At 46.9% G+C, this 59,163-nt stretch overlaps 3 protein-coding genes and 1 long non-coding RNA gene across 6 annotated transcripts; 2 read left to right on the top strand and 2 right to left on the bottom strand.

Annotated features, from left to right (window-relative positions):
• Positions 1-387: 387 nt before the first annotated feature.
• Positions 388-27,715, top strand: PI4K2A (phosphatidylinositol 4-kinase type 2 alpha). Of its 2 annotated transcripts, none has more exons than XM_055561097.1 (9): positions 388-1,455; positions 8,902-9,102; positions 13,585-13,716; positions 14,089-14,242; positions 17,699-17,760; positions 19,583-19,682; positions 20,442-20,575; positions 21,031-21,120; positions 25,194-27,715. In XM_055561097.1, the coding sequence occupies exons 1-9, from the start codon at positions 1,021-1,023 to the stop codon at positions 25,353-25,355; spliced, it is 1,470 nt and encodes a 489-aa protein (XP_055417072.1). In that variant the 5' UTR covers positions 388-1,020; the 3' UTR covers positions 25,356-27,715. The 2 variants fall into 2 exon arrangements, with proteins under 2 accessions (XP_055417072.1, XP_055417073.1); XM_055561098.1 differs by having other exon boundaries at positions 389-1,455; positions 21,061-21,120.
• An 835-nt stretch (positions 27,716-28,550) lies between these two features.
• Positions 28,551-36,801, bottom strand: AVPI1 (arginine vasopressin induced 1). Of its 2 annotated transcripts, none has more exons than XM_055561099.1 (3): positions 36,669-36,801; positions 30,068-30,465; positions 28,551-29,119 (listed from the first exon to the last, which is right to left on the bottom strand). In XM_055561099.1, the coding sequence occupies exons 2-3, from the start codon at positions 30,352-30,354 to the stop codon at positions 28,960-28,962; spliced, it is 447 nt and encodes a 148-aa protein (XP_055417074.1). In that variant the 5' UTR covers positions 30,355-30,465; positions 36,669-36,801; the 3' UTR covers positions 28,551-28,959. The 2 variants fall into 2 exon arrangements, with proteins under 2 accessions (XP_055417074.1, XP_055417075.1); XM_055561100.1 differs by having other exon boundaries at positions 30,068-30,513; positions 36,669-36,792.
• Positions 36,802-47,183: 10,382 nt separating this feature from the next.
• On the bottom strand, positions 47,184-50,659 carry LOC129636792 (uncharacterized). The gene is made up of 4 exons (XR_008707121.1): positions 50,526-50,659; positions 49,806-50,084; positions 48,240-48,279; positions 47,184-47,558 (listed from the first exon to the last, which is right to left on the bottom strand). It is a non-coding gene; the product is annotated as an uncharacterized LOC129636792 (long non-coding RNA).
• On the top strand, positions 49,433-53,837 carry MARVELD1 (MARVEL domain containing 1). The gene is made up of 2 exons (XM_055560467.1): positions 49,433-51,700; positions 53,269-53,837. Exon 1 carries the CDS (start codon positions 49,591-49,593, stop codon positions 50,110-50,112), a length of 522 nt encoding a protein of 173 aa, XP_055416442.1. The 5' UTR covers positions 49,433-49,590; the 3' UTR covers positions 50,113-51,700; positions 53,269-53,837.
• Positions 53,838-59,163: the final 5,326 nt, after the last annotated feature.

A 59,163-nucleotide genomic window follows, 5' to 3' on the forward strand; every position in this document is an offset into this window, starting at 1 on the left:
TATCTACTACTGTAGGCAGGAATCCCTTAGAAGAAATGGAGTAGCCATAATGGTCAACAAAAGAGTCTGAAATGCAGTACTTGGATGCAGTCTCAAAAACGACAGAATGATCTCTGTTCCTTTCCAAGGCAAATCATTCAATATCACAGTAATCCAAGTTTATGCCTCGACCAATCAAGCTGAAGAAACTGAAGTTGAAGGGTTCTATGAAGACCTACAAGGCCTAGAACTAACATCCAAAAAAGATGTCCTTTTCATTATAGAGTACTGGAATGCAAAAGTAGGAAGTCAAGAAACACCTGGAGTAACAGGCAAATTTGGCTTTGGAGTACAGAATGAAGCAGGGCAAAGGCTAATGGAGTTTTGCCAAGAGAACGCATTGGTCATAGCAAACACCCTCTTCCAACTACACAAGAGAAGACTCTACACGTGGTCATCACCAGACGGTCAACACCGAAATCAGATTGATTATATTCTTTGCAGCCAAAGATGGAGACGGTCTATACAGTCAGCAAAAACAAGACCGGGAGCTGACTGTGGCTCAGATCATGAACTCCTTATTGCCAAATTCAGACTTAAATTGAAGAAAGTGGGGGAAAACCACTAGACCATTCAGGTATGACCTAAATCAAATCCCCAAGGACTGTTGAGGTAGGCTCCTTTATTTGTTCGCTGACAAATAAGAGCCAGCAGTGCGAAGCTAAGGGCGGTGCCGGGCTGGAAGGGAAAGGGGGCGTGTCTGACCGGAGCTTGCTCCTGGAGCATGCGCAATCTTCAGAGAAGGTGACGGGCATAAAATGCGGAGGACGGGATTGCGTAGGCGTTGTTTTTGATTGGATACAGTCTGCGCGCGAGGGGTCGTGCCTACTCGTCGCCAAGTAAACAGGGAAGGTAGGGGCGGGGCCAAGGAAGCACTGGGACCTGGTTGGCCGAGAGAAGGTTGAGGGTTTCGCGGATTGGTCCGGGGCAGGAACTCAGCTGTGTGGAGCGCACCGGGTCCCGGAGCCCGCGGCCTCAGGGATGGACGAGACGAGCCCACTCGTGTCCCCCGAGCGGGCGCAACCTCCGGACTATACCTTCCCGTCCGGCTCGAACGCTCACTTTCCGCAGGTGCCGGGGGGCGCGGTCCGCGTGGCGGCGGCGGCCGGCCCGGTCCCCTCTCCGCCGGGCTCGCCAGGCCACGACAGGGAGCGGCAGCCACTGCTGGATCGGGCCCGGGGCGCGGCGGCCCAGGGTCAAACCCAAACCGTGGCGGCGCAGGCCCAAGCCCTGGCGGCCCAGGCCGCGGCGGCGGCGCACGCTGCGCAGGCCCACCGCGAGCGGAACGAGTTTCCGGAGGACCCGGAGTTCGAGGCGGTGGTGCGGCAGGCCGAGTTGGCCATCGAGCGTGGCATCTTCCCCGAGCGCATCTATCAGGGCTCCAGCGGAAGCTACTTCGTCAAGGACCCTCAGGGGGTGAGATCGGGCTGGGGACTGCGGCCGCCAGCTTCGGGGAGGGTGGACCTGTCCCGGGGAGTTTGAGGCTTCGCACAGTCAGAGGGAGAAGGGGTTTTGAAAGGCTGCGAAAGGAGAAAACTACCGTGCGGAGCTTCGTGGGCAGGATTTTGGAATGCCCCTGGGAACTGGAGATGGAGAAACTCTGCGGAATGAAGAAATAAATCAGAACTTATTTGGTAGGGGAGTAGTAAGCGGAAAATGAAAAGAGGAAATTGACCAGATAGAGGCGAGGAGCCCTGCGGTGTAGTGGGGCAGTTGGCCTCTGGACAGAGACGTGCAGGGAGATGCTGCTTTCTAGTAGGTTCCTTAACTTTAAACTACAGACGTTTGTTCAGCTACTTACTTACTGATTTGAGCTTTGAGCCCGTCCTTTCTTTTTGGACCGATTCAGTGTTGTCACTGTTCATCCAGGAGGACCGGTGACCCATCAGGGACTCTGATGGTTCCCTTCCAGCCTTCTCTGTTGTGGGGATGTCTTCTGCCACCGATCCAGGTCTCCTATTGACAGACGTTGCTGATTGAGTGGACTCATCAGTTTCATCTGTCTGGTTATTGCTCACTTCTGAGATATTGTTCAAATCCTTTTTTATTGTTGCTCAGTTTAGAGTGTAAAGTTTGAGAAACATGGGACTGTCAGTTACCTTTTACTTTCATTTCTCATCCAGGACTAGTGTTTTTCTCACTTTTATTTTGTCCCTTGTATGTGTTTAAAGGGGGATGAGGATGGGATGGGACATGGAGTGAGGAAGGCAGCTGAAAAGTGACATTTATTCTTTTGATTAGGGTTTCCGTGGTGGCTCAGTGGTAGAGAATCTGCCTGCCAATGCAGGGGACGCAGGTTCCATCCCTGAGTTCCAGGAACATCCCCTGGAGAAGGAAATGACAAGCCACTTCAGTATTCTTGCCTGGAGAGTCCGGTGGACAGAGGAGCTTGATGGGCTACAGTCCACAGAGTTGCAAAAGAATCAGACACAACTTAGCGACTAAACAGCCCACCAACAGATCAAACTAGGGGTGTCTTTGAAATATCAATGAGTCAAAAAAATTTTCAAGTCTTCTATGTTAATGTTCTCAGGTGGGCCAGAATGACTTACTGGAAAAATATACTATTGTTATTAAACTGATGGAGATCAGAGTTCCCTCACATTTTCCCTACATCTCTCTTATGTGAACTCTTTGAGATTGGTGGTGTGCTCTTTTGACAGGCGTGCTGAATTGCCAGGATGCACTGTGACTTGTAGCTCTTGGTTAGGATCATGTTGGATCCAGTTATTCTCCCAGGTGTTATCCCGGAATTATCACCAAGAACCAGAGAGCATTTCCACAGTCAACTCAGTTACCCTAAACGAGATGGGAAAAAGGTTTGAGAGTAAAGTTATTCCAAATCTCTCAAGTAAGGGAGTAGGGAGTTAAATCGAAAGCTCAAACAGGAACCATCACTTCTAGAAGAAAAGAAAGATAGGGGGTCCTTGGGTTTAAATGTCAGGGAGATGTTCATCATTTTTTATTTAGGAACCAGACTGAAATCTAAGATATGAATGGTTTTTATTTTGTTGCTAGCTTGTTGGCTGAAGGGGCTGAGATTATCTTTGTAAGGTACAACAGCAGGTGGAAGATTTTTGTTTTTCTTTCGTGACACTGTTACAGCCGCACTGCAACACTGGAAGTGTGTGGGTCAGCAGAGAAGTGATCTGGTGCTCTGACAGGTGGGAGTGACGCGATCTCTCAGCTCCACCTGGCAGGTCAAGTACTGTCACCGTAATACATAGCCCATGGAGAGTAGCAGACTATGGATATGTTTCTTGGTGACTTGCAGGATCTCAGTCTCCCAAATTTCCTGGCCACTGTCCTTTCTTAGATGGGAAGTCAAAATACATATGACCAAACAAAACTTATTAGTGTAACCATTCTGTTCCCACTGAGGAAAACGTGGTTCAGAGCAGAGGATCACTTCCTAAACGCTGTGGTGGTTACACTAGACCACAAACTAAATGCAGTTAGTTTTGTCATCTTTAGCCCTGCTCCAAATGTGTTTATTTATTTTGTTTAGAAATACTTAGATAGTATTTACTGTATGCCAGGTACTCTTAATGTGCTTTACAGGGCTTCCCCGATGGCTCAGCGGCAAAGAATCCGCCTGCAAGGCAGGAGACTCGGGTTTGATCCCTGGGCTGGGAAGATCCCCTGGAGAAGGAAAGGCAACCCACTCCAGTATCCTTGCCTGCAATGTCCCATGGATAGAGAAGCTTGACAGGCTACCGTCCATGTGGTCGCAAAGAGTCAGACACTACTGAGTGACTGAGCATACATACACAGATAAAAATAATGCATTAAAAAAAAAAGTGCTTTACAAATAATAATTCACTTAATACTCGTAACAGCTTCTGAGGTAGGGACTATCGTTGTCCCCACAGATGACGACACTGAGACACACAGTACAGCTCATTCGCCCAGAGTCTCAAAGCTATTAAATGCAAGGCAGGTTTCAGGCCCAGGCAGACTGGCGCCAGAGTTCATGCTTCTAACTACTAGGTCCTGCTACCTCAGAGTTAGTCATCTGAATCTCTGGTTTCTCTTTTCAGCTACCATATTGGTTAGGACTAAATTTGGCTGTGTGTGACAGACATTTTTAAATAATAATAACTTGAATAAAAGTACATTTGACTCTCATGAAAGAAGTCTCCAGACTGCCTGGAGCTGGCATGGCATTTTCCTTTATCGGGGAGACAGTATGAACAGTATGCATCTGTACGTCCAGCTGGTCAGCCATCCCTAGCATGTGGCTTCCACTTCATGAGCCAAGATGGATGCTCAGACTACAGATGTCTTGTCTGCTTTTCAGCCAGTTGGAAGAAGGAGAGGAGGAGAAAGAGAATGCCCTCTCCCTGGAAGACATTTCCTAGAAGCTGGCAGTAGACTGCTCTCCTTACATCCCATTGTCCAGAACTGAGCTTCAGTAGTGACTGGGAACTGGAGTCTTTATTTTGTCCAGCTAAAAATCGGGGACCTGTGCCCAAGGAATAAGAGGGAACAGAGATTGGGCGAACCAGCAGTTTCTGCCACAGGTACTTTTGGAGCTGGACGACCTGAAAGGTTCTTGAAGATAACAGCCCTGATTTCATTTCCCAGTTGAGAGTGGTTTCTTCCTCAGAATGAGCAAGTACGGACCTGAAACAGTAAGATGGAAAATGCTGGATCAGAAGTCATGGTAGAATGTTCAGGTCACCCTCCTCACCTACATCCTTGTGTTTCAGGTCTCAGGCTGCTCACGAAAGTAGTTTTTGAGCCTTTTCTGTTTTGAGTGGCTGGTAATACTAAGCATTCATATTGCCAAATCGTAGAACAGCATATGACTGACTAGTTTATTAGGACAAATAAATGAGATACCACGTATGAAAGCCCCTGGCCTGATTCCTGGTGCTTAGCAGGAGTTCAGAGTGTTTTGCTTATTTTTTAAGTCCCATGCTGACTGACCCCTGGATTAGGCTTTCTTGGATACATGGCATTGAATAAAGCAAAAAGTAGTGTAATTCTAAAAGGATCCATTCCTATTTAGGATAGTAATTCATTAGACAATTCTAAGTGGTATTTGCAAAACAGTTGTATAGATACTTCTCACATGTCCTAGGAGCTTGGCCTTATATCAGTAATTTTCAGCCTTTTAAAAATACTTTCTTCACCAAGAGTTTGTCTTGAAAATAGTACAGTATTATTTTCCATTTTTCAAATATAAATTTATATTGTAATATTGAATGTGTTTCTTGCAGCCACCTGTGTCTTCCAGGAAATTTTGGTGTCCTCACATTTGCTTGAGAATGACACTAATAGCCAAATAAAGAATAAGGACCTCAGAGTAACTTTTTTTTAAATAATTTTATTTATTTATTTGGCTGTGCTAGGTCTTTGCTGCTGCACAGGCTTTCCTCTAGTTGTGGTGAGTGGGGGCTGAGGCTCCTCACTGTGATGGCTTCTCTTGTTGCAGAGTACACGGGTTCTAGGGCTAGGGCTTCCGTAGGTGTAGCACGTGGGTTCTAGAGCACAGGCTTAGTGGTTGTAGTGCATGGGCTTAGTTACTCTGAAGCGTGTGGAATCTTCCCAGACCAGGGATCGAATCCATTGTTTCCTGCATTGGCAGGCAGATTCTTTACCACTGAGCTACCAGGGAAGCCCCCAGAGTAACTTTTTTATTACTTAAATGTTAAGATGCAGTCATGTTTATATACCATACATAGGTGTAGTTTGGAGACTTTTAAGCATCATCAACACACCATCTGTGATAGGGAGCTGTCCCAAGCCACAGGTTAAAATCGATGAGGCAGGTTGGGTTGATAGCAGTGAACAGGATAATAAATACAGGCTGAATCTCTTTTATTACATTCTATTTGGATCCCATCTTCTTTCAGGGTCTCACATATTTGAAGTAGTCCATCCCTCTCTTTTGTAAGGGTTAACATGTAAATCAGGCTTCTCTACCTCAATAGTTAAGTAAAAAAGTGCTGTTTCCATCCAGCCTCTACAGAATACAGACTTACCTTTTTCACTCTCATTTCCTTATGAGTGTATAGTAGAGATTTCAGAAGGTTGCATGATGTGTGATATCGAAACAGATTGAATATTAAAGAAGATGTGAGAATACAGTTTTCTTCTACTGAGCTAAAGATTCGAGATTTGCAAAAATGTAAAACAATACCAGTCTTCTCACTAAAAATTGTTTTTTAAAATATAGTTATTTTTCAAAAAAACATGTCACATATATTAACATGTAATTGGTCTGTTTTTATGATTAGGTGAATTAAATAGCTTTGACATTTTAATTTTAAGTTCTAATAACAGCAAATATAGATTTTGCCCATGTAAACAAAAGCTTTGGGGGTCTTTAATAGTTTTTAAAAGTTTAAAGGAATCCTGAAACCAGAAAGTTTGAGAACCATCCACTTTGTATTTACCAAACTTAAAAAAAAAAAAACACCAAACTTTTATTTTATGTTATTTCTGCATATTTCACTGTATAATATGCGTGATGTGCTTGAGTTGTCTTAGATTGTAGTGTAGCCTAGCCTCGTACACTGCTCCTTGGAGCTGCTGGACGGATACAGAAAACCCTTGGGTTTCAGGTTTCAGTAGTTGGGGGGCTGGCCCAGCCAAGTCCCGTCGCTGCCTTGTGCACTGTTCTTTTTATCCTGAACTTCATGCATTTCTGCTGCTCCGGCTACCTGCATGTTAACCCGTTCCTTAAAAGGGATTTTAGTAAGTGAGTGTTAAGGGAGGGTGTTTTTTTAAATGCTGACATCAAACTGAAGCTTTCTCCTATGTGTAAAAAGAAATTGAAAGTTTATTAAAAAAGAGAGATAATATGGTGAAATGAATTAGGCAGTATTTTTTTCTTTCTCAACCAAATAATGGTGGGTGGTTTTAGAGTTTGTTTTCTATGAATTAGGAGAATATTCTTGAGTCCTCAGTAACACAGTTGATTATGGGAAGTTAACATTAGCTTTGGAAATTAGGCCAGACGCTGCTTTATGTGTCTCTAGGAAACCCACAGGGTGCCGATACACTGTATCGGCCAACTAGGTGAACTGAAGCAACTTAGTCCTGAAAGGGACTTGTCCCCCTTCTGTCTGAATGTCCTTCTGTTCCTCCATCCTTCCTGCCCCCCACTACCCCCCTATTTGTGCATGCCAGACATTATTATTTAATGAAACCCTTGTTACACTGAGAGAATCATGATGATTAATGCTTTTAGAGTCGATGAAATGCTTTCTGATTCTCCTTATGCTGGAAGGAAATTGAGAAGTTTGAGAGGTTGGTCTGTAAATGATGCTTGGCTGCAATCTTGGCCTTTACGTTCTGCTCTTTTTTTGGCTGAGGGATCATGTGGCTTGAGGGATCTTAGGAACAGGAATCAAACCTGTGCTTCCTGCAGTGGAAGTTTGGAGTCCTAACCACTGGACCATCAGGGAATTCCCAAGTTCTGCTTTCTTTAAGTGGAAGTATTTAAGCCTCATTCCTGGTATTTTTCAGCCCCGCTAGTAGTCTTGGTTTCCCTTTCACTGAGGACCAGCTTGCTGAACTCCACCTTGTACTTCAACGAACCGACTGGTGGGTTCTGGGATGGGCCTCAAGTTGTCCTGTGGTTTCACTGCCCAGGTTCCAGAGAGTTCCGGTGGAGTCAAAAGTCATTCTTTGCGAGCTGAGCCGGTTACTACTACTGCTGCTATATGATTCAGAGCCCACGGTTGTGGAGACAGAGAGGAAGATTGCCAAAACAGGCCTCTTCCTAGCCACTTTGGATAATAATATAATTCTGAATGAACATATGCATTTGACTTTTTCCGGTGAATAAGTTTATCTTTAAGAATCAATTGATTTCTTTTGTACTTCTTTTCTCTTGCCTTCTTGCAAGGCTTCTTGAAGGGACTGGCCTCAAGATTGACCAGTTATTGTTTTAGACATATGCCTAGCTAGTTCCTAATATGAGTACTTACATATTGCAGGCAGATGAATGTATGGCTTTTGCTGTGACTGGCCATTCAGGAAATGACACCCACAGGAAAATGTCTTATGACCCAGACTAGCTTGAGTTGGCTGTGGGCTGAGGGGAGAGGGAGAGTCATATGATATTAAGATGAATCACTTGAATAGAATATTTACTTTACTTTTCTTCCTTTCAAAGTACCAGTTTGGGGACTGGAGGGAATGAGATAAATATAAAACAACCTAAGGGGGCTGACTGGCTTGGGGAAGAAAGCCTTCAGAAGGGAAGGCCTTAGTTTCTAGATTGCAGCAGCATCCCATATGTCTGAGGATCTTTGAGGATTAAGTTATTGTCTGCTAGAGAAGATGGATCTTAATCTTTGTGGCCGCTCATGTCCTGGTCTCTTGCCTATCAGAATTACTTAAAAGAACCCATACTAACCTGCTAGCAGACTCTTTTTCCTGCTGTGATTTTTCTCTTCCATTGCTTACTTAATTTGTCATTCCTAAACTTGTTATTTTAAGATGGGTGGGGGCAGTAAGGCTGATAGAGGAAGTCAGCCATTGATAAAAGAATTTTCTTAACCTCATTCCATAATACCTTACTGATTTCCTTTCAGTTGATACTTTCCTTAACTGATGCGGAGCAACAGTGAGTATTAATGTTCCTTAGAAGTTGGGGTTTGATGGTGTTAAAATCTGTTGTACCATTGATACCAGATTGGCATCTTCTTTGGCCACAGCCCTCTCTGGCAGCGTTATGCTCAGCTGCGCATGTGCGCTGGTGTCTTCCCTTCAGGGGAAGTGTCTAAGTGTACATAGGGCTTGTCTGCCTGTGCCCTCTCATTTCCTTCTAGAGTCTTGCTGACCTGGTCTGTGAGCCACTGGCATGAACTTGCCTTTAACACCCTTTTCCTTTGGTCTGTGTAGAAGATCATCGCTGTTTTCAAACCCAAGAATGAAGAGCCATACGGGCAACTTAATCCTAAGTGGACCAAGTGGCTGCAAAAGCTGTGCTGCCCCTGCTGCTTTGGCCGTGACTGCCTTGTCCTCAACCAGGGCTACCTCTCGGAGGCAGGGGCCAGCCTGGTGGACCAAAAACTGGAACTCAACATCGTACCCCGCACAAAGGTCAGTGACCTGTCTTCCGGATGCCTTTCTGCCTGGCCAGAGTTTTCCTGGGCCTAAGCCCATGTTAGTGGGACCACTAGATCCAGTGAAGGGCTATTTTTACCCTGAGTCTAGGGTTCTCGGGCTTTTTTTTTTTTTTTTTTTTTTTTTGGTGGGGAGTGGTATGTGCATTTTTATGGTTTGATCATCTGATGAAAGCTGTCCTGAGAAGGATACACATAAATTTTTTGCATACAATTTCAGGAGGTTCCCTTCTGATACACATGTATGGGCTCTCTGGGGCTTTGGATCCCAGGTAACCCCAAGCTGGTTAGAAACCTACCTACTTTTGTAGCTCACTCTGAGATTTCTGAGCCATTCCAGGATTTAGACACAGTCTACAATGGACTAGCTGATTGTCAGCTAAGCACTAATGCAAGGTCTGGCAAGCAGGACTCTAGGGTTGGCTGAGGGTTAGTGTAAAGGTCTGGCCTGAACACCTACAGGAAACTGACAAGGAATTCTCATCACCCATCTTTATGGTATGGAATTCTGGTGCTTGTCTGAACATTACAAAATTGGGTTCCCGGATCTAGGCAAATCCACACTTAGAATGGATTTGTACATACCTTATATGTGTTGCAGACTTAGCTGAAGTTCTAATGCAGGATCTGGACCATACCTCCCACCCTCTTTCAAAAACATGCTTAAATAAAATTGATTGTAACAGTTTCAGAAAGTTTACTGATACTGGGTTAAGAAACACTCTGCTACAGGATGTCTCATGAAACCTTCCAAGGGTTCCAAGGTGAAGAAATCTTCTGGTCAGCATATGAACATCTAAGGATACGTCATCACTCATTTAATATACGACTCCCTGAGATTTAGTAACAACTTAAGGTGGAACTCTGGTCTGATGCCCTATGGCTGCAGGGCCATCTTTGTATCTCTCTCTGGATCTTAATCTTCTTTGAAAATTGGATAAAAGCTATAAATTTTGTTCCCACAAAAAATATACATATTTGCAATTACTGTATATAATTTCAAGAGGATGGTTCATGGGCCAGTTGAAATCTACCCTTTGACCCACAGGAACTAGATTAAAAACCCCTGGCTGAGGTTTTCTTTGCAGGTTTAGATGGCAGACTGTGGGCAAAGAGCCTAATCAGCAGACAGGAGCTTCCCTTCAAATCTGTTTTTTCCTGTTTTCCCAGGGTATGTTACAAGAAAATGTGATAGTTGTGGATGTTTAACTATGTATGCTCCTTTGCCAAAAAACTCCAAATAAGCCAACTAGTTTGTAAGGAAGTAGAAATCAGGGAAAACTTCTTGAAATTTCCTTCTCTCATTCTCAGCACCTAGCAAAATACTATACTTCTAGTAAGTGTTCCTTAAATACCAGCTGAATCAATGAATAGATATCAAACCATGAAAAAAGAACAGTAACAGAGATCCCCCAACCTCAGGCCAATGGAGTGAATGTTAGATATATTTGATTGTAGTTCCCGGCTCGTAGCTCCCATCTGACATCTAAGTCACCCTGCCCTTGTGTAGCGCACTCCTTCCCTTAGAGCTTTCATTCTCTCTGTGCACATAGAGTGAAGCAGCACCCTGAACATCTTATATGATGATGAATGCTCCTAAGATCTCTTGTCTAACCTGAAATCCTCCCACCAGGCCCCTCCTAGACTCTAGAAATCCTAAGTACTCCTTGCTCATCATGCTGTAATCTCTCTGCTTTGCTGAGTAAGTAGCAGACCACCCAGGCCCCATGCCTGTCTGTTTTGCTTGTTCTTCTCAGTGCAGTGCCTAAGAATCAGGGATCGAGTTCAAATTCTGGTGCTGCACCTCTTTATTGAGTGATCCCTGGGTGAGTGAGTTAAGACACTCCTGCATTCTCTCCCTTTCAGTTTCCTCACTATAAAAATAGGGATATAAAGAGTTTCTCCTTGGACTTCCCTGGTGGCGCAGTGGATGGGAATCCACCAGTGCGGGGGACATGGGTTTAATCCTTGGTCTGGGAAGACTCCACATACTGCGGAGCAATTAAGCCGTGTGCCACGACTTCTGAGCCTGCATTCTAGAGCCTGTAAGCCAGCACTCCTGAACCTGTATGCCACAACTGCTGAAGCCCATGCACCCTAGAGCCTGGGCTTTGCAACAAGAGAAGCCACTGCGATAAGAAGCCCAAGCACTGTGGGGAAGAGTCGTCCTTACTCACTACAACTGGAGAAAGCCCAAGCGCAGTGGTGAAGACTCAGTGCAACCAAAATAATAAGTTAAAAAAAAAAAGAGATCCTACTTGATAGGGTGGCCATTAATATTACACAAGATAATCCATGTGGAATATGTAGCCCAGCGCCTGGCACAGTGTAAACACTCCATACATTTTAGCCTGGGGTATTTTTATGACTATTCTAATCATTAATGCCGTGCCCCACAATTCCTGTTCTCCCCCATCTCTAGTCTTCCTCTTTCCCTGTTAGAGAACCTTAATGAGGCCTGAGGGTCTTTTGCATCAAAAAGTCAGCAACAAAAAATCTTGTCTTCCGTGAGACTGAGATGAGACAGAACTTTGCAAGCTTAACATAACAGCTGCTGGAGAATAGTAAGAGGAGATCTCAGTCTTTCCTGCCTCCCCACCCTTGTGACAGGATTCTATCCAGTTGATCACAGTATCTGTCACTATGGAAACGGGGCTTACAGTTGTGCTAGAGCTTCAAATAATAAGGCTCTAATTCTCACTTGATCACTATCTCTGCTCTCTGTTCCTACAAGGTTTCAGGTTATGAGAGTTTCATTAGTCATAGGGAAAGAGTGGTTAGTTACAAAAATTGATCAAAATAAATCTGATGAGGGAAAGTGTGGTATATGTCTTGAGAACAGGGTTTTCATCATAGAAGCTGGCAAGATAGTCTTAAGAAAGCCTTTTTTCCCGTTTGTTCTTGTACCGATGTTTCCAGATTTGTAAGGTAGAAAGTGCTAACCTATAATACATCTTGGCACATCTGTTTTCGGTACCATATTAAAACTGGGTGGATGGATGGATGGATGGGAGCAAGGGAATTACTTTATGCTATCTCTAAGGTTCAAGGGCAAAATTAGTTACTTGTAATGAATTTTACAAGGCTTAGGAAAAGAAAGAATTTTCTTATAAATTTTATTTTTGGTATTTATATACTAAAACTCAGTGCTATCTGAAAGAAGCTTGTAACTCATTCATTCATTCACTTAATGAATAGGCATATGCTGGGCACTGTTTTGTACTCAGGATGCTAATGTAAATAAGATGGTTCTCATCCACCCCACATTTCATTAGTTTTAAAAAACGGATAATCACGAGACAGTGTGGTTAAGTGTGATAACGGATGTCCAAATGGATTATGGATTATCGTGGTATCTCTGCAGTTTGACAATCAAGTGTAATATTGGTGTTCCATTAAAAAATTTTAAAAAGTAATGCATGCATCTAGTGCAAAAATTAGAAGGCACAATAGAGTAAAGAAACCGCCCACTCTCATGGCTCAGCAGTTAAGCATTGGCCTGCAGTGCCGGAGACACAGGAGACTTGGGTTTGATCCCTGGGTCAGGAAGGTCCCCTGGAGAAGGAAATGGCAACTCACTCCAGTAATCTTGCCTGGGAAATCCCATAGACAGAAGAGCCTGGTGGGCTACAGTCCATGGGGTCACAAAGAGCTGGACACGGCTGAGCACACCCACATACCTAAACAAAGAAGAGTAATCCAGCTTCTCTCCCACCCCTGTCTTCTAGCCACTTGATTTCCTTCCTCAGAGGCAGATGTTATTACTAGTTTCTTGCTTAGTATTCCAGATATAGTCTATGTAAATACATAGCAATGCACTAAAAATTAAAACCAATTTTAACGTTTGTTTAATTTTTAAATGTAAATTATGGCACACAGTATAGAATTCAACAGGAAGTAAAAAGGTATGGAATAAAGTGCAGTTTATTTTTATCTGGAGAGAGAATAGCTCCTGGACCATCTTCTCCTAACCCAGGAGCTAGCTGTGGTGTCAGCGTAATTCATTCTAGATGCTGTAACAGCCCCTGGATTGCAGTGTTAACACGATAGGAGTTTATCTCTTGCTCACATCAAGATCCATGTTAGTTAGGCAGCTCTCCTAGATCCATGTCACTTTATATAGCCACAAGAGATCTTGGATCCTTCCGTGATGTGGTTTTACCATCTCTGAGCCCTTCATTTCTTCCAGCTGCACAGATTGGGAAATGTGAACTAAGGATCATGGGAAATTTTAGGGGCCAGGCCTGAAAGTAACGTGCATACATCACTTTGTCAACATTGCATTGGCCTGAACTAGTCACATACTGTCTCCTACCAGTTAGAAGTGCTGAGAAATGTATCCTTTCCATATGCTGAAGAGGAACAGTACTGGTGAGCATCTAGCTATTATTCTTTGCCATTCTGGTATAGTTCCTTAAACTTCATTCTAACCTTGGTATCTCTTCTATTTCCATTGTAGGTAGTATACCTGGCCAGTGAGACCTTCAACTATAGTGCCATTGACCGTGTGAAGTCCAGGGGCAAGCGGCTTGCGTTGGAGAAAGTGCCAAAAGTTGGACAGCGGTTTAATCGCATTGGGCTACCACCAAAGGTATAGACTGCACCTAGGTGGCTCATCAAAGGTGGTGATTATAATGGCATAACCATCCAAGAGGTGAAATAAGGTGTCTGCAGACTCACCTTTGGACACTTGAATAGCCTGCCCTGAGGCACCAGTCTTATTCATTTCGTCGAGGGCCTAAGGTGTGAGGAGTAATTCTCCAGAGAACAGAGACTATAACTTCCTTAGTTGACTCCTCTGGACCATTTAACTGTGCCTTTTGAATTTGGATGAGCAATTGCTGTCACCACCCTTCTCTAATATAAACTCTATAGGGCCTTCGTGGGTACCTGGCTTACTCCTGGGATCTTTGGACTTGGGCTGTAGGGAAATACTTCTTCTGTTCTTCCTTTTTGGTTGCAGGTTGGTTCATTCCAGCTCTTTGTTGAAAGCTACAAAGATGCAGACTACTGGCTACGGCGTTTCGAAGCGGAACCCCTTCCTGAGAACACTAACAGGCAACTGCTCCTGCAGTTTGAGCGGTTGGTGGTCCTGGACTACATCATCCGCAACACTGGTGAGCAGCTGTGGGTGGTCCTGTGCCCTGTGCCTGGCTGTGAGGAGCCACAGGGCAGACATGGAGCCTTGCTTGCAGAGCTTGGTATCAGAGTACCCTGTCAGGATGAGTTTTTAATAAGACAGAAGGGTTATACACATTGGAGAGGGTGCTGAAAATACTTTTTTCTAGACCAGCTTTGTCTAGGCATATCATGTGTAATTATCAGAGGCGGTGAGTACTTATGTTTCATCTTTGCCTCTCTCCCAGTCTCATACAGAAGACACTTTGGCTCTTCTAAAGCAGCACAAAGAGTGCTCTCATCCTTGATCCTTAGTCATTCGTGGTAGCCTAGCCTAGTACAGGACAGTTTTGTCTTTAAATACCACATCTAAGTGGACTCATATCTTCCCAGGTGGCGCTAGTGGTAAAGAGCCTACCTGCCAGTGGAGGAGATGTGAGAGGCCCTAGTTAGATCCCTGGGTCAGGAAGATCCCCTGGAGGAAGGCATGGCAACCCGCTCCAATACCCTTGCCTGTAGAATCCCATGGACAGAGAAGCCTGTCAGGCTACAGTCCATACGGGGTCTCAAAGAGTCGAACACGACAGAAGCAACTTAGCATGCATGCATTCAAGTGGACTCATACAGTATTTTCATTCTGTGACTGGCTTAGTCACTTAGCATAATATCCTCAGTTCTTCCATATTGTAGGATGTGTCAGAATTTCTTTCCTTTTTAAGGTTGAATAATAGTCTTTGTGTGTATATGCCTCATTTCACTCATCCATTCATCTGTAGACAGACATTTGGGTTGCTTCCACGTTTTATCTATTGTGAATAATTCTGCTGTGAACATGGGTGTACAAATATCTTGGAAACCCTGCTTTCAGTTCTTTTGGGTGTGTACCCAGAAGTAGAATTGCTATATCATATGGTAATTCTGTGTTTAGAACTTTGAGGAACCGCTATACTGTTTTCCATAGTATGGAAAACATTTTACAGCTGCATCGTCTTACATTCCCAAGAGCAGTGCATGAGAGTTCCTGTTTTTCCACATTTTCACCATCAGTTGTTATATTCTGGGTCTATATATAAATATATATGTATAGTAGCCATCCTAATGCTAATAGGTATGAGGTAGTATCTCATTGTAGTTTTGATTTGCATTTCACTAACGACTAGTGCGAGATCCAACCAGTCCATCCTAAAGGAGATCAGTCCTGGGTGTTCTTTGGAAGGACTGATGTTGAAGCTGAAACTCCAATACTTTGGCCACCTGATGTGAAGAGCTGACTCATTTGAAAAGACCCTGATGCTGGGAAGGATTGAGGGCAGGAGGAGAAGAGGACGACAGAGGATGAGATGGTTGGATGGCATCACCGACTCAATAGACATGGGTTTGGGTGGACTCCGGGAGTTGGTGATAGACAGGGAGGCCTGGCGTGCTGTGGTTCATGGGGTCGCAAAGAGTCGGACATGACTGAGCGACTGATCTGAACTGAACTGAATGACTAGTGATGTTGAACATCTTTCCGTGTGCTTTTCCCATACGTGCTAAGTCGCTTCAATTGTGTCCAACTCTCTGAGACTGTATGGACCGTAGCCTGCTGATGGTCGTTCCGTCCTTGTCAAACTTTGTTTGATTATATATGCAAAGGTTTATTTCTGAACTCTGTAATCTAGTCCATTGGTCTGTCTCTGTGTCAGTACTACACTGTTTGATTACTATAGTTTTGTAGTAAGTTTTGTAATAAGTTTGTAAGTTTTGGAGGAAATGTGATTCCTCCAGCTTTACTCTTTTTCTGGATTGTTTTGGCTCTTTGGCGGTCCCTTGAGATTTCATATGAATTTTAGGATAGGTTTTTCTGTTTCTGCAAAAAACATCATTGGGATTTTTATACAACTGCATTTAATCTCTAGATTAGTTCATCTTCAGTAGTATTGCTGTCTTAACAGTATTAAATCTTCCAATCTGTGAACATGAGGTATCTTACCATTTATTTATGTCTCTCTAATTTCTTTTAGCAATATTGTATAGTGTTCATTATACAAGTCTTTTACCTCCTTAGTAAACCAATTCCTAAATGTTTTATTCTTTTTGATGATATTATGAATGGGTTTGTTTCTTAATTTCCATTTTGAATTGTTCATTGTTATTGAATAGAAATGCAGCTGATTTCTGAGGTTGACTTGGTATCCTGATCCTGACTTTTGTTGAGTTTATTTATTAGATCTAACAGTTTTTTGTAGAATCTTTAGGGTTTTCTGCATAAGAACATATCATCTATAGAGATAATTTTACCTTTTCATTTCCAATGTGGTTGCTTTTTCTTTCTTTTCTTGCATAATTGCTCTGTTCTTTCAGTACTATGTTGAGTAGAAGTGGTAATATTGGGCATTTTTCCTTTGCACTGGATCTTAGAGGAAGAACTTTTAGTCTTTCAGTATTGAATATGATGTTTGGTCTGGATTTTTCATATATGACTTTTATTATTTTGAGGTACTAGTCTGGTGGTGACAAATTTTCTGCTTTGTTTGTCTGAAATTGTCTTTACTTCAGCTTCATTTTTGAAGGATATTTTTACTGTACATAGAATTTGAGATTGGCAATTATTTTCTTTCAGCGGTATTTAAAAAACATTTCATTAATCTTCTTGCTCCCATGGCTTCTGTGGAGAAGGAAGTTGTCCATATGGTAGCTGTATTTTTCATTTCCTGAATTTCTATTTTGATTCTTTTTTGTAGATTATTCTTTTCTGCTGATACTCTTATTTCTTAAACATATTTAGGATTTTATCTTGAACATTTCAGAGCATATATCTTTCTTTGGGGCCCCTATAGATTTATTTGAATTTTCTGTTGTTTTCGTGTCATCTTGTCTCTTTGTATACCTTGTTATTTTTAAGTGTCAGATATTGTATATCAAAAACTGTAGAATTATTTGGAGGTCAAGGATATTGATATCAGTCCTGTCTGGAAGAAGATGTTTGCCTCTGGCAAGCTGCTGGGGTCATCAGAAACCTAGGATCACATTAATTTTAGGTATTGAGAAGAAATTCTGCTTACTTCCAAGGTGTTAGCCCTTTAGGTTTCAACGCAGAGCATGGATGATCTACCAGGGTTTCCTCCTCCTTGCCAGTCACCAGGCCGTAGTTTTGTCTCCCTAGCTCCCTGGGGCTGTTAGCATACTGTTCTACCTCTCAGCCTCTTAACCACCTCTTCCCAAATCAGCAGCAGGTGCTGTAAGAAAAAAGAAGCCACAAAGGGTGGACTCCCCTCTCTGGAGTCTTTTTCTCCCAGATCATGACAGTCTAATTCTTAAGGGTCTTATAAAATCTCCAGTGCCTTCAAGAAATTTTAAAACATTTTGTCTATAATAGTATGATTGGTTTCCATGTGTCAGAATGTCTAATTCACCACTACTGAATGTGGAAATCACCCCAGTTTTGTCTATTAACTTCATATTTCTGTTCACAGATCGAGGCAATGACAACTGGCTGATCAAATACGATTGTCCAATGGATAGTTCTAACTCTCGGGTAAGTGGTTACTCTGTATCCTTTTAAGGAGAGGATGAGGTGGGGTATATGCGTAATATGGAAGCACATAATAGTGTGATATTTAGGTCACATAAGTTCAGAGGAATCAGGATAGCACACGTCTTTAAAATTGAGGTTAATATTTGGTAGTCGTTGTTCAGTTGCTAAGTCATGTCTGACTCTTTGCGACCCTGTGGACTGTAGCCAGCCAGGCTTCCCTGCCCTTCACTGTCTCCTGGAGTTTGCTCAAACTCGTGTCCGTTGAGTCCATGATGCCATCCAACCATCTCATCCTCTGTCACCTCAATATGTTTTTTTAAGGAATATCCTGCTGGTTGATTTTAAGAGAGATAGAAGGAAGAAAAGTTCAAATAAATTGGGAACTTGTTGCATACTATGTGCCTTCTTTGAAGATTCACATTGTATGGGAGCATAGTAAAGGTCTGAGAAACAATGCATCAGTGCACCTGTGTGATTTCATTTGGCCTGGTGATTTCTAAACCTTTGACCATGGAATACTTTTCTCACAAGACTACAGTTCCACAAAATATCAGTTTAGAAAAAGCTGCTTCCTACAACTTTCTCTACGCTCTCATTGCTTTTCTATTCCACCACACTTCCCCTGTGCATTTTAAAAACTTAGCAGGAAGGCTGCCTGGAGAAGGAGAGTAAGATTGACTTTTATTCTTTTTAGTGTTTTTTCCCGCTTCCAGTTTTATTGAGATATAATTGATAAATAACACTGTGCAAGTTTAACATGCGCATTGTGATGATTTGATGCACATATATACTGCAAAGTGTTTCCCACAGTAAGGTCAGTGGTTCTCAAATTCTGTACATCAGAATCATCTGACGAGCTTATTAAAAACAGTATAGATTCTACAAGCCTTTCCTCCATTAGATCTCGGGTAACACTGAGGATCTCACACTTTTAGTAAGGTATCCCAGAGGATTCTGGTACAGGTATCCTGAGCCCACCTGCCCTGTTCTGTGTTGGCACTAGTTAACCTGAGCATGGAGCCAAGTACACAGTCATGGGAGGGTCTGACACGCGCTGTCCCAGGCAGCCTCTTGCACTCTCTCTGCACTCAGCTCTCGTCGTTTTCCTCTTAATGCCTCTGTGAAGCAGAGGAACAGATTCCGTTGTGCAAATGCAACCGGCTGTTAATCATCCACGGTTCTAGTATCTTGCTGGAAAATGTCACCACCAGTGAAGTGGCCACTGAGTCAAAGGTCCACATGAAAGGACCTTGACTGACTTATAACTGATTTTTCTTCCTTTTTTTTAATGGGCTTCCTAGGTAGCTCAGCTGGTAAAGAATCCACCTGCAATGCAGGAAGAGACCCCGCTTCAATTCCTGGGTTGGAGAGTTCCCCTGGAGAAGGGATGGGCTACCCACTCCAGTATTCTTGCCTACAGGATCCCATGGACAGAGGAGCCTGGTGGACTATAGTCCATAGGGTCGCAAAGAGTCAGACACAACTTTTTGTCCTTTTTTAGACCCTTAGGGTTCTCACTGCCTTTCCCTGTGAGAAATGGCTTGTAGTTCTCTTTTGTTATTGTCATTTCCTGTGTTACCAAGGACTGTGACAACTTTTGAGGAAGTGTACCTTTTCTAAGAGAAAGGGACTCTGAGAACCTGGAATTAGCCAAATCAAAGTGTCATAAATATAGTAAGTCCAGGTAACAATTTGGAAACCAGTTCAGAGATTGAGTAAGGACTGGTGCCTGAGCAGGTTGAGATGGGAGCCTTTGCTGCTACTTTAAAGTTCTGGAGGAAGGTGGGACTCCCTAAATATTTAGTCTTCCCTTGCTCTTCAGGACACAGACTGGGTGGTGGTGAAGGAGCCTGTTATCAAGGTGGCGGCCATAGATAATGGGCTGGCTTTCCCTTTGAAGCATCCTGACTCCTGGAGGGCATGTAAGTCTCAAGACCACTGTGGTCTGGCTCTTTTCTTGCTCTTTCTCAGTGTTCTTATCTGTGCAATGAAGAGAATAATACCTCTATCACAGGATTGTTCTAAGGACTAATGCAATAATGCAGCTCAGCCCCTGAGCACAATGGCTGGCACACGGCAACTACTCCACAGTGTAAACTGTTAGTATCCTTTTCCCCATACATTATTCCCACCAGAAGCACAGAGCTGAGTTTTCACATCTCTATGTTGCATTTTTCTTAGTCTTTCTGAAGACTGTCTTATCGTAATTTATTTGATTTGTGTTTCTAAATATAAGCTGCTGTTCCTGTTCTGTCTTCCTTGTCGACATCCTGGAAACCAACCCCTGGCCCCATTATAACTGAGAAACCTTTAGAAAGAGAGAGATACAAGTAGGGCATTACTAGTCCCTTTGCAATACTTGTCTGTCTTTTGAGAAGGAGCGTCTCAGTGTTTCAGTGGCAAGTATTGATAATTGCTTCTAGATAGGCTTGCATCTTGAAAAGTCATATAATGTCAGGGAAAGAGCACAGGCTCAGGGATTAGACAGACCTGGGTTTGAATCCCGGTTTTTCCACTTAACTGTTTAACCTTTAGGGTTAGCAACCCCTGTAACTTTAATTTTCTGTTGTATTTCAAATAAGAGGGATATCCAACTTTACCCGTGCTCTGATAGGTGGAGGACATAGATGGACAGGGACTTTTTCAACACTAGCTTTGATTTTGACTTTTCCTCTTTTCAGATCCTTTTTACTGGGCCTGGTTGCCCCAGGCAAAAGTCCCGTTCTCTCAGGAGATTAAAGATCTGATTCTTCCAAAGATATCAGACCCTAACTTCGTCAAGGACTTGGAGGAGGATCTGTATGAACTCTTCAAGGTTAGCCCTGGGAACCTTAGCCTTAAAACCATATGGAAAAAAGAATTCCAGCGGTTTTCCTAATTTGTCCGGATACAAGCCAAGATAGAATGGAAACATCCTCTGGCTTGTGTTAGCCAGTGGAGAGCACGGTTTCCTCCCTGAGGACAGCAAGACCTAGTTTGGGTTGGTGTGAAAACAGTTGGCCGCTGGGCGGAGTCACACTGGTTCATGTCCTGTGTGTCATGCGGCTGCAGTGTGTCTACAGAGCTCTCATTCTCAGATGGAGCCCCAGAGCCTGGAGTTCTTCAGAGTCAACCATGAAACTGAGGACAAGATGGTTACTTGTTCTCTATTTTGCTGTCTGTGAAATAGGGAGTCATCGGGGTTGGGGTGAACATCACTAAGCCGCCTAAGCTTCCTGAGGGTTTTCTAGTTGGGGGAGGAAAATGGGTTCTTCTGAGGCATTCATGCAGGTTATATCTCCTTCTGCCCTTCTTTTGCAGAAAGATCCTGGTTTTGATAGGGGCCAGTTCCATAAGCAGATTGCTGTCATGCGGGGGCAGGTAAGCCTGGGACATCCTCCTGGTGTCATCCCCAGGGTTTCTCTGAGAGGGTCATATGCTCATGTTGAGTGAGTGTGTAAAGGCCGTATGTCACACCCATTTTAGTCTGTGCCATCCACGCTTGTGACTCTGTCTTAACACCTAAGAGGAAAGGTAGCCATCTCAGATCTCCCACCTCTTCCATGGTATCAGGCATTTGGTGAAGTACCTACTATGTGCTTGGTTCTGTGCCACTTGCTTGATAGTTCATTGGTGGATTTAGCTGGTGGTCTGGGTCCTCAGGTTGCTCAAGGCAGCTGTAACCCCTGGTGGTTAAGAGCTAGGCTCTGGAGTCAGACTGCTGCTTCACCACTCCCCAGCACTATGGCCTTAGGCAGGAGCTTCTGCTTCCTTTTTATAAAGTAGGACAGTTACCCTACTTTGCAGAGTTGGTCAGAGAATCACATAAGATTATGTGTACCAAGTGTTTAGTAAAAACCATGCCTGGCACATGGTAAGCACTCAGATGCTGGTCATGGTTATAATTTTTGTTGTTATAGTTACAAGCCACATTATTTCTTCTTTCTCCCCTTCATCTTCAAAGAGAACCAAGGAAACCACCAAGGCATTGTTGATCTTCCATAGCAGAGCAAAGAACAGCTTGAAAATTGCCTAAAAGCTCGAGGACACTGACATTCTGCATATCACTTTGAAGTCTTAAAGACAGCTGGAATAGCCTAGCAGTTAGGGCACAAACTGGTCAGGGTGCATGATTTGAAGCCTGACTCTGCCATTTATTAGCTGTGAGGTCTCATTGAGTTACTTAATCTCTCCTCCTTTTAATTTCTCCACCTGTAACATGGGATTAATAACAGCACCTATCTCATAAGGTTATTATGAGATCAATGATTGAAAACAGTTGGAGTAGTGCTGGTATATTGAAGTACTCAATATGGGTTAGCTATTTTACTAGGGTTTTGTATACAGCTCCTCACATCTTTCGGAGAAGGCAGTGGCACCCACTCCAGTACTCTTGTCTGGAAAATCCCATGGACAGAGGAGCCTGGTGGGCTGCAGTCCATGGGGTTGCTAGGAGTCGGACATGACTGAGCGACTTCACTTTCACTTTTCACTTTCATGCATTGGAGAAGGAAATGGTAACCCACTCCAGTGTTCTTGCCTGGAGAATTCCAGGGACGGGAGAGCCTGGTGGGCTGCCGTCTCTGGGGTCACACAGAGTCGGACACAACTGAAGCGACTTAGCAGCAGCAGCAGTCTCACATCTTTGAAGGACAGGAAGCTTTTCTCAGTCATAATTATCCAGTTAACCTCTTTCCTCCATTTAGCAAAAGGCTTCTGTTGAGGGCAACTCTTGAGCTTACCAAACCCGTTTTCTCTAGAAATGGGACAGACAGAGGATGTAATAGCTGTAGTTATTAGAGCTGCCTGAATACCATAATGTGGTCTTCCTACATTTCCCAAATAATGTAAAGGCCCAGTTAGGCTGGCAGAATTGTTAGAAATCTTAAAAGCCACGTGACGTACTCTGGTATTGTGAAACTCAGCATAAAGGAACAAACTTCTTCTCTAGTTTGTGTAGATTGTACCTCTGTCCCTATTGTACTGTCTTCTCTAACCCCTTCCCAGTCTCTTGCAAACACAGCAACTTTCCTCTCATTATATTTAGTTAAGGCCATTATCTAGAGTGGCAAAAGGCAGAGGGGCGGGGGTTGAGAGAGAGACATTTTAGCTTTCTTTCCATCATGTGCTCTTACTGTCCTTTGAGAGCGGGTGGCATTTTACAACCTAGAGTGCCTACCTCTGAAACTGTCAGGATGAGTCATGGATGAGTGTCTAGCTCCTCCTCCTAGCACATGGGTAAAAGGAACGCACCACCTTCTATCTGCCTGAGCCGTAGTCATGGAGTGGACTGTACAGTGGCCTGGAGCCAAAGCGGAAGAATGGGGAACCCTGGAGAGATGGATTCGGGTGATAGAGTTGTTACTCACCATAAAGGCTTCTAACCAGACGTGAGATAAAGAATGCAGGGTCTGAGGGAAAACTTTAGGTAACATCTTCAAAGGCAGTATTTCTTTTTTGGCATTATGTACCTGCTATAAATTTTTCTTCAACTTTTAAATTAGGAACATTTCAAACCTCAGTAAAATTGAAAGAGGGGAGTCATCTAGACTCACCAGTCATTACATTTAATTAGCCACGTTTGCTTTATCTCATATCTCTAAATGTTATCTATCTGAATATTATCTATACATCTGTATAATTTTATCTCTTTTATAATTTGTCTCTCTCCCTAGATAGATAGATGTAGCCACGTTTGCTTTATCTCATATCTCGAAATGTTACCTATCTGAATATTATCTATAATTTGTCTTTCTCCCTAGATAGGTAGATTTTGTTTGTTTGCATCTGGCCAAATCTTTTGGAAGTAAGTTGTAGACAGTTTGACGTTTTACCCCAAAGACGTAAATGTACTTGAAAGGTGGCTTCTAACCTGAAGACCCAGCCAGAGAGGTAGTAAAATCCTGTGTCATAAGCTGGATGGTCTCCTGCATGGTCCACTCTAATTCCATTTGAACCTCCTCTTAGTTCTCTGCCCTGATCTTGTACTCAAGGCTCTTTGAAGCAGTGTAGGGTGCTCACAAATACGAAGACAATGAATTTAAAAAGGAACTCATTACTGGTAGGATCCACTTCTGACCTCTGATCCAGGTGAACTCTGCCTCTTTGAGGGTAGCATTTGTAGGCCAAGGATCGTTATGGCTCAAGGCCTGTGTGTCTGTGTGACTGGGGGCAGCCGCCCAGCCACCCCTCTCGTGTGTCTCCGGCCTGGCTGTGGAGATCTTCAGCATCCAGCAGTTTAAAGGCTGTGGGAGGAGCACCTCAGCCTGTTCTTTCCTATCAGAAGATGCATGCTGGTGGCTGCGATTGTGACAGGGGAAGGAAATGTGCCCCTCTGCTCACAGGCCTGCAGTGTCTGCAAAATACAGGCAAAACTGTGACGAGCCAAACATACTGTGGTATCCTGGAACAGAAAAAAGCAGTACTGGAAAAGCTAGTGAAATCCGAGTCAGGTCTGGAGTGTGGTTAATACTTATGTTCCAATGTTGATTTCTTAGTGTTAGTAAAGGCACCATGGTTATAGAAGATGATCAAATTAGGAGAACTTGGGTAAATGGTACATATGTTCGTAACTTTTCTGTAGGTATAAAATTATTCTAAAGTAAAAATTTATTTAAAAAAAAGATGACAGCATGAGAGGTCGAGTTCAACTGAAATGGCTTTTATTTTTTAAATACATAGTCTTTGTAGGAAAATCAGAAAATAAGGATAAACTAAAATCACTCTATCTCTAGGTCACCTTTCTTGACCCAAAAATAATCACTGCCAACCTTTAAGACTTTTTTCCTCTGTAGATAAGAAAATAGGATTTTAGAAAATAAAGGTGGGGATCACACTAATACTGGTTCCTTATCTCCTTTCTTTTCTGTCCAAGACATTGTGATCAGTTTTCCATGCCCGCAGAATATGTTTTTTAATTGCTTGTTTCTAATCCCTTAAATTATTAACTGATCCCGTACTCTCGGGCATTTATATAATTTTCAGTTATAAACCATACTGCACTGTATAGATTGAAACTTAAGTGTTTTGTGCATGTCAATGATTGTTCCCTTAATCCTTAAAAATGAAGTTGCTGAGTCAGAGGGCTTGTCCACTTTTAAGCCTTTATGGTCCACTTGCCTTTCTGAAAAACTGTTCCATGATCTGAACACTCCCCAACTCTGAGTCGGTATCTTCTGTATCTTTACTAACTAGACAGGCGAAAGAGGAGGTATTTGTTTTCATTTGTATTTTTTTTTCATTTGTATTTTTTAAAAAGGTAGAGAGGTTTCCATTTTCTGTGATTGCCCTCTTACATTCTTACTTTAGTAAATAGCCTATTGGTACAGTTTTCCATTAGTGTCTGGTTTATTTTTGTATTGATTTACAGGAGCACTCTGCCTGCAGGTCTCCCTTCGGAGGCAGACCAGGATGCCTAGGCACTGCTCTCACTGATCTCCTTTCCCCCGCTGCAGATCCTAAATCTGACCCAGGCCCTGAAAGACAACAAGTGTCCCCTGCACCTCGTCCAGATGCCACCTGTGATCGTTGAGACGGCCCGTTCCCACCAGCGATCTTCTAGCGAGTCCTACACACAGAGCTTTCAGAGTCGGAAGCCCTTCTTCTCCTGGTGGTAGCCCCAGAGACAGACAAAGGCATATTGTCTGAGACTTGGGCTGGGAGGAAGCCTGGGGAGCTGGTTGCAAGAAAGCCAGAGAAGCCGGTGGAGATCAGTGCTCTTAAGAGCCCTCCCTGTCTGCTCACCACTCCCTCCGAGCTTTCCCAGGCCCCGGGAGAAGCATGAGCAGAGGGAGAGGTGCTGTGGGCCCTCCTGAGCGCGGGGGAGGGCTGGCGCTCCATGCAAGCCGTCCGGATGGGGGGAAAGGAGCATCTCCTGGGGGCAGGCTGGGAAAGTCCCTTCCCTCCTGGACACCCTGCTCTGTTGCTATTCCTTGTTATATTCTGCATCAGAAAAAATACAAATACAAATTTCAGTACTAGTAGCAAAACCCAGGTAGAATCCCAGACCCTCTCATGGCAAAACCTCTGATCCAGACCTAAATGTGCATGGACCCAAACATCCAGGTGTCTCACAGTTCCTTACTGTGCGGACCAAGGCAGCTGGGTGACTCGCAGTGCCAGGACAGACAGAAGCCACACTTCCCTTTTGTGTCTTGCCAAGTCTTCTTTCTGTCTTCCTCCCACCAGTGCAATAGGTTGACTCCAGACATGATTTTCACAGTGGGGGGACATCTGCTCTGGAACTCCCAGCAGTTTTACAGCGATTGTCTACATCACCTCTGCTCCCTTCCCCGCTGGGGACCCAGCCCCTCTAGGCCAGGACTGTAGGTTGCTTATCACTCAGGCAAAGACAGGAGGGAGGAAGTTACCTCCCCAGCATGGGAACATGATCCATACCACTAAGTATATGCTGGAAGCTGTGATGTTCTGTGGGTGGGCTTACCCCTGCCTTGCTCCCCTAGTCCTTGGCCCTGGCTAGAGACGACAGACTTTTCCAGTCTGCTGATTTATTCCTGTTGTTTTTGATGTTTTTTCTCAACTCTTTTGACTTGATAGGTTCGGTTCTGGGTTCTGGAGTGGCTCTCGATGAGGGTTCTAGGGTGGGTCTAGTTCATGAGAGGGCAGGATATTAAGTCCTTGGGTTTCTTTGTGTGATACCACTGCTGCTGGGTGGAGGCAGCGAGACTTGTATTCTGCCTCCTAATTAGCAGCTTCCCTTTGCTCCCTGACTTCTTGTTCCAGGCCAGTTTTTCTATGGCTTCTCGAGAAAGGTGGGGCCCTAAGGAGAGAGGTGTTCCCACTGTCCCCAGTGCCTGCCCAGCCCAGTGTGCACCTTCTTGCTTCCATGTCTCTTTCCGCTCAGCTCTCCCCCTTACCAGCTGTCCGAGCCCTTTCTACACCAAAGCAAAGAATGGCCTCAGTGGGGAGTACAGAGGGTGCCACTCATGGCTATGGGGCAGCCCTGGACGGTTCAAGTTTCTGGCACCCTGCGATTGGTCAATCAGCCTTGGAAAGAAACTATCTTGAAGGTTTGAAAACCAACCAAAGAAAAGGAGTGGGGACTGTTGCTGTGTGCCCTCTGCTTGCCTAGCTCCCGCTATTGCAGGAAGCAGAGCGGAGGTGTGCAGTCCTCTTGTCTGCTGGGCTGGTCCTCTTCCAGTACAGCCCCCAGGAGCCAGCTTACCCTGGGCTTCCGCCCCGCCAACAGAAGTCTCTGGAGCTGGGTGTGCATACCCTGTGGACAGAGGCGCTGCTCTCCGCCAGCCCCAGCCCTGACAATCCCATTGAGCTGACCTGGACTTTGGCCTTGGGGACCATGTTTGTGAGAACTTGGGAGCAGCAGGGCTCCCAGAGGCCGGAGGGGACCAGGGTATATTTAGCTCTCCACAGACATGTGTTTATAAATGTGTTGTTGAATTGCCCCACCTGGGGTGGAGAGAGCCTGAGCCATCTAAAGGGCTGGTTGCTTCCCCCACCGAGCAGATCTTCACGTTGCCCTCAGCCAGACCAGCTCTGGGATGCAAAGGAAATTGGGTCCAATGTAAGAGGGAGCTGGTCCCAGTCCTGGCAGGTGAAAGTACGGGGCATCCTTTCCTGGCCCACATCCATTCTCCTTGAAGCCTGTACTCAGGTTGCCTTGAATGTGGACTTTGGGAGAGCCCGGGCCCTGAGTGCCAGGGCAGGCTTTTGGGTGGCCCTCACGAAGCTGCCTGGCCCAGCCCTCTGCCAGCCATCGGCCCATCTCCCAGTGTCAGGGAGTGGAGGCTGGGCTGTGAGAGTGCCGCTGCCTCTGTATTGTTCTTCTAATGCACTGTAGAAATTGTATATGTAATGTATTTAAATCAATGCAAATGTATGAATAACAAGTCCAATTCCGACCTTTTTTGTCTAGCTTTCTTTGGTGGAAAGAAGACAAGGTAGGATGCCTTTTTAAGGACAGAGAACCCTGTGTTGCCATGGAGTTGCCGAGATATGGCTCTTGAATCTGTTTCCCTCTAGTAGAGGAAGGTACAGGTTCTCATTTCCCAAAATATTGTTTTAACCCATTTGACACCAACACCTGACTTGAACCTACATTGATTGATGCAAAGCTGTTTATAATCATCATGTATCTTTCTTACCGTGAATATTTCTTGCAGAAATATTAGTGTTTTGTTTTGAGATGTTCCTCTGATAGGGATTTTACAGTTTTTGCAATGTCTGCTTTCTAAAAGCTGAAATAATTCTAAATTCCAAAATCATCTTTGCCCAAGGGGTTGGGATAAGGAATGTGGACTGGGTTTTCTTCTTGGCCACAAGAGGGCAGCCCTGCTCTGTGTGTGCATCCCTGTCCACCTGGAGCAATTTGAACCCTGGTTCCTCTAAGTGAGGATAATCAAGCAGATAGGAGTGGCGAGAGGGAAACTAAATGCTAATGGCTTCTTTTGAGCCAAAGCCAGAATAGCAGGCAGAAATCCTCACCTCAGGGGTTTTCAGGAAACTTCAGTAATGCAAAAGGCATGGTTGGTGCAGCTGCGGAGCCGCCTCAGAATGGTTTGCCCACAGGGGTGAAGAGGGCAGCGGAGGCGCAAGCACCCACTGCATTGACTGCGCTCATCCCACCCGGGCCTGTTGCCCACCATGCAGCTCTGACTGTAATAGGAGCTGGTGGAGGGGCCAAACACCCTTCTCCTCTCCTTGGACCAGGAGGCCAGCTCTATTTTCTCCTTCCTGGGAACTGCCCTCTCCTTGCAGTGGGCCTGAGCCTCACCCCCGGCTCCAGAGTGTCCATTTCCAGATCTTCCCCTTGCGTGACAGACTCACATAGCTCTCGATGCACATGGTTTATTTTGCCACTTGCACTACGTTTCCCTGTGCCGGCCTGAGGGGCAGGGGTGTGGGACGAGCTGCCGGACCGTGGGCCCCAGCTGTAGCAGGAGTAGTGGGGTGCTGCGTCACAGTGCCTGTCGCTTGACTCCCAGGAAGACTACCCTGCAGCCCAGGCAGTGTTAAACTGAGAAGCACTGAGGCAGAAACGGGCACTGCTTTTCCTCAGTCTGGTGAGGAACGGGTCCCCTGTGACAGCTCAGTGGAAGCCTCCGGGCCTGTTCTGGCCCGCGCAGGCCAGTGGCAGCAGTGAGGCTGTTGTGAGGCTGTCTCTTCTTTGCCTTCCCCAGCCCTTTGGCAAAAGTCTCTGTGAATCCTGGGGAGGATACAGCCGGTCCCGGCCCCTTCCCCGGCTCAGTGTCTGATCTGATGGAGGTAGCTTGTGGGTCCTGGCTTCCTCCAGTTCCGGCGGATCCGGGCACTGGCCCTCCTGGAGTTCACATGCTGCTCACTGGAAGCCGTCTCCGTGGCACTGCTCTGTGGTTCGGCCGGCGGAGTGCAGGGCTCTGCAGTTCTGCAGGGAACAGTCATGTTAAGCCAACATCAGTAAGGAAAGAAAGAACAGGGACTGAAGAGATTTTGGTCCTGATGAACTATTAAAGCACACTGTTCAGAGCCAAATGAGACCAGGGCTCTGGTCTCATCTCTGCCCCCAGAGAGCTGCATGACAAGGCAAAGCTTTCAGACTGCTTTTCTGTAAGGGGAGTTGGACTAGATCGGGGGTGTGACACTCTTGTGTTTCTCCACCCTCCTCATCCTGTCCTGTACAAGACCAGAGGGCAAGTAGCCTTCTTAAGATGATTCCAGCAGGGATTACTGATCAACTGAAATTCATAGGAGCAACAAAGCTGATCTGCTGCCCTGGCCCTGATGACCTCTGAAGGCCTGTTCAGATCTCGTGTTCTGACTGTGGGCACAGAGCATAACCCAGAGTGACTGCTTAGGCCACCTAGATGGTTCAGCTTGGTCTCTTGGGGGCTTGCTGTTCCTGAGTGGGCAGCGACCTAAGCGAAGAGGCGAAGGACTGGGGGAAATTTCAGGTGAAGTTTCTCAACAGTTTTTAACCCTTGATGCCTCTATGGTACTCCCCTATGCTATTTTCTCAGTAGTCCCACAGCTCAGATTATCACCCAGCTTACTTTTGAATGTTACCTGTTCAACAACAGGTAAATACGATTTTTTTTTTCCCTTCCAAACCATAGTCCCTCCCTGGCTCCTGGTTTGGAACCTCTGTGAAATGAGGTGGCACTGAGGGGACCCAGGCACCCCTTCCCATGGGAGTTCACAGGGTCATAGGTGACCCCAGCAGTAACAGTCTCTTAAGTGCCAACCACACAGTAGGCACTGTGTAGACCTGGCAACAACCCCAATGGCAGGTACTTCACAGGGAGGCCAGGTGAGTGGCTTCAGGCCACACCAGCCGGGAAATGGAGGAACGGGCCTGTCGTGCCCCGTGGCCTACCTGAGCCTGCTGCAATGGTGTACCGAGGGGCCTAGGGGCTTCTGCCGAGGGGGCCTCTTCCTGCGCAGCCTCTTCAAGGCCTCGGCCACACGATGGTCCCCTGCACACTCCCAGACAATCTGTGCCCGTTCCTCGGCCAGCTGGTCCCCGCTGCGCTGAAACAGGCCCTGGATCTGCAGCAGCTCGGCATCCTGAAAGATGTTGGCTGCGGCCTGCTTGCGGCCCCGGACCTCCGGGGGGGCCCGCCAGGGGGGTGGCTCGCTGACCACAGATGCAGGGGTGCCCATCCTGGGTGCTGAGGAAGGAGCAGGGAGGGACGTCAGCAGCTCAGTGGGTCCTTCCCAAGCCTGGGGGTCTTGACCAACGCAAGGGCTTCTGGTGTTTCTGTTCTCCAGTAGCTGAAATAGAGTAAGTCTTGACTTGAAATCACTGATTTCCCGGGGCACCTTGGGGAGATAATAACGATAGTCAGACTTTACAGTGTTTACATGCCTGACCTATGTATTAAGGGTCACAGAAGGTAAGGATTGTGCATCTTCACTTTAGAGATGAAGATGCACACCTCAGATGTTAAATGACTTTCTCATGGACACAAAGCCATGTGTAAGTGCATAGCCAGAAGCAGAGGCCAAGTCTCTCTGGCTCCAGAGTCCACGCAGACCCCAGGCCCGAGTGATAACACCCATAGCAGCTGAAATGTTTTAAGCACTCAGGTTGCAGGTATCCCCATAACAGGTGTACTCATATAACATCGTTGAATCATGAACGAGCACAACTGCCCTAGGAGGTAGATACTTTTTAACCTCCTCATGTCACAGGTGAGGAAACTGAAGAACAATACTCTGACGCTGAGACCCAAGCTGCACAGAGGCAAGAGAGGGGCTGTGGCCTTGGGCTCCACAGGCAGGAATCCGGCTTCCAGCCGCCTCTACCACTTACTGGCTAGGTGATCCTCCTCGTCTCCACTGCTTCCTGTGTAAAAAAACTTAATCAGCCATACAAGTACCTACTTCTTAGAGTCGCTGTGAGGACTGAGTGAAGACACAAAGCATTAAGACCATGCAAGATGTCCCACCAGTCTGCTTTTCCATCTGTAACACTGAGAAGAGCATCCTGTCTTCTATTTTCAAGCTCCAGGGGGACAGGGGGGATGAGTCAAGTCCATATAATTTAGTTAAACAGCATGAAATAGACCAATCAGATCTAACCACAGTCCAAAGAACCACAGAGAGAAAGGTAGGGGCAGAAGAAGGGGCTACGGGATTGAAGTATCCTCTCAGTGCAAGAGGCTGAAATCTATGATAAGTTCAATAAAAGTTAGGCTCGGGCCAGTGCCACACCCCACCCCCATATGCAAGAAATGAAAACAGAATTATCTCAGTTCTACGTAGTTCTCAGTGAATGGTAAAGGGATAAGTGGCTTACCCACCTTATCCTTGTCTTCACTACAGCCTGAAATGGCTATGGGATTGGAAAATAGACTGGAGACCAGAAGACCAAAGACTTGGTATTATACAGAACTCCCCGACTTCCCAGTTAGCTCAGAGGGTAAAGAATATGCCCTCAATGTGGGAGACCAGGGTTCAATCCCTGGGTCAGGAAGATCCCCTGGAGAAGGTAATAGCAACCCACTCCAGTATTCTTGCCTGGAGAATTCCATGGACAGAGGAGCCTGGCAGGCTACAGTCCATGGGTTGCAAAGAGTAGGACACGACTGAGCAACTAACACACCCAAGCTCTTCCTGGCTGTGACCTTAGGCAAATTATTCAATCTCTCTGGGCCTGCTTGCTCAACTAGAAAATGGGGCTAATAACACTTCTCAGGATTATTGTAAGGATTAAATGGGTCTAGTGTGTATCAGGTCCCCAGTGGGAGCTAAATAAATACAAATGCCCCTCTTCTTGGCCTTCTGGACTTTTTCACTTACAGCAGGGGTGTAATGTGGACCCTCCTTTTCCTCTGAACAGTCTGGCCTGAGCCAGCTGAAGGCCTTGCCTGTGCTCCCTTCTCCCTGCACAGTCCTGAGCCTAATGAGGAAGGCCTGGTTGCTAAGTCAGACCCCACTACAGAGAGATCTAATTACAGAGAGATCTGTCAGCCAGCAGCCAGCTTAAAAAAGAAATCAAATTTGAAATAAAAATTTAAATAAAAAATGTACAAACTCAACTGTAAAAAGTACAAAAGATCAGAATCATATAAATAAGAGCATTACCAGCTTCCTATCCTCAACCTACCCACCTGCAGAGGTAACCCTTACTCTCACCTGCCTTTGATGCTCTTGAGAATTTGAGCCATCTCTCCCTCCCATTCAGACTCCTCAGATATGACTGTTCCCCACCTGCCCTTGCCCTGGCCTTCCCTCCTCCTCACCTCAGTAGCCACTCTCCTTCTAATAATTTCTACACTCACCCTGTTTCTATCATAACCCGCTCTCTCTTTTGAAAAGATTTAGTAGCTAAAATAAACCTGCAGAAGACTTTCAGATAAATTAATTTAAAAAAAATTGTGCTTTTTATCTGGAAAATGGGGATTTTAAAATCTGCCTCTCTGTAGGCACAATTATGGGAATCCAGTTAAGACCTAATATGTGTGGTAATTAAACCTCCAGAACTGGATGATATCCTGTGACCAGAAAACAACAGTCACCAAGTCACACTTTCAGGCTGATAAAGAGAAGTAAAAGCTAACTACTATGGGGTGTTTGTCTTGCCAGGTGGCGCTAGTGGTAAAGAAACCGCCTGCCAGTGCAGGAGACAAAAGAGACGCTGGTTCAATCCTTGGGTCAGGGAGATCCCCTGGAGGAGGGCATGGAAACCCACGCCAGTATTCTTGCCTGGAGAATCCCATGGACAGAGGAGCCTGGTGGGCTACAAGTCCAAAGGGTGGCAAAGAGTCAGACATGACTGAAGTGACTAAGCATGCATGCCGGGGGTGTTTATTCTGAATCAGCAACGTGCATGATACCATTTCATCCTCAAAACCATTGTTAGGAATCAGGCACTGTTAACCTCATTGCCATTCATAGGGGACTAAAGAGGAGCTGAAATACATAGCCCTGAGCCCGAGCGCACCCTATCCTCAGGTGAGCCCTAGTCTAAGTGACTGCGGCCGGAGCTTTTGAATCACCAAGTTGCCCTCACAGCCTGGCAGCTCAAAGCACATTTCTTCCCATTATATCTGTGAAGACTGTTTCACTATTCTTTTCCAATTCATGTAGGGGAAAACTCGCCAGTAGAAAGGGAAGAAGGATGAATGTCCCACACCCCAGGCAAGAGTCGGGGCGTGGAATTTGTTTTAATCTTCACTAGTGCCAAAGTTGTTTACAGGGTGACAGGCCGCCCCCAGCCTTGAAGCCGTGAACCCATGGCACTCTGATGGGGAGGAGCCCCAGCCTCCACAGAAGGAACCTGGAGCTGCTATGCAGCCCAGTGCACAGAGCTCTGGCTTGAGTCAGAGGACTAGCTTCAAGCCCTAGTGCAGCCACTCACTGGCTAAGACACCTCAGGCACTTCACGTGGCCTCTGTGGGCCCTTCCTCTTACAGTTGAAAGGAAGGGTTTATTCTTAGAGTCTCCGGGGCGTGTGCTGGTGTTGAGAGTCAATGATTCCATGACAAGGCTGGGTCCACACAGAAGTGGAGATGAGTTAGCTTGTCTGCCAGGGCCCAGGAGCAACATGTGTGGACATGTCTGTATAGTTAGGTGCCAGGGGACTCCCCTTTTCTGCCCTCCTTAGTCTTCTTTAGAGGCCAGACACTGTTGGGCTGCTGTGGGGTTAGGGTCTGGTAGAAGAAAGAACTCACTGCTTGAAAGCATTCTAGTGACCCAGGCTGGCTGTGGCCAAGCCCAGAGTAGACTCCTAGGCTGGTTGGGGTGGTGGGAGAAGAGCTGATAGTCCTGCTCTGGGACTCAGGCAGTCTCACCTGCCCTTCTGAGAGACGGGTCATAGGATCAAATAGCAGCAGCTGTCTTAGGGAGGAAATGGCTCAGAGCCTGACTTTCCAGATGGTCCAGCCACCCACCTCTACCAGGGCTGCAAGGCCCTGCCTCCAGCAGTCAGTTACAGAGTTACAAACAAACCAACAAGGAACCATGCGGGCAAGTCTGAGCCCCCAAGCCTCAACCATATCCTCGTGAACCTTGGAGAGGTCTTGGCAACTCCAGATTTTGAGGTCCCTCACTCCTGGCTTGGCCTCCCACCCTGGAATTCAGACAGCAGAGTGAGGCTGGGAATAAAAATCAGTGGATTCCAAGTAGGATTAGATGGTAAACTTTGAGAAAGCTGAATCAGAAGATTCAGGAGAAAATTTACTATCAGGAGAAAATTTCCTGTCTCATTCAATGTGTTACTTTCCCACTGATTTCCTGGACAAGACCTGAATCCAGGGAAGTCAGTGTGTACTTGAACAATGGCCCTTGTTTAAACTGGGAAATGAAACCATGGGGCTATTAAAAGATTATAAATGGATCTTTCATTTCAGAGCTGGCATAAAAGATAGGCATGGATCTGTGAGCTAATGAGTAAAGACTAATTGCAAAATCCTTCAATTTGATCTAAATTAGCTTAAAAATGAACTCCCAAAGTAAATATCAAATGTTGAAATTGAAGTTCAACTTGTTTTGCAACAGGCCATAAAGGAACTGCTAAGCTCTGACAAAGAAATATATTTAAAAAGTGACTCACCATGCACTGAATTTGCAGTACACAAATATGGTGTCCAACCGAGCATTTTTTGTAATGTATGAAGCTCAGTTCAGACAGCTTTTCACACTGTGGTCTCGGGGACGTGCAGGGAACTATGACAGGCACAACACACTCATGTGACCTGGCCGGCAACTGAGCCCTCACTCATTCAGCTCACCCCCTTCAGATAGCACTGGTGATGATGATAATCTGTAACCAGAGGCCAAGGGCCTCTTAGAAAAAGAAAAAAAAAAAAAACAACCTGGAGGCTCTGGCCCAAGGCCCATATCAACATTTGTGACCTTGGCCTGTTTCCCTGCCCACTGGACAGCAGCCAAAATCCATGGCTCCTTCAAGCAGGAGGCTCAGTCCAAATGGCTGTGTGGGTCCTGCCTCCCACAGGGCCTAGCTCAGGCAGTAGAGAACTAGACACAGGTTGGTCTACAATTCTGCGTCCCAGAAGGTAGAGAAAGGAAATGGACCCTTTTCCCAGGTCAATTCTCAGATATGACCTGAAAATAAACTCCTGCTAGATCTAGGAAAAACTCTTTTGTAGAGTCCAAGAACCCTGAATTCTGGTTCTGCCATTGATAACTGAATACATTGGCAGGTCTTGGTTTTCCCCTGTCTCAATTTGCTCTTCATCAAAATGGTGAAAATAGATAACCCTTAGGGGATAGGAAGATTAATACTTTAGTATGCCAAGGACCTATCCCAGCACATTACGTCATGAATGAATGATGGAAGGGAGTTGTTATTGCTGTTGTTTAGTCGCTAAGTCGTGTCCAACTCTTTTGTGACCCCATGGACTGTAGTCCGCCAGGCTTGTCTGTCCATGGGATTTCCCAGGAAAGAATAGTGGAGTGGGTTGCCATTTCCTTCTCCAGGGGATCTCCCTAACCCAGGGACCGAACCTGTATCTCCTGCATTGGCAGGCAGATTCTTTTACCACTGACCTACCAGGGAAGCTGATGGGAGGAAGACAGGCTATTTAGCCTCCAGGGACTATAGAATCTCTGCCATTTTCATTCTCACTACTGTCATGAAACTCCCTCAGAAAGGGCCTTCACTCTTGGGAGAAGAGAGTAAAGGGAGATAGGTTCATCTGTAGACTTTTAAATCATACCTGCAGTAGAGGCTCCCTGTCAAGCTTGCTCCCTGTCAAATGCAGAACAGCACTTCCTGAGAAGTAATATCTTTAATCATCACAACACCCCTATGAGGAGGCACTATCCTTGTTACACCCATTTTACAGATGAGAAATCTGAGCTCAGAAAGGTTTGGTAACTTCCCAAAGTCACACAGATGGGTAGGTGATGAGACTGGGATGGGAACCCTAGTCTGATCCCAGCGCCCACACTCTCAACCACTGCTATTTTTGTTCCTGCCAGATGGCTGAGGAAGTCTTCATGGGGAGGAAGGACCCAGGAGGCTTTGAAATCTGCTATCTGCTTCTCCAGAGTTTGGAAGGTGCAGGGATCAAAGGCAGGTCTCCCAATACTGTGTGTCTGTGCCCTCAGCACTCCATGGTCCCGTGGGGAGTTAGAGCGATTACTCACCACGCAGGAGCGCAGAGCCAATAGACCTCAAATCGGGATAGGGTCAGCTAAGATGCGCCCACTCCAACCCCTTTCAACGCTTTCGAAAGGGCGAGCGCAGCTCTGAGCTTCCTGCCGTGATGGTGCTCACAAGGACCAGACGGCGTTCATCAACAGGACAAGACCTTGGGAGCGGGTATCCTGGCCGAGGTCACACGACGACACCACCAGAACGGGTCTGCCCCTAAGTCTTAGACGCGGCCGCTTCGCATGACGGGCCCTAACTGGACCTGGGAGTTCGGGTCTCAGCGACATCTCTGCTCTGACAGCCCTCCCACCCGCCTCCACCGCAGCAAAAGCTTGGCTGCCGACCTACGTACCTGGCCTCCCGAGGAGGACCACCTCGGTCGCAGCCGCGGCTCCCCGGAGAGAGCGCTCCCCAGCCCCGGAACAGCCAATCCTCAGCCGAGCCTAGGTGAGAGCTCCCGGCGAGCCTTCCAAAATCGAACGCGGAGACACGGTGAGCCAATCGGCGGCCGTAATGAGGCGAGGGGCGTGTCCCGGCTCCGCCCCCTTCTCTCCACTGGCCTGGAAATCAGAGTGCGAAAGGGCCCCAGGTCCAATTAGCGGCGGAGCGGCAGCGAGGGGCGTGCCCTCCCAGCCCTTTCCCTCCGCCCACTGCCACCCTCGCGCGGCGCCCGGAGGTGCCCCTTTCATTGACGTCAGTCCTCCAGGAGAGCGCGGTTTTGCTGGCTCCGGAGTGGGGGCGGGGCCGCATTCCTGCCCCGGGGTGCGGCGACGGCTGGCCCTGCCGGGTACACGTGACGGATGCCCCCCTGCTCTGGACCCGAGGCCTGTGCGCGCGGCGCCGTGTTCCTTGCTGCTGCGTGTGGCCCTCTGCAAACAGACTTGCAGCTCTTTGAACTCTACTCCACTTGTCTTCTGGCTCCAGTTTTGAGGGAGGAGGAGGGACAGTTAGTGCGGTAGTCAGACCTTTGGTTTCAAAGCCAGAATGTCGTGGGTTCTAATCTTGAAATCGGGTAATTTACAGTTTAGCAAAATATTGAAAAACTAAAAACATTTAATTGTTTATTACAGTTGTGATAAACATTAGGAAGGAACCTAAGCTCCCTTGGGGAGGTCCTAGAGGCAGAGTAATATTTTTCTGTGAAGGAGGTGTTGAGATTGAACAGATGAAGAGGCCTGGATCTGAGAAAAGAGGAGGGCACATGCTAAATAAGGCTAAGGTCAGGAGGTAACTTGATTGAGAAAGTCTTGAATGGAGGCCTGGAGTAAGGTCAGTGAGAGAGAGAGAGAGAGAGAGGTGGGGAATAGCACTGTATGTGTTTATTTAATAGACACTTTATAGCACTTACAATGTACCAATGCCAGTCAGACTTTACAAATATTAACTCATTTCATCCTCATGACAAATTTGTGTTTTTAGAAATTCACTTTGACTACAGCTTGAAACTGGGTTGGAAGGGCAGGAGTGGATGTAGGGTGTCCAGTAGGCCCTTGATCAGTACTTGTTTGCTTCATTGGAAGACAAGTTATTTGTGCACTGGTTTAAAAATGGTCACAAACGGAGCCTGGGAGTAGGCAGCTGGGTCTCCCTGACTTCTTTTTCACTTCAGAGCTGACCTTTGTAGTCATTTGAGTTCTCTTCTGTAAGAGATGCAAGGGGGGAAGAATAAGAGCCAGCACATGGGACTGTGGGGCCCCTTTGGCTAGGTGGAGGGTATATTTGGGAGCTGTTCTTCCTCATCCCGTGGTCTCCAATTCTTGTGTCCTGCACAAAAACATTGGCAATTGCTTTGTTGTAGTTTAAAGGGTTTTAACAGTGGTTTCTCTGTTGTTCCTGAAGCCCTGTGGAAATATTGAAAAGAACAAAGAAATCAGCAATGTTCATCTTCAATACAAAGTATTGCAAAACCTTTCAGTCAACTGCTTGGCTAAGGAGGGTACCATGCAGACATTTAAACCAAGAGGCTGGGCTTCTGAACCAGGAGCTCCTTCTACCCCATTCTCAGCAATAGGAAGGCCAAACTCTTGGCATATTTGTGCTTGAAGAGCTTAGGAACTCTGATGCCATGAGCTCTGATGAGCGTACCAGGATAGGAATTAGGAGCTTGTGGTTTCTGGGTCAGATGTGACTAAGGCTGGGTGGAGAATATCTGGTGTCTCCAAACATCTTTGCAGGCGTGTGACCATTGTGTGCTTACCGTACAATGGAACAGTTTCCATTATTGCAGCTTTATGATTCAGTATTTCTGATGAGAAGATGAGGCGCTTCCATAATCGTGTGGGCATGCAAGAGTGGGGCATCTGGGATCCACAGAATGCCTCTGGAATCCACTCCCCAACAGGGCTCTGTTTAAAGAGGGAAAGAAGGACTACTACTCTGGGGAATGGAGTCTTGGGTAATTCAGACCAACATCTGGTTTTACCAGGGATCAGATTAAACTGAGACAATCTTAACTGGGTAGAATCTCCTTGGGAGAAATATTTGAGGGGCACCAAGAAACGCCATAATCGAGATAAATATTTTAATGCAATATCTTTAAAAATTAATGCAAAATATCTATGATGAATAAAATATCAACATTTGATGGCAACCCACACCAGTACTTTTGCCTGGAGAATTCCATGGACAGAGGAGCCTGGTGGGCCACAGTCCATGTGGTCACAAAGAGTCAGACACGACTGAAGCTACTTAGCACAGCACAACCTAAAGACAGGTTGTTGCTTGTTTTATGACCCTGCCTCATTTTTCATCGAGAACAGTCATTTCCAATCAGCCCACGGTTGCCAGGCAGGTCACCACTGTGTCCCCTGCCAATTGGATTTATGAGTGTTGACAATAGTGTCGGAATAGATTGGCAACACGGAGATTTATATATGCTTGTGTTTTTTAATCATAGAGCTTTAATCCACTTTTTTCATTCGGTTCAAAATATGGAAAGATGTTTTGACAATTGTATCTAGGGATGCACGTTTTTCCTTTAGCCCTGAGCTCCAGTATGGCTCAGCAAGGTGCTCATTTTTAGGGGAATAGAGCCTAGGAAAGGGATTCTAGCTGCTCAACCTTAGGCAAATGACTTAACCTCTCTGCTTCTCTATTTTCTCATCTATAAAATGGAAATCATTGTATTACCACCTCCGAGCATTGCTGTAAGGATGAGGTGAGTGCTATAGGCACAGTGCTTAATATAAACCTTGCTACAGATACTAGAGCAGCATTCAGTGTCTACCCTCTCTATCCTGCAGGAATTGTTCCAGCAGCTGTACAGTCACAAATGGTCCCCCAGTGGGGTTGAGGCTTATTCCCATGGGTTTGTTGTTGCTGGATGTTCTGTTCTGGGGAGAGCAGAGAGAATTTCCACACTCAGCTGACAAGCAACAGTGACTCTTGAGTCAACTCCATTTTTCTTGATAAATAATCTGGTCATTTTAAACTTTTTAAAAAATGCCCTTCTGCTTAGGGCATTACACGAAGCAACTTATTACAACTTTCTTCTCTGAACTAACAGTCTGAAGAGACTGAAAATAACAAAGTCCTATAGGCAAATGGTGCATTATAGAAACATCTTTTTAAAAATACACCACTCATGTTAATCTAACATTCAAGGTCAGTATTGTATTAGTCTGCTTGGGAGGCAAAAACAAAATACCACAGTGTCTGGGTGACTTAACAGCAAAAGTTTATTTTCTCACAATTCTGGAGGCTGAGAAGTCCAGGATCAAGGTTCTGACTGACTCAGTTTCTGGTGAGATCTCTCTTCCTGACATGCAGACAGTGCCTGCTCACTGTGCCCTCACGTGGTGGTGAGAAAGAGAAAGATGCCTCTCTGATGTTTCTTCTTGCTGCTGCTAAGTCGCTTCGGTCGTGTCCGACTCTGTGCAACCCCGGAGATGGCAGCTCACCAGGCTCCCCTGTCCCTGGAATTCTCCAGGCAAGAACACTGGAGTGGGTTGCCATTTCCTTCTCCAATGCATGAAAGAGAAAAGTGAAAGTGAAGTTGCTCAATTGTGTCCAACTTTTCGCGACCCCATGGACTACAGCCCACCAGGCTCCTCCATCCATGGATTTTCCAGGCAAGAATACTGGAGTGGGGTGCCATTGCCTTCTCCGGATGTTTCTTCTTATAAGGACACTAATCTTATCAGATCAGACTCTGCTCTTATGGATGCTCCCAGCTAACCTTAATGAATTCATTACTCTAAACACAGTCACAGGTTAGAGCTTCAGCATATGAATTTGGGACACAAGTCAGTCCATCAGTTCAGTTCAGTCACTCAGTTGTGTCCAGCTCTTTGTGACCCCATGGACTGCAGCACATCAGGCCTCCCTGTCCATCACCAGCATCCAGAGCTTGCTCAAACTCATGTCATCCAGGACTTCCCTGGTGGTTCAGTGGCTGAGACTTCACACTCCCATGTAGGGGGCCCAGGTTCAATCCCTGATCAGGGAACTAAATCCTGCATGCCACAACTAAAGACCAAAGATCCTATGTGCCACAATTAAGACAGCCACATAAAGAAATAATAATAAATAAATAAAAATATAGATAAGTAGATACAGAATAAATATAGCTATAAATGTGTTTATATGCGTACACGTATGCATGTGTATATGTGTACACATATATAACCATGAACATACACAAACATACACATTTCCCATCTGTCTGCTGAAAGGGCCTAGAAGCCATGACACTCAAAGAGGAATAAGCACACTTAGCACCAGTTATTGATTTCTCAATATCATTCTCCACAAAGGGTTCCTTGGATAAATGATTAATTCTACTTCTGGGATTGAGAAAGTTCAAGATGACCCTACACCATCTTGTGCAAGAAAATAAGGAAGTACTCACAGAATGATGGGGATGTGTCAAAAGGACTAGGAGTCAGATTGTAAGGGCTCCCATTAGCCAGACGTGGAACATCAAGATAAAATAGGACAGTAACAGATTATAACCCAATGAGCAAAAATAAGATTATATGTTTATAGTAATATAACTATTAAATAAGTAAACAGAGGAGAAGAGAAAGCTTATAGTAGGATGCCAGCTAATAAATGTAGAGGGAGCAGTGCAGTTGGGAAATCACTAATGCTTTCTAAAACAGCCATGTGGCCAATTACAAAAACAAGGACTATAGTAGTTTTGCGTATTTTCCCTCTTAAATACATGGTATCTTTGTATATACTGGCATTTTTTCTTCCTCTTTATGTTTTCATTTTACAAGTGAATTGTTGGGAGTTAAGGTTACAATTTAGTCCTTATGTAACACTATATTTTCCAAATTATTACAAAATCTGAGAAGTATTTAGATTGGTTTTGGAGAGAGATGAGAATTGCTTATTTGTAAGAAAGATAGCTGTAATTCATTAGGTGGACATATGGAACTGTTTTATCATTGTATGGAACTCCAGATGTAGACAGAAGGTTGCATATGGAAGTTGAGTCCCTTAAATACATACGTAACTGCCTATGTATTGCGCCAGTTACCTCTGTGATAATTGAGTCCATTAGATATTTCTCCTTTTCCGGCTGCTGCAGTGCTCAGCTTTGCCGGTAGAGGGAGCTGGCAAGACACTCCAGGAGGAAGGCCTCTCCTTGGTTGTGGAGCGCTCTTCACAACCCGCTCCTTCAGGTTGAGTCTTCTCCAGTGCCGCACAGGTGGAGCACATGTGGACTCTTCAGGGCCAGGTCCCGCTCAGGGGCTCCTGCAGCGTGGGGGGGTTCTTCATCACTTGTATCCCACAGCACGTGGCAGCCAGCAGTGCACAGTGGCCAGCAGCTTCCCTTGGCCCCCAGTTGAGAGGCTCTGTAGTGAGTTTTGAGGTGCAGCAGCTCCTTGTGAAGAACTTCCCCCAGTACCACAGATGGCAGATTTCCAGCAGGTTCTGCCAGGATGCATTGGTTTGCCTATTAAAGAGGTACTCACAGACAAGATGCCTGCTATTTCTAGAAATTAGCTAACTCTGGGTGGTGTGCGTGAAGTGGGCAATCCCTCCCTAGGTTTGCAAGGTCCCAAATGTCAAAACATCATAGAAACAAAACAATACAGCAAATAATAAAACATGATAGATACACAGGAATTCAGAGTTCAGTGAGAGTAGCTTGTCTGTACTTCACAATGTTAGGACTTCATCTGGAAGTATTGAATGCAGAGGTTGACCAGATAGCTGAGGGTTGGAAGTCTTCCGTCTTTCCTGATGCCTCAGGGCTACCTGAGTTTTGGTGAGCAAGGAAGAAACTGCCTTGTTTTTGTTGACAAAAATTGGTGGTGGTTTGGTGGTTTAGTGGTTTAGTCTCTCAGTCATGTCTGACTCTTGCGACCCCATGGACTGTAGCCCACCAGGCTCCTCTGTCCATGGGATTTCCCAGGCAAGAATAGTGGAGTGGGTTGCCATTTCCTTCTCCAGGGGATCTTCCTGACCCAGGAATCGAAACTGGGTCTCCTGCATTGCAGGCAGATTCTTTACTGACTAAGCTACAAGAGATTTGACATAAATTAGAAGACCCTGAAGAGAGACTTCACTTTCACTTTTCACTTTCATGCATTGGAGAAGGAAATGGCAACCCACTCCAGTGTTTTTGCCTGGAGAATCCCAGGGACGGGGGAGCCTGGTGGGCTGCCGTCTATGGGGTCGCACAGAGTTGGACATGACTGAAGCGACTTAGCAGCAGACTTAGCAGCAGAAGACCCTGATGTTGGGAAAGATTGAAGGCAGGAGAAGGGGACGGCAGAGGATGAGATGATTGGATGGCATCACCAACTCAATGGACATGAGTTTGAGTAAACTCCAGGAGTTGGTGATGGACAGGGAAGCCTGGCATGCTGCAGTCCATGGGGTCGCAGAGTGGGACACAACTGAGCGACTGAACTGAAGAAGTCACAATGTCATTTCTGCCATTCCCTTGTGTGTGCTAAGTTGCCTCAGTCATGTTTGACTCCCTGCGACCCCATGGACTGTTGTCTGCCAGCCTCCTCTGTCCATGGAGATTCTCCAGGCAAGAATACTGGAGTGGGTTGCCATGCCCTCCTCCAGGGGATCTTCCCAAACCCACGTCTTTTGCATCTCCCACAACCTTGAGAGACAGGTCAAGGTTATCTCCATTTGACAACTGAGGAAAATGACAGACTAAGCTAGGAACCAAATTTAGATTTCCAGGCCACTAGAAATGCTACAGCTATCTTAAAGTCCCTGAATCTACCTTAACTGTGAACTTTCCCCAGTCTTACAGAAGACTCTTTATAAGACATGGCCCACTCAAACCACACAGCCAAAAAAAAAAAAAAAGCAAATCTGGTCTCTCCTCCACTACTGTTTGGGTCTCCAACCTCCCATTACCACTGGGGCCTCTTAAGGTTATGATGAATCATGGAGAGTTCCCCTGATGCTGCTTCTTTCAAAGCTGCATGATATTCGATAAGTCACATAACCTCCCTGTACCTCCATTTCCTCATTTTCAAGCAGAAGTAGCTTAACAGCCCCTGCCTCCCAGGGTTGTTAGGGGAAGTATTGAGACAAGTGGTGCGTGGCTGCCAGATAGTGCTCTGCAGCTGTTTATTCTTGTTGGGCCATTTCCAATTTTATCCAAGACTAAAGGGCAGTGGTGGGATTGACTTGGGCCATCCTGGCTCAGGGGTCCATCCTCACAGGTGAGGCCTCTCCTTTCCCCCAGAAACAGGGTTCCCTGAGGTCTGCACATTGCATCACAGATCCCAGCAGGAGGGGGCAGCCCCTCAAGGGTGTGGTCTCAGGGCCACCCACCTTGGCAGCCCACAGTCACTTAGCCCTGGGGAAGCAGCCTTTTGAGCCAGTGTCCTGGGTGGCTTCACACAAAGACCAGCCTCAGGGGGTACATGTGGTTCCAGGTCTGGTCCTGGCCAGCCTCCCCTGGGGAGGAGGGCTGAGCTTTGCCAGAGTCAAACGCCTTCACTGCTGGCCCAGGCCTAGTCCATGGCCCCTTGCTTCTGCTCAAAGATATCTCACGTCTCCTGCAAAGGCCTGGGCACTCCTTGAAAGCTAGATTAACAGGTTCAAGAACCTCCAGAATCCCACCTAGCTCCATTCAAAGGAGACCCCCCCACCCATCACCCCCATGCCCCTTGTTCCTGCAGGCTGGTGGGAGCCATGTGGAGAACAAGCCTAGAGACCCACAGGTGAGAATGTGGGTTCTGGCCTGGCTCACAGAGCTCCAGTAGAGCCCCCTGTCCTGCAGCTGTAGGGGACTTCCTGGTTAGGTACCATCCCAATGGTGTGACAGGCTGGATTGTGAATCAGGAGACCTAAGTTCTAAATTTGGTACTCATTTCATCAACCAATTGTGTGACCTAAGACAAGTCACTCACTCTCTCTGAGTCTCAATTACCCCCTCCAAAAAATGAGAAGCCTGGAGCAAATATTCTTTAAGGTCTCTTCCAGCTCAGGCATGCTCTTGTAGCATAATGCCAGTACACAGTACATGTTCAGGAAATGTTTATCTAGTAATTTAACTAGATTTAAGGCAGGATTCTCTAGGTCCCTGCACCCGTGTACTTTCTTACTATGCTTTTTGTCTCTGCTGTTAGCTGATTTGGGTCAAGTGCCAGCTTAGGGCTTGGCACACAATAGGTGTGAGTTGAGTCTATATATACGGCATGTTTACAGTCGCCCAGAGACTGAAGACAAAACAGAATCTGACTGTGAGCAGTAAGAGCTAGTCCTAGGATGTCAGGGTGGGCTCTGTGGTCCTTCTTGTTACAGGTCGCCTCATTGCTTCGGGGCTCAGAGCAACTGTTAAGTGTCACTACGTGTTCCCTAAACAATCTGGCCTTACTTTGGCTCACAGTGCTCCTTCTGCCTGGAACACCTGTCAGGACTTATATACCCAATTTATAAGCTAATAAGCTAATCTGCTGTTGTTTCATGTATACCGGCAGAAGACACAGGATTCCTGGGTCAGAGACAAAGGATTGACCGCCGTTGGCATAGCAAGCAACATTCGCACTGTTGTTACACATCTTTCTCTGGTTTTCAAGTTTCACGGGGACACCACGGAGGGGCCCAGGTGGATGTTACACATGCAACAGGTTTGTGTCATAGCTGAGGAGCACTGAGCTTGGAAAACCCACCACTGTCCCCTCCTACCTCACCACTTTTATCATAAGCAATAAGCAAGTCTGCTCTGTGTCTGGGAGAAGATGTTCCTTCATCCCTCGAAATTCCTGACTGCAAACACAGCACTGAGAAATGATGGGGGAAAGAGCGGTCATGGCCTTGCATTCTCAGCATACACGCCTGGTGATAACATTCAAAGAGGCTCAGGACCTGCCTGATGGGGAACTGCCTCGTCCAAGACACCTATCCTCCACCTCCGCTTGTCAAAATCCCATCCATCCTCAAATGACACTTTGTTTTTGAATCTTTCTCCAGCCCTCCCACCACCAACACTTTCCATTTTGTATTTTCCTTATAATTCTTGTCTACGCCTCTTTGTTGTGTCCACAACTGTCCTTCTCCTACCAACAGAGTGTAAACACTTAGAGGGCAGGCCTTGGTCCTCTTCATTCTTGTATTCCACACCCAGCTCGTTTGCACCCATTGGGTGCTTAGACTGTACTTGTTGTGTTGGAGGTATCTAGATCTTTGGGCATGGTTATGCTTCTGCAAAGTCTGATGGACTGCCTTTTGGAATATTTTCAACATTCCAGAGGCTAAAAATACCTCCTCAAAGCTGTCAAGAATGTTTCCTTGTAAGGAGTAGGATTTGCCTTGTGAAGCCCAAAGTTTATGTCCACCAGGTGGCGCCCCATCCCCAACTCTCCAGATGCCTTTTTTAGAGGGAAGGGATTCTCTTGTCTGCCTCTAAATGTTTGTTGGCTTAGGTCCCCCACTTACAGAGTTTTGTAGCGTAATTCCCTGTCATTGGTCCAGCACAAAGATTCAGCGTTCAGCTGTGCATTCTAGTCCCAGCCCCACTCAAGACTGGCACCCTGAAGACACTGAAGGATGTCTCTCCAAGGGTTGCTCAGGGATGTTGAGGGGAAAAACCTGAAATCGGGGCTAGAAGACCTAGGTTTGAGTCCCCACACCGAGTAGCTGTGTTTCTTTGGGCAAGTCCCGTAACCTTTCTGGGTCCCTGTGAGAGTAGCTGAGAATTAAATATGAGAAACTATATAAAAGCACACTGAATGTGGACCTGGGGTCAGCCACACCTGGGCTGCTGTTTAAACTGTCACCCATTAGTTCTGTGACCATGGTCCTCTTCCTTATCTCTCTAAGCTTTGGTTGCCCCATCAGTGAATCAGAATTAACACCAGTTATTTTACTTATTTTATAAAGTATGTGTATTTGGCTGCATTGGGTCTTAGATATGGCACGTGGGGTCTTCAGTCTTTGTTGCAGCAGGTAGGAGCTGTGGTTGAGGCATGCTAACTCTTAGTTGTGATGTGAAGGATCTAATTCTCTGACCGGGAATTGAACTTGGGCCCCCTGCATTGGGTGCTAGGAGTTTTAGCCCCTGGACCACCAGGGAAGTCCCAATACCAGTTATTTAAAGAGTTGGTATAAGGATTAGGTAGCGCAATACATATGAAGTGCTCACAATAATGCTTAGTGTATAGTAAGCATTCAGTTCATAACAATCACATATATATTATGTATCCCTAACCCCTCAAATAGTACCGAGCATTACTAAGTGCTAACACCCATCTGCTGAATAAAAGGATTTCACAGATGAGGAAACTGAGGCACAAAGAAGTTAAATCACACACATACACACACACACCACCTCCCAGCACTAGGGAGTGGTGAGGCAGTGAGAAGTAGTCCGGCAGTCTGCCTCTCAGGCTTGCACCCTGAGGGTCTATGCCATGCTATCTTACAAAAATGTAAGTGGTATACACACCATTTTTTAATTTAAAATTTACATTCGGAGTTTTCTCAGGTACCTGTAGGTGGGGCTGAGTTGGCAGTGGGAGGCATTAGCTCCCTGAAAACCATGTAGCTTTTCCCTCAAGGGGAGCCAGGGACCAGCAATCTCATCCCATGACTGAGATGAGGGACAAGCTCTGCAGGGTAGATAAGCTGGAGGTCTTATCCAGGCACACTTCCCAGGACAACAGGTGTCTTCTCACTTCCACTGCCGTGTCTGCAGCTACCCAGTCATCCACTCCATGGATATTTACTGAATCTCCTATGTGCCAGGCACAGGCAAAGATGGATAAGATGGAGCTGACTTAGAACTATGCTGAGGGACCCTCCAATGAGGTGCCTAGAAGAGCCAACAAACCAGAGGAAAAACATTTAAACTGGGCATTGAAGGTTAAATAGGAGTTTGTCAGCCAAACGGGGTCTGGGATTGAAGCGCTGCTGCTTAGTCGCTCATCCATGTCCCACTTTTCGAGACTCCATGAACTGCAGCCCACCAGGCTCCTCTGCCCATGGGGATTCTCCAGGCAAGAATACTAGAGTGGGTTGCCATGCCCTCCTCCAGGGGATCTTCCCAACCCAGGTCTCCTGCATTGCGGGTGGATTCTTTACCATCTGAGCCACCAGGGAAGCCTAAGAATACTGGGATGGGTAGCCTGTCCCTTCTCCAGGGGATTTTCCTGACCCAGGAATTGAACTGGGGCCTCCTGCACTGCACATGGACTCTTTACCAGCTGAGCTACCAAGGAAGCCTGGGATTGAAGAGCCTATTCCGGAACCTTAAGAGGTTTGATGGGGTTGGCATACTGAATGTGAGCATGGGTAAGAAAAGGAAGAGGGAAACCAGGAAATTGGGAGTCCCTTGGGGCCAGATTGTGAAACATGTCCATAGAAGAGATAGAACCCTATATCCTGTGGTCAGCAGGAAGCAGTGTATACACAACCAGGTCTGTATTTTAGAAAGATGCCACAGTGCATGAAGGTTAGTTCATAAGAGGAGGGAAGAAAGACAAGCAGTAATTACCAGCTTCGTAGTCTTAACACCTCTAGGCTTCCTTTTTCTCCTAAGCAAGATGAGAAAAATAATGGTATGTATCTTATGTGCATGAGTGCTAAGTTGCTTCAGTCGTGTCTGACTCTTTGTGACCCTATGGACTGTAACCCACCAGGGTCCTCTGTCCTTGGGATTCTCCAGGCAAGCATACTGGAGTGGGATGCCATGCCCTCTTCCAAAGGATCTTCCTGACCTAGGGATGGAACCCATGTCTCTTATGTCTCCTGAATTGGAAGGTGGGTTCTTTACCACCAGCGCCACCTGGGAAACCCCTGTACGTATCTTTGGGGGCTGTCAAATGAGACTTCATAAATGAGAATTCCTGCAAAGCACTGTAATAGCAATAATGTAAAGCATTGTTGGGCTTTGCTATCTCTTAGAGCTGGGTTTGTGTCTTGGTCGTACTGGGAAGTCTACTTTTAGTACACTTGATGGCAAAGAAGGCTGGAAAAGAGACTGGACTAACTCGGACTTGGCTTTGTGCAGTGGGAAGCAAAGTGGAGGCCTGGAGTGGGTGATGGTCCCTTTCAATGACAGAAGGACTCAGATGGCTGAGTCCAAGTCTGAGCCCAGCTTTAAAGAATAAGTTTGAGTTGAGCACTAGCAGGGTATGATACTCCGATGTCCAGGTGAGAATAGGTGGCAGCTTAAGCCCAGCACTGCTCTGCTCGCTCGCCAAGGAAGGGCCGGGAGGCCCCAGCGGGCTGCAGGACAGGAGAGAGGAGAAAGAAAAGGGCCCAGCCTAAGGTTGGGAGTAGGGGCGGGGGTGGGGGGTTGGGGGTGGACTGGGGTGGGGGCGGGGTTGGGGGGTTGGGGGTGGACGCTCCAGCTCCAGAAGACAGCTCTCTGCTCCGAGGCTGGACCGGAGCCAGGGAGGCAGAGAGGCAGGGCGGGCAGATGTGGTATAAACTTTTCCCAGTCGGACGGAAAGGAAGACTTGCGTCCTGCTGGGGCTGCGGGTGCGCTCCGCCCTGCCCCGAGGAGAAAGGAATCCGAGTTGGGAGTTTGGCGACTGGTGGACGAGGCCCAAAAAGAGAGAAGGCAGGAAGCCGGGAGGAGCGCGTGGGGGTGGAGACGAAGTGGGGGAAGAGAGAGGGCGGGCAGGAGGGGTGGAGAGAGAGAAAGGGAGAAAGAGAGGGCTGCGGGGAGGAGAGCGGGGAGGAGGGGAGGGGAGAAGGGGAGAGGAAGAGAGGAGGACTCGGAGAGGAGCGAGGAGGCCGCAGCGAGCTCAGGGGCACGTCCGCCGGGCCATCCCCGCGAGCCAGACGCCGCCATTCCGCTGCTCGGGGCCCCGCCGCCGCCGCCGCCGCGCCCGGGGGCCATGCTCCCGCCGCCCCCGCGCCAGCCACCGCCCCAGGCGCGCGCGGCCCGCGGCGCGGTGAGCCTGCAGCGGGCCTTTCTGCGCGGCCCGCTGGGCGTGCTGAGGCTGCTGCAGCTGCTGGCGGGCGCCGCCTTCTGGATCACCATCGCCACCAGCCGGTACCAAGGCCCCGTCCACTTCGCGCTCTTCGTGTCCGTGCTCTTCTGGCTGCTAACCTTGGCCCTCTACTTCCTCACGCTGCTGGGCAAGCAGGAGCTGGTGCCGGTGCTGGGCTCGCGCTGGCTGGTGGTCAACGTGGCGCACGACCTGCTGGCGGCCGCGCTCTACGGCGCAGCGATGGGCATCATGATCGGGCAGACGCAGAGTCACAGCTACTGCAACCTCAAGGATTACCAGATGTCCTGCGCCTACCACGCCTTCCTGGCGGCAGCGGTCTGCGGCGGTCTCTGCCTCGGCCTCTACCTGCTCTCGGCGCTCTACGGAGGCTGCCGCCACTGCCAAGGCGAACGGGAGGTGGCGTGAGGCCGCCGCGCCGCGGGGCTGGGCACCCGTCCTTCCAGCTGCCGCCGCCCCGCTCTCGGGAGCCCCGGCACCCTCCCTTCGCCCCGCGTTCCCGCCGCCTCCCGTACCCCAGAGCCCCGATCGCAGTTCCCGCCCCCAAGGCATCGCCGCGGCCCAGAGCCGGGACAGCTGCGCGGTCTCCTGGGACCCCATGGGCTACATCCGAGGGGGCGGACACACACTCGCAGACGGGCCGCCCTGAGGCGAAGCCTCGCGGTTCCTCTTCCCCTTCCCGGCTGCGAGCAAGACGTGGACAGGCGCCGCGTAGATCCGGGCGAGGCTCCCAAAGTGGAATCTGTATACTGGCGGCGCCACTGCCCCCTCCCTTCCGCCCCGCTTTGGGCAGAGCGCCCCCTCGCCCTGGCCCTCCTTACAGCCCCGAGTGCTGAAAAAAGCAGGCACGCCGCCGCGGGCGGAGCCGGGGACCGGCCTCCGCTGGTCTCAACTTGAGCGACGGGTGTGGTTTTAGTCTGGGATTGCGCGGGTCCTCTGCGCAGCCCTTTGGGGCCGTCCCTCGGTGCTTTGATTTCTTGCGGTGGGGCCCATCTGCAACGGAGAAGATGGATAGGAAGTGCCCGTGGGTTGTGACTTTCTCCTCTGCCTGTTCCGCCTTTGTCGTCGGGGTTCAAGGAGGTCAGGCCCTACCGCCCACTAGCTTTCCTGGCCTCACCTTCCCAGCCTTCCTCTCACCGGCTTCTGTTCCATCCCCACCTCCCTGTATCTTTTTTCGTTAGGGGTCCCACGTCACTGTCAAGGAATGTTGGGCGAGCCCCACCCTTTTTTGCAGATGGAGACCAAGATAATGCCCTTGGGAACAGCCAGAAAAAGATTATAACCCCATCTTCCCACCCCAAGTCAAGAGTTGTCTAGCAGTGTTTACTTTAAAGTCTTGGATGTTTCCGGGAATCCCGGCTCTGGAGCTAGTTAATGGATGGTTTCAAGGCCAGGGGGGGTTGTCAAAGGTGCTTTCTCCCTTTTTTTGAAGATTCACAATGCTCATTAGCATATCAAAGGCTCTGAGAAGTCCTGCACTGAAAGAGGCCCCTGAGTAATGGAATTTACAGTGTTAAGTGCCTCTGGACTGGGATCAGTTTCTCCCACCTTATATTCCAAGTAGTCCTGACTCTCATTTATCAGCAAGGGGCCCAGCCCATTGGCTGTGGTCTGTTTGAAGAGGTGGGGCACTCCCTCTCTTCCCAGGGAATTTCTATAACAGAGAGAACCCACCCCTGCCAGGCCAACGGTAGCCTGGGGGACAGTGGATTTGAACATTCCTTTACGAAGGGAAACGCTACCCACTCCAGTATTCTGGCCTGGAGAATTCCATAGTCTGTGGGGTCACAAAGAGTTGGACACTACTGAGTGACTTTCACATTACGTTTTTTTGGGGAAATGAAGCCAAGGTTATCCAGATGGTTTCCCGGTTTCCCAGTCAAAAGAAATATCACCCCTAAGAGATGCTGACATTGACCATGAGCAACTGGCAGCAGTGGGTCACACCAAACAGAGAACACTCTGGATCTGGGATGAACAGCTGGCCAGCTGTAAGGTAAGATGCTTCTTGGCTTTCTGGAGAGATCATAGACCTTTGAATAAAAAAGCTCAGAGACCCTTCCTTTTCTAAAAGCTAAAGTTTTCATTCAGAGAGCAAGTTGAAGGGATGTCAGTAATAACCACAATGTCCAGAGTGGTGACAATTCAACTTTTTTGCCAAGTCCTCAGAAGTCTGCTCTTTGGAAAAGTTTTGACCGTCTCTGGATTAGAAACTAGAATAGAGGAGGTCAGAGTATGTTTTTGTGAGCATGTTTGTGAAGCTTAGTGGAGATGTCTTAGGTTTCTCTGTCACAGTGATGAAGATCTAAGTGAGGATGTGGAGTGCTTTTGTAAGTTTTACAGAGTCACCACTTTGCATCTTTCCAGCCCTACTGTGTGCCTGGCACTACTCAAAGGACTCAGTGTATTTATTTCATTCTCTCAATAAGCCTCTTGAGCTGCGTTCTATTCTTATTTCCATATTCTATATGAGGAATATGAGTCTCAGAGAGGTTAAGTAACTTACCTAGAGTCTCCCAGCTGGTGAGTGGTGAAGCTCAGATTTGAAACCTGGCAGCCTGACCTTTTCAGAACCAGGCTGTACTGTATTACAATAGGGTGTCAATACATGTTAGATACCATTAACATGGTTATCTTGATTTTTGATTTACTTAGTTTAAAAATTTTTGACCAAGCCACGTGGCTTGCAGGGTCTTTGTTCCCTGAACAGGGGTTGAACCTGTGCTGTGCCCTTGGCAGTGAAAGCGCTGAGTCCTAGCCATGGACTGCCAGGGAATTCCCCATGGTTATCTTGAGAAAAAAAGTTTTTTTAATTGTGGTAAAATATTTCTAACATGCAATCGATCATTGAAACCATCTTTGAAGCCAACAGTTCAATGGTGTTAAATACATCCACATTGTTGTACGACCATCAGCACCATCCATCTCCAGAACTTTTTCATCTTGCAAAACTAAAACTCTATACCCATTACAATTGTGGTTGTTCATGTTATTGTTGTTGCCCTTGTTTTCTGTCCTCTGGGAAATCCTGAGCCCTTCAGCATCTCAGGCTGGAGTCCTGCTGCCAGGCCTGCCGCACTGTCCGCCCCGCCACCCACCCCACCCCCACCCGTTTCCTCAGATCCCACCACTGGTGCCAGCCAGGGCCTGAGGGTGGGCTCTGCTGGAGTGCTGGGGGTGTCAGGAAGCCCAGCGACTTTGTTTCTTCTGTTGCGAGTTACAATGTTGCTGAGGCCATGGAGACTCCCAGAGCAAGTCATGCCGATGTCTCCTAAGGCCCACTTCCCTGGGCCAGCAGAAGGTTTCAGTGTCTTCACTGGCCATGGAGGGATGAGGGAAGAGGGAACAGTCTTTGCTCAGCAGCTCCCTTTCCTAGGATATGACGTATTCAGTGGAAGAGCAAAGATGGTGAAGGTTCATTTTGCCTTGACATAGAGAAATCCCCCTTCTGCTTGTGTCTGTGACTTGGCACAAGCTTCCAGACACCTGGAACTCAGCCATGCACCCCTGAACCCTAAACAGTGGCTTTTAAGCTCCAGCACATGCTGCTTTTCTCTATTTTAGATCATCACAGCTCATCTGCAGCTCAGATCTGGCCCGCTGAGGACCTCTTCTTAGCCTCAAGCCCATGGTGTTCTGTCTGTGATCAGATGACCTTACTCAGGAGCAGACGTCTCCCTGGCCTTCATGGTACCTTATCCAGCCACACGTGCCTGAAACATTCCAGAGCTCACCGGCTCTGCTAGCTGTGCCTTCCTGCTTGGCCTCCCACTGTTTCTCCAAGATGTGGGAAGGACCCGAAGACGGCCCCACACCATCTTCTGCTCCCTTCCAGGACCCGGGCCGTGGGCAAGGCCATCTGAAGTTGGTCTGGAACTTTGAGTTCTGGAGGCAGCCTCCTTGGCCTCCCTCTCTGGACTCCAGGACTCTATCCAACCTGAGATTGCTGTGGGCTGTCCCCAGCCCAAAAGTCTGGGACCACTTGCAGGCCCAGGAGAGGATTTCTCTGGTGTTCTGCGAAGGCCTAAAGAGAGGGTGGGTGAGGAAGGGTAGGGAGTGGGGACCGAAGTGCCTCATTCAGTAGTTTAGTGATGATGACGGATACGCTTTTCTGAATAAACTGGTTTGTCTGATCTGAGTGTATGTGTCTTCTCTCCTGCCCACCCTGTGCCAGGTCCCCCAGCCTCCTTTCATCATCACATTTTGCCACACTTGTCTGCCTCCTTTCTGCTTTCCTGGCTTCCCCTTCTTTCTGGGAGGGAAAGAAAAATGAGGTCATAGGTTTCCAGTTAAGGCAGGACACAGGAATCAGAGGAATAAGACTATGTCTGTCCCTGATTGAGGCTGGAGGGAATTCCAGAAGCTCCTGCCCTGGTCTCAATGGGCCCTCTGTTTGGGGAGCTCCACTGCCTGATGGACTGGCACGGAATGACTGTGGCGACAGAGCCAGAGGGCCCTGTTCTGGTGCAAACGCATCACTTGACAGAAGGGGGAGTGAACTCCAGGTGGAGTGGAACCTTGCCTAGCATTACAGAGCTGACTGGGGCCACAGTGGGGTCTCCTAGAGCCCAGGCTCTGGGTGTTTCCTGCAGGCCACTGTGCCTGGTCTGCTGTTGCCTCCTGGACACACCCAATCTGGTCCCCAGTCTCTGCCTTCCAGCCACAGCCTGCCGACTGAGGTGCCCTGGAAAGGGCTGGAGGGTAGTTAACAGACTTCCTTGTTGGCGCCTTCCTCCTGTGACCTGGGCTTGAAGTCTGTAGCCTGGACATAGAGTTCTATTGGCAGAACCACCTAGAACAGCTCCAGGCAGAGACTGGATACTGTGTGTGTTCCACACCCACTCTCTTCCGAAGCACCCACCTCAATATACAGCATAGTCTGACTCTCTCTGATTCTCTCTCTCTTTCCTCCTCCTCTCCATGGTTTGGATTTCCAGATGGAGGAAAATGCTACCAGTTGCCCAGGATCTTCCTTTTCTCCCCTCTTCCCTCTGTGTCAGTTCATGAATATCATGAAAATAAAAAGTAGCCTTTATGCAAAGGCAGGTAAGCCCCTGCTCTACTTTAGCTTGGTGGAGCATTTGCTATTGAAAATGTGCTTTTACTTGCATTACCTTATTTGATCTTGTCACCAGTCTAGAGGTTGGCACTGCCTGTTCAATAGAAGCAATAGAGTCCCAGAGAGAAGGGCCTTATCTATGGCCACTGCTGCTGCTGCTGCTAAGTCGCTTCAGTCGTGTCCGACTCTGTGCAACCCCATAGACGGCAGCCCACCAGGCTCCTCCGACCATGGTATTTTCCAGGCAAGAGTACTGCAGTGGGTTGCCGTTGCCTTCTCCAATCTATGGCCACACAGCTGGCAAATGGCAAGACTGAGCCTAGAAGGTAGATGCTGTTTTACTACCCTCTGCAGGCAGCCAGTTGCTAAGCCCCATGGGCCTCTGGCAGGCTCTGAGGTGGAAGGGGAGTCTGGTTTTCAATTGTGGAGATCAGGTGTGCAGGAATGGCCTAATCTGATATTTCCTGTTTAATGCCAGGGGCACTTTTAAATAAGACACTGCTCCTAGGGGACTTAATTGAGACTATTTGGGTCTGGGGAGTCTGAGGGATTTGTTCATTTCTATTATTTTTCCTGCTTTTCTAGGGATAGGGAGTGGGATGGCCAGTGGTGAGTAAGAATTAAGAATTTCTTTCCAAAAAAAAAAAAAGAATTTCTTTCCAGACATAAAAGGAAAGAGCAGGGATATGAGAGAAAAGTCTTGTTAGCAGTATTTGTATTTTTATTGTTTTTGTTTGTTACAATTGCTATTTGTAGAATAAAATAGCAATATATACCTATTAATTTTTTTTAAGTATACAAAGTAAATGAAGTCATTCGATCATCCTAATCTCATATCTGAGAGATAAGCTATTGTTCACTATTAAGCTTTCTTCCTTAATTTTTATAACTAATTAAACATATGGATGCTTACTCACATACATACACACACACACACACATTTAGACTCTTCCACAGTTTGCTTTAAAAATTAAACAATAATAAAGTTCTAACCCTTTCTACATGTTCTATAAATATAATCATATAGCTCTGTGCATGTGCTAAGTCGCTTCAGTCATGTCTGACTCTTTCTGACACCATGGACTGTATCCTGCCAGGCTCCTCTGTCCATGGGATTCTCCGGGCAAATACAGGAGTGGGTTGCCCTGCCCTCCTTCAGGGGATCTTCCCAACCCAGGGATTGAACCCGCGTCTCTTACAGCCCCATGGGCAAGCGGGTTCTTTACCACTAGTGCTGCCTGAGAAGCCCTGCTGCTGCTAAGTCACTTCAGTCGTGTCCGACTCTGTGTGACCCCATAGACGGCCTCCTACCAGGCTCCTCTTTCCCTGGGATTCTCCAGGCAAGAACACTGGAGTGGGTTGCCATTTCCCTCTCCAATGCATGAAAGTGAAAAGTGAAAGTGAAGTCACTCAGTCATGTCCGACTCTTAGCAACCTCATGGACTGCAGCCTACCAGGCTCCTCCATCCATGGGATTTTCCAGGCAAGAGTACTGGAGTAGGGTGCCATTGCTAGCCCTTTTTAAATGTCTACATAAATAGTCAGAAACTGCAAGAATTTGGGGGGCTGTCAGGATCCTTTGTAACATTCTAATATTGGCTATTGCTTCTCAGCCTTTTGTCTAAGGTCAAGTGTAGTACCTGATATTGGCTAACTGTTGCTCCCTAGGCTGCTTTCCATGGATATCATAGTATAAACTGGTCCTTTTGTTTTTTTCAAACCGATGAAAAATTAGAAACTTGGGAGGGACCTGACTTGCCCAGCTCTATGTTCCTTGTGCCCAGAGTGCCAAGAGTAGCAAGGAGGGGAGGGAGCAGAGGGTTGGGCATATTCCACTTCACGGCCAGACCTGGGGAGAAGAGCACCAGGAATTGGGGTGAGTAGGGGCAGCTGAAGAGAGGCGAGCAGGGCCTGGCCCTCTCTGGACCGTACATGGCAAAGGGGAGGTATGCTGGGGACATGGCCAGAACCTCAGGGGAGCACTCTGGGAACAGCCCGCAGGATGGTGTGGGCCTCCACACCAACTTCATCTGCCTGAGGAAATTCCAGTAAGCCCTTTTGCCCTCCCTGTTCCATGACCCCAGTTCTTTTTGAACTGGGGGGCTATTTGGGATCTTGTAGGCACCAAGGCTGTGATGTTCCTTCCCCAGCACTGCGGTGAGGGCCAGCTCCCAGAGGCAGTCCCTCTGCCCCTTGATGCCAGCGTGGTGGGACAGAGCGGAGGGATGGGTGTGCAGGTTGTTCTTGCTGCCATCTCCAGGAGTCCAGAAGGGGGCTCTCTGATGCCCCAGGTAAAGCACTTATGAGAAAGATGAGAAGGGGGAAGAAAGTGAACTAACTTTACCAAGTGTTCGCAATGAGCCGAGAACATGCTGGAGAAGGCATAGGCTTCCCACTTCAGTATTCTTGGGCAGCCCTTGTGGCTCAGCTGGTAAAGAATCTGCATGCAATGTGGGTGTCCTGGGTTCGATTCCTAGGTTGGGAAGATGCCCTGGAGAAGGGAAAGGCTACCCACTCCAGTATTCTGACCTGGAGAATTCCATGGAATAGTCCATGGGGGCACAAAGAGTCGGACAGGACTGAGTGCCTTTCACTTTCACTTTTCAAGAACATGTTGGATGCCTCATGTAACATCCTTATCATTCTTACCAGCCCGTGTGGTATTAAAAGCTCCCATTTAACAGATATGGAGACAAGCTCAGAAGGGTAAACTGATTTCCCCAGGGTACTTGACTAAGTAACAGAAACAAGATGCAAAGTCAGGTCTAAGCTACCATGCTCTGCTGTGAGGATTTCCCAGCAGACTGTTTCTCCTGGCCATCCAAAGACTTCACCCAGAGCAGCACTAGCTTTTGTAATAGTTCTGTCTTAAGCTAAGGCAGGAAGGAAAGCTATATTATTACAGACCTGAATTATCTCAGCTTCTCTCTTCCTGCTTTAAAATGAAGTTGGATAATGGCCTTCAGGTTTGATCAGCTCACTGGGCTGAGGTCACTCTCCTAAGGCCCTGGAGACAGTCCCTCTGTCTGCCGGACAGATGTCAGAAGCATTTATAAAACTGCTCCTCCACCCAGCCCTTCTCCCTCTCAAAACCTCGTGCCATAGGTCTGATCGTCTGACCCAACCCTGAACTTCTGTATACTGAACTCTGTCTTTTACAATCTTGTCCTGTATTTTGGGTTGGAATTCCCAATCTCACCAGCCATAGATTGAATCCTCTACCTGTTTTTTCTTGTATCCAGATTTAAGTTTTCTTGAAAAGATGGCATTGAAGTGTTAAAAAATTATTGCTACTTTCCTGAAGTTCAGGACTGCCTTCTTTCCTATGGAATCTGAGATCCTTCTTGCTCTCCTTTTAATTCCTTTTGGCAGTCTCCTGGCTGAGCCCCTGTGCTGCAATCAGTTCTGACTCCTCAGCCTGAAAGGACTCTCTATTTTCATCTTGTTTTCTGGGGTTCCAGTCCATCTGGAGAGACAAACTGACCATGAGTTTTCAGGTGTCAGCAGTGGGACATTCACAAACTCTCCTCATTACGTGTCTGCAGGATCTTCAATGATTGCATTCAAGTCAAAATCAGCCCAGGAACACAGGACGTTTCCAGCAACAGTTACTTGCTTGACTTCCCTAGCCGTTGCATATCTGGGCATTTCACAACATTTCCTCACATCCTGGTAAACTCTTTTGCATTTTTCAGCTTGTTTCTATCTCCTGCCAGCCATCCCTAGGAACTAGTGAACTTGCTGAGTTTGTTTTTCCTTTTAAGTTAAACCTGATGAACTCCATCAATGATCTTAAGATAGTGGGCCAGAAGACTGAGGTGATGGGGTCTTTTTTTGTAGTGACTGTGATAGGGATAATAAAAATGATGATATTGTTACTGATAATGGCATTAATAGTAATAAAGACGACACATGTCCCAATCTCTTCATAGTTTGCAAAGATGTTTTTACATTATTTATATCTCATATTCATATGACAAGATAGCATAGATAATAACCACATTTTGTAGATGAGGCTCGGAGAGGTAAAGTGGTTGCCTATATGTATATATATATGGCTTCCCGGGTGGTGCTAGTGGTAAAGAACCCACCTGCCAGTGTGGGAGATATAAGAGATGCGAGTTTGATCCCTGGATGGGAAAGATCCCCTGGAGAAGGGCATGGCAACCCACTCCAGTATTCTTACCTGGAAAATTCCATGGACAGAGGAGCCTGGCAGGCTGCAATCCATGTAGTCACAAAAGAGTGGGACGTGACTGAAGCGACTTTGCGTGCACATGAGCACATGCGTGTGCACACACACACATATATGTATATATATATACATATGCACACAGATTTATTAGGGTATACTCATACATTAAACTGTACATGGTTTAAATGTACATTCTGGTGAGTTT

Source organism: Bubalus kerabau, chromosome 22, assembly GCF_029407905.1.
Source record: "Bubalus kerabau isolate K-KA32 ecotype Philippines breed swamp buffalo chromosome 22, PCC_UOA_SB_1v2, whole genome shotgun sequence".
NCBI lineage: Eukaryota > Metazoa > Chordata > Mammalia > Artiodactyla > Bovidae > Bubalus > Bubalus kerabau.

Coding starts and splice junctions, on each gene's coding strand:
- MARVELD1 (XM_055560467.1), top strand. CDS start 49,591: ATGCTCCCGCCGCCCCCGCGCCAGCCACCGCCCCAGGCGCGCGCGGCC.
- PI4K2A (XM_055561097.1), top strand. CDS start 1,021: ATGGACGAGACGAGCCCACTCGTGTCCCCCGAGCGGGCGCAACCTCCG. Junction 13,717..14,088: donor GCATTGGGCTACCACCAAAG/GTATAGACTGCA, acceptor TTTTGGTTGCAG/GTTGGTTCATTCCAGCTCTT. Junction 19,683..20,441: donor TCCTGACTCCTGGAGGGCAT/GTAAGTCTCAAG, acceptor TCCTCTTTTCAG/ATCCTTTTTACTGGGCCTGG.
- AVPI1 (XM_055561099.1), bottom strand. CDS start 30,354: ATGGGCACCCCTGCATCTGTGGTCAGCGAGCCACCCCCCTGGCGGGCC. Junction 29,120..30,067: donor CACCATTGCAGCAGGCTCAG/GTAGGCCACGGG, acceptor TGTTCCCTGCAG/AACTGCAGAGCCCTGCACTC.